Consider the following 72089-nt stretch of genomic DNA (forward strand, 5'->3'; position numbering starts at 1 on the left):
AAAAAATACACTTTTGTATTACATTCAACAATAATTTGGAATTACACTATTGGATGCAACGTTAGTTTTTTCAAATCAAAAATTAGATTCTAACAAGTAATGAGTAAGGAAATACATGTACATCACCATAAATTCCAGTTTCTTTTATTCCTTTTGATGCGAAAAACAAACGGATGTTATTTTTAAGTAGAAAATTTGATTGAGTATAAAAGAAGATTTTGTCATGGATTAAAGAGGAATGATGGTAACTTCATGAGCGAAGAATACATGCAATGTGGTATTTTATTAAATTTTTGCTTGACAAATCTAAAACTGCACTTCCGAATTATTCACTAAGTTGTGAAATACATGTAAAATGATATTTTATTCAATTTCACATTGGACAAATCCAAAATCACACTTCCGAATTATTTACTAAGTTATAAAATAAACACAATAAATATATGGGTTAGTCCCGAGATACACTTCCAAACTAATTTTTAAGAAAATGGAAAGTGTTTCACTTACAACGTATTTTGATGTGCATTAGATGCATTTGAAGATGTCATTTCATAAATTCGAAAGAGCAATTTTTAGATTTATTAAGGTGACTATATGCCATAAGAGTAGAAGGAACAACCTAAACAATTCTCGCACAAAGGCCTTTCGTTACCAAAACTTCCCATTTAAACTTTTTGGCAATTTTTATTTACACCCTTGTATTATGGGGCACATCTTTGAAAACCCTAAAATACTCTTGGGTGAATTTGCAGATACATTTTCAAACGCACCAAATACTATTTTTTACTTAAATTTAGTTCGGAGATGCGCCTCCAAATAAACCCAAAGGTAAATTCGCAGATGCATCTCCGAAGTCACCTTTTTCACTTAGAAGATTTTTTTAACCACTCAGTAATATTTTCGAAGATGTATCTTCGAAAAGGTCCCGCGAGAACTTAAATATATGACCACCTTGCAAGATCATCTTCCTCAATCTTCAAACTCCTCCATAACCAAAAAACCCTTTAAAAAAATTCATTATCAATCAAATTTTTTATTCTAAACCATATTTTTTGCATTTTATCACATAAATGGAGCAAAATAAGCCACAGTTTAAGATAAAGTTCTCTCATTTCATTCCTTATTGCTTGCATTAATCTTGAGTTTGAGCTGAAAAAACATCCGCCTGGTCCATATATACATATCTGAACTCACCTACAATATTTTGGATATGTATATCCAAATTCATCTGTTATTGGCTTTTAAGCATTCTCCTGTATTGGTTCTTAATAAATATGGTTCACTAGGATATGTTTCCCAAAGCTGTTGTATGTAACGATGTAAAACATAATGCAGTGAAGGATAATGTTAAACCAGTTGAAGTGAAGCATGATGTTAAACCAGAAGAAGTAAAGGATGATGTTAAACCGATTGTTGTCGAGATAGATGTTAGTCAACGTTTCATAAATAGACATCTGTTTACTGCTCGCGAACATATGCTTCAATGGATCCGCATGGTGGGCAGGAAATTGGGGTTTGGTATTGTAATTGGAAGGTCCGACAATGGTTCAAATAGAAGACAAACATTTGTAACCATGAGATGTGAGCAAAGTGGCATGTATGTTCCCCAGATTCGGAAGTCAAAACGTGAAGACACCAGAAAGAGAAAATGTGGTTGTCGATTTAAAATGCGTGAATATTGTAACGTGGATGAGATGTGGAAATTTAATGTAATTTCTGGAACACATAACCATGCCTATAAAACAAAGCTAGTCGGTCATCCCATCGTATGTCGTCTTAAACTGGAGGAGAAGAAAAATGTTTCGAACATGTCTCTAATCAGAGTGGCGCCGGAAAAATACTTGCAGATTTGAAACGAAAACACCTAGAAAGTGTTTCAAATATCATGCAGGAATACAATGCGCATTATCGAAACAACATGACAATAAGGGGTCCAAGATTCGAAAAGATTTTTTCTATTACGGAGTGGTCCACCTAAAGACCCTTCCGGATGCATCATGTACACATGGTGGCTTTCAAAATCACTACATTTTGTCCAGGATTATTTGAAACCTGGGTGTCCAATACCAGCTACATCAATGGAGTGGATGACACATTCAATAAATGAAGTACAAACTTGGTCGGATCAATTTCTGGAGAGGATGATGAAGTTCACAAAATTGATGGAGCTTGACAGAGAATCAAATCAGAAAGCGTCGAAGGCGGCACCAACTATTGATTTATGCGATACTGGATCTTTTGAGGCATTTTATATTGTATTCGATACACATTTTTTGTATGTATTATCGTCAACGATGTAATCTTGGTACGATTTAATATATATTAATTTAATGGTTTGCTTTTGGTTTACATTGCATGTGCTTGTTGACAAAATTTATGTTTTTTTCTGGTTCAGATAAGTTTTCGGATATATATTGCATGTACTTGTTTACAAAGTTTATGATTTTGTATGGTTTTTGAGGTCCTAAGTGACCCAACAATAGGGTGTGTCTCAACCCTTATTTGATACCCAACACACTAAAACAAGAGAATGAATTCATATCCCCACTTTGCATTTGTGTATTTCATTAGTGAGACGCCGCCACTTCCGTTTAGGGTTACCGAGGAAACATCCCTCGCAGATCTGATATCTAAACTCAATACTCTGTTGCGCTTTTCAGAAAATCACAGAGTTGTCAAGCTCAAGTATCGGTAACCCTCATTTGACAGCGTTTCACCAACTTTGATTTGAAGACAGATGAAAATTTAAAGGTTATGTGGAGTGTTTTTCTCCGTTATGAATCAATGAGTCTGATTGAAGTGGATGCGAAGATTCAAAAATCCGTCGAGGATATAATTATTATGTTGCAACGTCCCGATAAAAACAATATGTAATCTTGAATTTATTTTAGTGACTATCCATGTAATGAATGTTTTTATTTAATGCAATGTTGGTTTGTTTTGAATTTGGTTCTGTCATGTTTTGGTTTGTTGAGTTTTTTGAAATCAGGCAGTTCGGAGATGTATCTCCGAACACATCCTAAAAAAGACTTTGCATTTGCATCTCTGAATTTAATTTAGTAAAATTTGAGATTTTGTGCATCCGAATATATATCTCTAAAAACATAGACCATCACGAGCTTATAGTTTATTTTACTAGCTTATAGCTTATTTTTCAGACGCTATTTTAAATAGTGTTAGCTTATAGCTTATCATTTTTTCTTACATTAATACCTTTATAAATTTTAATTATTTTAAATGTGTATTAAATTATTAATTAAAAAATTTCTTTTCATGTCATTTTATATTTATCAGCTAGTTAAATCGTTAATTTTATCAAACACTTTAATTAGCTTATCAGCTATCGGTCACCACCATCAGTTATAAGTTATAAGTTATCAGTCATCAGCCATGTCTTATAAGCTATAAGTTAACTTATCACCCAACCGCTAATTTTATCAAACAGAGCCTAATTATTGTTAAAAACATATATAGTTTAAAGATATATTTTGGAATATATTAATATTAAATATTTTGATATTAGTTATATTTTTATAAAAAAAATTAACAACAATTTGCTATAGTATATTTTATTAAAAATAACAATATTTATGTCACAATTAAGAAAAAAAATACAAGAATAAAAGATAGTAAAAATTTTAGAGAGTAAAATAGACAATTTCTCATCTCACCCCATGACTCTCTTACACACCATCGAATTGACCAAATTGTCCTCGTTCTTCCGTAGATGCATCTCCAGAAACATTTGTTTGGTTTTACGTTGCTTTGTTCCGTAGATGCACATACGGAACTCTTCCGTAGATGCATCAACGGAAGTCTTAAAACATAGTAATTCTTGGGAATATCCCAATTAATTGAGAAAATCGCAAATTAATTTCTCAATTAATTGGGAAAATCTCAAATTAATTAAGTTCATGGCGGAAGCGTGGAATTTTCCCAATTAATTGAGAAAATTCTAAATTAAGTTACAAATTAATTGGGAAAATCTCAAATTAATTTCTCAATTAATTGGGAAAATCTCAAATTAATTAAGTTCATGAAATCTTCCGTCTACGGAAGGGTCTGTAAAGAGAGTGTTCCGTATCTTTATCTACGAAACATTCTGATTTTAACGCTTCCGTAGATGCATCTACGGAAAAATCAATTTTTTTTAAAAAAAAAAGTTGCTTCCGAAAATATATCTAGGGACATTTTTAGAATTTTACACTGTGTATGGATTGAGAAGTCTTTGTTGAATATAGTTATAATACTGTCACTAAAACAATACAGAGTAAAAGATAGTAAAAGTTTTAGAGTAAAATATAGTAAAAATAGTGTCATTGTTATGTACTAAAGGAAAAAAAAAAATTTATCTTTTATAAATAAGTTGGTTTATACGTAAACTAGTACTTTACCCCGTGCGATGCACGTGTTTAGGCGGGATTTTAGTCTAAAGTTGGCGCCTAAACATGTATTCTGTTTTAACATATTAAAGATAATAGAATTTTAAAAAATAATTAAATATTATCGGTACAATTTTATATATTCAATTTAAATTTTTTATGTCTATTACAACTTTTTGATCCCTGTTAAAAATGTTTATTGATTTTTTTTTAATGAAACGATTATAAGAAAATGCACTAACCATGTAATTATGAATTGTTCATTGTCCATATGAATTGTTCATTGATTCCTGTTACATTTTCAATATTTTTAAGAATGAAGGACCTACCAACAAGCTGTAATAAATCTGTCACATGTAATAAAATGAGAATTGAACCAAGTTCTGTTTTCCTCTTTGAAAAAAGGGTGGGTGTGAATCATTCCATATGTTGGAGGCATCTTCATTGACATGAAGATAACCAATGAGATTCACCAAACTAAAAGCAGAATTTTAGCAATCAAATACCAAATAAGGACAACATATGTTTCAATAATCATTTCCATATGTTCTCCACTAATAAAGAGAAAAACAATGATAATGTTATTATTGTCACAACAACAAATAAGATAAACTCTTGTTGCATTATGTTTAGTATTGACTAGCCCCTAATTACTCACTAAAAAGAGCCCTAACACATTGTTGGCATAGTTTAGAATGTGTACAAAGATGCCCTATATACAATTCTATATGTAGATGATATTTATGATAATAGAATCTTTTATGATAATGACAAACAAATTCAATCACAAGCTCTTACCACTTTCCACATGAATTGGAAACATCTAGGCCCCCAAGAATAAAGGGAAATCAAACTTTACAAAAAAACTTACATATATTGCACACAAAGGCAATGCAAAATTCCGTTACGAAATCTCAAGCATGAGTGAATAAATATTGTTAAATCATCTATGAAATGCTTATTTCTTTTAAGCTTAAAAATTTGATATTGTAAACTTAGATAAATGAATTTGAAAATTTGAAAAACTGAAAAATAATATTTCTCGTTAATTGATAATAATTTGTGATTCAAGTTGGATCGTAAAGTTGGCTTTAAGGACGATGAGCAAGCAATTGTCAGAGTTTATTGATAAGAGGATGTATCTGCAAATAGTTTAACGTCCTTGTGGAAAGTCGAAAAAATAGGGTTTTGTTATGGCAGCATGGACATATGGAATGAAGGTCATACTATAGAGATCTCCATTAATCTTCATGTGGTGGATGGTTGGAGATTCATTTTTCTGTTCTCACATAGTACTTAATGTTAGTATATTTAAGAGTGTTTACTATTAATGTGTTTTTGCTTTATATGTTTTGATAAAGAATCTTAATATTCGTTAGAAATACCAAACTATGATGGAATCATCCTAATCAGATAAATTTCATAGTATTTTATTGTGAAAAATTACGATAACTATTTAAGGCGATGAATGGAACGTGAAGAACAAAGGAAATGAGGAAATTCATAAAAGCATAAGACTATAACACTATCAAGCCCTAGATGGCAAGAGCAACGTTGACCCAATGACACGATCTAGCACGACCCTAAGGCAAGCTATCTGATCCAAATTAGATATCAAATTCTAAGTTAATAAATTCACTTAGTAGCGGCACAGTAAGAGTTATGCGCGTCGTGATTGCGCAAATTTAGAATTTTATATATAAATAGAGAATCATGTTTAGTGATTGGGAGTTCGATTTTATATTGTCTAAGGTATTTAGAAACGAAGTTTATTAATAGGAGTTTATTCTTTAACATTGTAAGTCTTAATATTTGTGTTCCACTTTTAAAGCTATGAATCAATTGAGGATTGATGGTTATTCCTTTGATTAGGTTCCTTTTAAATGATTATACTCTAAGCATGTGATCCTATATAATTTTATGTGGGTTCCTTCTGGAATAATCTTGTCCCTTAGTATAGTTTTACGTGTCATAAAACCTTTGTCTTAGAGATTTGAGACTCCCTGTACTTGGGAGGTCGCTTTCACGAATCAGATAGTCTTGTGATTAGATACTCCCAATACTTGGGAGGTTGCGAGGTGTAATTATTTGTTTTGTAAATTTAACTTCTAACTTATGTGCCTTAAAACATTTTCTTAGCGGTTTGAGACTCCCAATACCTGGTAGGTTGCTTTGATGGAGTGGGTTTCCTTGTGAATGTAGACTCCTAATACTTAGGAGGTTGCAAAGACATAATTATGTAATTTGTAAATGTTCATAATAAATTAGAGTTGTTATAGGAGTATTCGTTGGAATTCTTACATATAAGGGCATATGACTTAAGGGGAACTAAACCATTTTTAAATATATCTATAAATCGCAGTTGTTGTCTCTAGTTTACTATTATCACACCACAAATCAATTTCCCTCGGCACATCCCTCGATATGTGATTTACTTATTGTGTTATCATCACAAGTGCATTTACTTTGTCCTTATATGAGGATATACACAACCCATATGGTTAAGATCACATTGTAGTTTTATTGACACAATTACCACGACACTGTTTTCCGTCTAACAAAATGTCATTGTTCTCGGAGATTGTTGATAACTTTAACAATAGGCTAATGCACTTGAAATCTTAGCGCAATTTTTTTAATACTTATGTTTTTCCCATTATTTAAAATTTTGTTTAAAAAGATAGTGATAATAAATTAAGTAATAGAAGCAAGGATGGACTAGACGATGGAGAAATAAAGTATGTAAAACATCTTGAAACTTTATTGTCCAAGGAAATTCACACAACCATCACATAACTAATTGAAAACAACTTCGTAGAAGATGTTAAACAAGCAACTCCAAAACTCAAGGGACCTCCGTCACCCTTAAAGTATGTATTTTTATGAGAGGCATTCACTAATCAAATCATTTTAAGCAACTTGTTGGCCACAAGAATGCAAATTAGTTTCTTAACCTAAACTACATCCACATCTAACAATAAAGGAAGTAGTAAAGAAAAAAATCTTGAAGCTACTTGAATTTGGTATAAGGAATATGATCTCTCGTAACACATGAGCAAGCTTAGTTCATGTAGTCCCCTAAAAAGTACAAAATTCCAGTTCTAAAGAATGAGAAGAATAACCAATCATAACCAACACAATTGCTTGATGGAAGATGAGTATTAATTACATAAAGCTGAATTTGACTACTAGAAAGGACCACGCCTATTTACCATTCAAGGAATAGATGCTTGAAATAATTTCCAGTAAAACCTTATACTATATTTATGGCAAATATTCAAAGTATAATCAGATTATCATAGATCCAAGTGGTCAAGTAAAGTCAACCAAAATATGCCAGATGGAATTTTGGAGTGTCGAAGAATATCGTTCACCATATGAAAAATCCCGTCACATTTGAAAAGAAGTGTCCTCGCTAGCTCTAGAGGTGGGATGTCAAGATTAAACGAGCACTGGATGAGAGGCAACTCGTAATTAAAAACCAAGTTCTATCTTTTCAATTGATTTTTTTTCCGTTTAATTTGTTTTCAATATATGCATTTGTTTATTTATTTATTTATTTATATTGATGTTAATTAGTAGTACTCACAACACCAAATTAGTAGTACTTAAAGTTAATATTTTTAGGAGTGTTTACTTACTATTAATGCATTTCCGTTTTGTGGGTTTTAACAAAGAATCTGAAGGTTCATGAAAAATATCAAATTATCATCATAAACACATCCACATTGTTCTTGTACGAGGATATACACACTCATTATGAACACATTAATAAAATTCACAATATTGTAATTTTTGTTGGCATGATTTCTACGACACTATTTTCCCATCCAACAACCACCATTGTTGAAATGTCGTTTTGATTTTGATATGTCAATTCAGATGACTGAGTTTCAGTTGTTCCATCGATGTCATGTGTATTGTTTGCGAGGCATTAAGAATAAGTGATTTTTTTTGAAAAGAAGGATACCAAGTTCTCTTACCTAGTGAGCTACCTATCTGACTTAGATTGAGAAGATTGCCTTGATAATGATAACCAAATGAATGTCTCTGTTTGTTTGTTAATGATAGGAGTAATAGTTAAAAACACTTTAATGTCTAAGTCAGTGAACGAATGAGAAATTGAAGTTATGTAGACCAAAAAATTATGTATCTTTCTTTTTGGTTTTGAAGGACTTTATGTATAACTCTGAGCGACTTTATGATTAATGATCTTTATTGAAGGGAACGGTTCCTTCATTCTCGCCTTTGTCTTTGCCTTTGTGCCTCTTGCCTGGTGTGAACATGTCATGGTGGTCTGTTCCTTTGAATATGGTGTATATCTTAGATTAGTTATTTATTTATTTATCTATGAATTTGGTCTAACCCTAGTCCAAAACAATTTTCTTTTTCAATTTTTTATATAAATACTATCAAGTCCATATGAATAGAATTGTGTAAGTGAGTGCCCATGAAAATTCATGTTTGTTTTTTGTTTTTTAGTTAAAAAATGGAAAATGAGTTGCAATTAGTGACAGGCAAATTTGATTCTTGTGGTTGGTTAAAGATGGAGCAGTGATCAATATAATGATAACATGAAGAAAGTGATGTTAGATTCTTTATAAGTGGAAAAGAGACCACTAAATCTAGCAATAGAGACTTGTTGAGTTTATGGAGTTGAAAAAGCAAACACATGCAACTAATAGTCTCCTCTTTCCAAGGTGTGATTATTTGCCATGTTTCATAGTCAAGCTAGAAACAAATGCCAAACCTTGCGGCAGACCATGCATTCAAATAGACATTATTGCAATTAGTTTTGGATCTAGATCTATACTCCAAATGGGATTTTTACTCAATTAATCAAATGAATAAATTTATAAGTAGAGTAAAAACTAATTTGTAAATAATATTTATAAATGTATTTATATAGCTAAGTTTTTATTAAATAATAGATAAATTTTTCAAAAAATTACAATAATATTTATCTGCCAATTTGTGAGTTTAAATTTTTACTATTTATTTTGTGTTAGTTTTTCTATTAAATTTTGTTAGAAGATCAATAAAAAATTGAAAATTAATAATAAACATAATATTTTATACATGTAACTATAGAAGAGTTGTAGTTCTATATTATTATTTGTTTTAGTCTTTAAGTCGGAGATGTTTCAAATAATTTAAAAGCTTATTCCAATTTTTAAAATTGACTCTTAATTCACGGTCCTTTGTGTTTATAATCCCACAACCATTAAATTGATTGTAAGTATGTGTCAAATACAGATGTTTAAAAAATATTATGTTGAAAATATTCTTAAAATTATTTAAACCCTCAAAATTTTAAAACATACCGCAAGAATCCTAATAAATATCAAACTCTTATAATTTTTTAACATAATATCCACATTATAACAACTCAGATTATATTATAAAAACTAAGATGTATAACACCGACTTAACATTAAATAACATATATTATCTCTGTCTTTAATTATAAAACTCTCTTAAATTTTTTTATTGTCCTTTTTTTATAAGACTCATTTCAACTTTTAAACTGATTAATTATTTTTTTTCAAATATATCTCTAATTATATCACATTTTTTCTGTAATCAATAATAAATTAAATACATGAAAATCAATTATTTTTCTCTTTTAAAAATAAATTTGTAAAATTGTATAAATAATTAATAAACTTAATATTCTAACCAACTTTTTTAATTAACATAATTTTATCTATGAGATCTTATATTTAGAGACGGAGATATTAATAAATCAAAGCAATTAATGTTGGAACTTGTTACTAAATGATTAACTTTATACTAACTCCTCTTCCATATCATGGTTTTCTTTGGTGACTATAAATCATACTCAATATTTTTTTAATATAAAAAAATTGTATCAACTTTATAATTCATTAAATTGTTTTTTTTAGTATATAATAACTCAAAAACAAAGTTTTCAATTATTTAAATAGATTTTGAATTCACAACTTAGTGGGGAAAAATATTTTTCAGATGTAGTTAATATGTACATTAAACAATAGCAAAGTATTACATATATTTCTATTTATTATTATAAATAATAAAACTAACTATTTTTGATAAAGTTGATAAAATTCTATTTTTACAAAATTCTTATATCCTGTTAACTCTTAAAATTTAATTACTAATGGTCAATAACAAATTGTTTTCATCTAAACACTATATTTCAATATTTTCTCTCCAACTATCTCTTACATATTAGTGTTTCTATCTTCCTCTAATATTTTTTCTCTTTTTCTATTTATTTTTTTTCTTCTTATTTTTCTCTATTCTTCTATTACATGTGAGGAAAGAATAAAAGGAGGAAATTCATACACACACACACACACACACACACACACACACACACACACACACATATATATATATATATATATATATATATATATATATATATATATATATCACGATAAAAAAAAATTAATTAATTAAGTTTCATATATTGGTGTTGAACACATATCAAATATTACATACAAATTTATTGAAAGAAGTGGTATTGCGAAGGCAAAGCAAAATACCTAAAAAATACTGGAAAATAGTTACATGTATTTAGATAACAAACTAATGGTAATCAATTTTCAACTTCACATCATAAACAGCACACCGACATTGCTAGCTCATAGTTGAAGTGCAAGTGTGTAACTGTTGACTTGAAAACATCGAGAACAACACCAGATGAATGTTTCAAAATCACACCAAAAAAATGTCACATCTCCATTCAAGTTGAAACCGGCTGCAAATATTAACCTACATGAAGAAGTTAAAGATAATGAAACCATATCTTAAAGAAATATATGCTAAAAATATTAGCAACAGTTATAGTGTAGAATCTAGTAAATGATAGAGCAAAGAAAAAAGAGATAAAAGGAAGAAAAGGGAGCTCCCTTCAGTCCAAGTATAGGAAACTTAAGATTCAATTTGTCTCCCACATCATTCACTCATTTGATGAGTATATATCTATCTATCTATATATTCACTCACCATTTGGATGAATGAGTCAGCAGCTAATTAAATCTTACTATCACCCATGTTTGGACTAAAGAAAGCTCTCTATAACCTTATTCACTTAACAAAGAAAATTCAAATCAAGATTATGTTGTGATACAATAAACATGATGAAGAAGTAGCTATGCTCATAGTTGCATAGAAATAACTGACTAAAGGGCCTTTTATAAGCTCATAATAGGAACCTCTTGGCTCTTGGTGCATGTACTTGATAATTATTAAAGTATTGAATATAGGTTCATTACATGCCAAAAAATGAACAGGTTCATTTAGAAACATAAATAAACAATTGAAGGAAGATAAAACAAAAACGAAGAAATTTATCCATTTTTTAATGAAAATGAAGTTATTCATATTCTTCTTGCCCCTAGAACATTTATACATTCTTGTACTGCCAATTAGTTTTCTGCATCATATCACAAGAGTCTAGAACTTGAATATTTTTAAAGTTAAAGAAGCTTGGTGCTCTAACAAAAAGAAAAGGAATACATGACCAGTGATTTGAATGGTATATTTCTTAATTTAAATAGAAATAAATTTAATTTTTACTCAAAATAATTTAAAAAATTGTTTGCACTTATTTTACTTTATTATTTTTTTAAGCAAATGGCAAGGCCCGTAGAGATATATTTTAAATAAGGGAAAGAAAAATAAATCGAGAAATGGAGTCACATAGATCAAAAACTGTGAGAGGTTAACAAAAATGAAAATATAAAAGATCTAATATGTTATGGAAGAGTGTAGTCATTTTTAATTATATTAGGGAGAATTTATTCAAAGAGAAAGCTCATTGTGGATCCTAGTCTTATTTTATTTTTTTATTTTTTGGTGTTTTTATCGAATCGACTTCTCATTCGTTTGTGACTTGTGACTTAGTTAGCAGTGATTGATATAAGAGTTTCATATAATTCTTCTAAAATTATGTTTGCGGGTTTGGAGGGAAGGACTTCCGAAAATGAAATTTTTAAAAAATATAAAAAAATATTTGACATTTTTTTAAAAAATGATTTTGTTTAGAATAATAAAAGAGTCATTATTATTACTAAATTTTTAATTTTCAGAATAGTGTAACAACCTAAAAGATATTTAAAAAAAAATTTACATGAAAATGAGTTTTGAGTAGAACTACTGTACCTTTGTATAATGGCATTAAAACCTTATCCTTTAGATTGATTAATAGCTGATCAAAATTATGGCCAAATTGAGATTGTGTATTTCTTTTTTTAATGTTGTTGGCTTAGCTAACTTAAGCTCTATCTTAACTCTTCGTTGAGGATGTAGTTCATAGAAGGCTATCTTGTTTGTTTTTTTTTGGGCATTTTACCTTTTTTCTTCTTATTTTTGTTTATGTTTGACTTCTTTGATGTAAATTTTGGTACATTTTGTGTTAATCATTTGCGCATACACGTTACTTCGATTCTCAAATTTCAAGATGAATAAATTCAAAAAAAAATAAATTCAATTTTCAATCTTGCCCAACTTTTTTCTCTTTATCACTAATTTGCTCAAGTGAAAATCATTATGTAACTCAATTTTCACACAACTGTCATTTTATCATAAGTTTGAAAATTTTCTAAAATATTAGTCAAATCAAAGACTAAAAACACACTTTTGAGGTCTTTAACAGATGTAATATGACTTGTATTAAACTGAGGAAACTTCGAGAATAGTAAACTTGATACTTTTGAGTTAGACACACTATCCTTACAATCAATCTTTTATTTAAAATTTACTACTCCCTCCGTCCCACAATGAGGACCCAACCCACATTTTACACATATTAAGAAAAATGTAAAAAAGTAAGAGAGAGAATATCATTTTTACCATATCACCCCTAATCATGTATTGAAAATTGTGAAAGTTTAATTAATTAGAGGGTAGAATAGGAAAAAATTTATTGAAAATTGAAATGGGTCATTCATTTTGAGACACTAAATTATTCCAATTAGGTCACTCATTATGGGACGGATGGAGTATTTTTTACCACCAGATAGTATAGTATTCAAGAGATGATACTAACTTTACAAACTTGACTTTATTCACAAGGATACTCATTTTGTTTATTTATTAATTATTTATTATTATTTTATTTTTTTATGAGTATCTTTTTCTTTTATTCTCTCATTTTTAAGAAATTTATCAAGTGTCTCTATTTGCATTGATTTAAAACTTCAAAATCTAATTAAATTTAGAACTTTTATTTCATTTTAATTATTTTTTAATCAACAAAGTTAAAAAAATTGTAATCAATACCTAACTCCAGAGAGGTAGTAATAATGATAGTTCTTTTAGATTAATATGTTTGTAATATGTCTTTTATAATAAAGAAATATGATTAATTAAAGGGATAATATAATGATATGGTGGATAGAAAAGACTTGAGAGTATGAAGAAAAACATGTCTTTGTATGTGTATAGGAATAGGATAACTATCAATTATAAAAAAGCGCAAGTTCTATAAAATAAAGAGATGCTTGGATACATCATACACTCTAATACAAAAAGAAAATTAAAAAATATATATTTGACTCAAATTTCACCGCCTTAGATATTTGTAAGTTGCGCAAATCATCAAATGGAATTCATTCCTCTCTTTAATCCTATATGCAATATGTTATGTTAAATTTCCATATACTCATGAACAATCACATATGTACGTGATATCTTTCACGTTTTGACTTTTGGTTATCATGAGCAAAGATATAATAAAAGGGAAAAATGCTAACTAGTACCCTCAGGGTATTGGTTAAGACTTTAAAAATAGTAAATTTATCTCGATAATCTGTCTATTTAATGCCTCAAAAATTGAAATATTAAATTTCTTATAAATATTTTTTTTTGGAATGGTTAACCATTGCCCTGAGGATACTAGTTAGCAAGACCCATAATAAAATAGAAATGGAAGAACACATAAAATATGGATAGCAATGGGCAGGGTTAGTACCCGTCCCCATACCCGCAGTTTAAAAGAATCCCCGTAGCCGAGCCCAAACCCGCATGGGTATTAATATTCATATCCGTACTCGTACCTTTTGGGTACCTCAATGCCCATACCCGTATCCGTTTACCCGCATTTATAGTAAAATTAAATAATTTAATTACAAAATATCATATACTTTAAGTCTTTTTAACAATATTAAAAAATTATGCATGTTATTGTTGAGTTAAGAAACAAATAAATACTTTTATTAAAATGTGTATAGATTTAATAGCGATATATTTTTAAAAAAATTTAAAAACATGCATTTTTTATATAATAATATAAATAAAATTATATAAACATGTAGTGCGGGTATAGGGCGGGGTGGGTAGTAAGGTACACGTGCCCGCATCCATACCCGTATATTTTAATGGGTAATTACCCGTATCGTGCCCGTACCCATTTTTGCGGGTTTTTACCCTACCCGATATGAGTCTTTTTGTGGGTACCCACTGGGGATGGGCTAAATTGTCATCCCTAACATAAAACAATAAATTCATCAAGACAAATAGATACTACCGATAAATGGTGTTGTGATTAATACTCCAGCAACTATCAACTAACAACAAAATTTAACAATTATATGAAATAATTAAAAACATAATAAAAAGTACAAAGGGTTTAAGTTGTTGCTCTCATGTTATCCTTGAAGGAATAAGTCTACGCAACTGAAACCACCGTGAAGATGGTGGAAAACTCCATTGATGGAGTGCGTAAAAGCAGAAGAAGAAAAGCTTGAGCTAAGCTAAGAGACGAAGAAAAAGATTGTAAATTATTCAATGTATTACAAGTTAGTTACATTATGGCTTATATAGGTAGTTATAAACCTAACTGAAACCTAACTGAAAGTATCATGTAACTAACAATTGTACATCACTCTGCCACGTCAGCTTTATGCTTTGTCACCCCCCACAAGCTTGAGGTTGATATATATTGATCAAACCAAGCTTGGAAACACATTCATGGAAAGGACGTGGTCCCAAAGCCTTAGTGAATATATCAGCAGCTTGATCCTTTGAGGAAACAGGAAGTAATCGCATAACTCCAGCTTGAAGATTCTCACGAACTAGATGGCAATCTATATCAAGATGCTTAGTGCGTTCATGAAATACGGGATTAGCTGAAATGTGAATAGCGCTTTGACTGTCACAGTAAAGAACCGGTAATCGCGATGGGTGTTGTTTGAGATCATGCAACAAAAAACACATCCACTGAAGTTCCCTAGTAGCAGAAGCTAGGGCACGGTACTCAGCCTCAGCTGAGGAACAACTAACCGTGAGTTGTTTCTTTGCTTTCCAAGACACCAATGACCAATGAAAAAGCAATAACCAGAAACGGAACGTCTAGTATCAAGACAACCACCCCAGTCAGCATCACTAAAACCAGAGAGCTGTAAGTCTGAAGTCTGAGAGAGAAGAATGCCATGAGCAGGTGATTGCTTGAGGTAGCGGAGTACGCGTAAAGCAGCCTTGTAATGGGACTCAGTAGGGGCACTCATGTATTGGCTCAGTTGTTGAGTAGTAAAGGCAATGTCCGGTCTTGTGGTAGTAAGGTACAAGAGTCTACCCACGAGACGCCTATAGGCAGTGCTATCAGAGAATATAGATCCATCGTCTTGATGCAAACGAGTAGAAGCATCTAAAGGGGTAGTGACAGGCTTACAACCAATAAGGCCAGCATCCTTTAGAAGTTCCAAACAATATTTGCGATGGCATAGTGTAATTCCTTTGGAAGATCTAGATACCTCAAGACCTAAGAAGTACTTTAATTCTCCAAGATCGTTGATATGAAATGTGCTATCCAAAGCCCTTTTAAAATCATTAAAGATGGTGAGAGAAGTGCCAGCTAGAATAATATCATCCACGTATACCAAAATGGTAGTGAACGAAAAAGTATCAGACTTAGTGAACAAGGTATGATCTGCATGTGCATGAGTGAAATCTTGTGCCTGAAGAAAAGTTGTTAGCTTCTCAAACCATTGACGACTCGCTTGCTTCAAGCCGTAAAGAGATTTATTTAATTTACAAACTTGCCCAGGCTGAGAGGAATGAACACCTTGTGGCAACTTCACGTAAACCGCTTCATGTAAATCACCATGTAAAAACGCATTGTTCACATCTAATTGATGAAAATACCAACCATGTATAGCTGCAAGAGCCAGAAGAACACGAATGGTAGACATCTTTGCCACTGGAGAGAATGTCTCGAAGTAATCCAACCCTTCAGTCTGATTGAAACCTTGTGCCACGAGTCTTGCTTTGAACCTCTCTATGGAGCCATCAGCATGTCTCTTTATCTTGTACACCCATTTGCTTCCAATAGGAGAAGCATTAGGTGGCAAGGCAACCAAATCCCATGTATGATTTTGCTCTAAAGCATTCAATTCTAACTTCATCGCCTGAACCCATCTAGGATCTTTAGTAGCAGCTTGATAGCTAGTAGGTTCAGTTTCAGAAGAAAGCGACATAATGTATGCATGATGAGGATGAGACAAATTATCATATGCAAGATATTTATCAATGGGATATTGACTATGAGAAGAGATAAAGGTACATATATAGTCCTTCAAATGTGCAGGTGGTCCAGCAATTCTACTAGACTTTCTAGTAGCATCAGCCACTGGTGAGTCAGAAGGATTAGGATCATGAGGATCAGGAACAACATTAGAAATAGAAGGATGATCAACAAGCATATTATCAGAATCAGTATTAGACACTTGATCATCATGCTCAGTTAAAGTAGTATGCTCATCATTTTCAGAATATATATGAACAACAAATGGAGAGTTATGAGTAGAAGAAGAAGGAGGATCTAAAGGAGTATTTAGAATAGGCATAGAGGACTCTGAAAAAGAATGATCAAGATATATAGAAGTAGGAATATGTGCTTTTGACTCACTATGGAAAGGAAATTCCATGTCAAAGAACTTGACATTTCTTGAAATGACAATTTCATGAGAAATAACATCCAAAAGGACAAAGCCCTTCATACCTTGCTTATATCCCAAGAAAGCACACTCTCGTGCTCTTGAATCAAATTTGTGCCTGTTGTTAGGCAAGGTAGATCCATAACTCAGGCATCCAAAGACTCTAAGGGAACTCAAGTCAGGTACAGATCCATATAAGACCTCATAGGATGACCTGTTCTTCAAAATCTTTGTAGGGATCCTGTTCATCAAAAACACAGCATGTAAAACTGCATATGACCAATATTTCTTAGGCAGTTTGGATTGAAACATTAAGGCTCTACTAATGTTCAAAATGTGCTGATGTCTTCTTTCTACTCTTCCATTTTGTTGTGGTGTATAGACACAACTTTTCTGGTGAATGATACCTTTTGAGGCATAGTAAGTAGGCATAAGTAGTTCTGTTCCATTGTCACTCCTAACTACTCTCACCTTCTTATCAAATTGAGTTTCAACCATGGCTATAAACTCTTAAATTCTTTGACATACTTCAGACTTGGATTTTAACATAACTACCCATACATGTCTACTATGATCATCAAGTATGGTTAGAAAGTATCTAAATCCATGAACAGACATGGTACCAAATGGTCCCCATACATCTAGATGGATTAAGTCAAACACATTCTGAGCATTATTATTACTGATTGGAAAAAGGCATACATTTTTGTCTGGATTGTTGACATACATCACAAGCTGTATGAACACTCCTAGGTATAAAACTATACACTTTATTCATACATTCCATTCTATCAAAGGATAGATGCCCTAGCCTTAAATGCCATAAAAGGGCAGGAGCTATAACAGCAAAATTACTCTTAGTAAACACACTTGACATAAATCCAGCATCATTCTTTCTATGAGCTTTGTGAGCAGCTTCCAAGTAGTATAATCCATCTAGAACTTTAGCTGAACCAATCCTCCTCAAATCCTTCTTTGCCTGTATCACACACTGATCAGATTCAAAACTCAAAATGCAATTTTGTTCCTTACATAGTTTTGAAACTGATACTAAGTTGACTTCAAACTGAGGCAAATATAACACATTTTTAATGACCAGTTCATTAGCTAACTGCACACTACCACATATAGATGAAGCTATAGAGTTTCCATTTGGTAGATTTACCATCATAGGGCTCATTCTTTCATATTCAATAAAAGAATCTAAAGAGTGACTTATGTGATGAGTAGCTCCTGTATCTAATATCCAACTGACATTATTCTTTGCATTAAAACTAGCAGTGAAAGACTCAGAATTACCTCCCTTGGTTAGATTCACAGATCCTGTGCTTTTCTCTAGCAAAGTCATCAAATTCTGATACTGCTCCTTTGTAAGTGTCATGCTCCCTCCATTATCACTTGTTGAAGCTGCAGCAGATTTTGAATCTGAGTCTTCAACATCAACTTGATTAGCATATGATGAAGATGCACTTCCTCTTTCAAAACTTGGTGGATAACCATGTTTCTTGTAACAAATATCAATAACATGCCCTGTCTTACCACAATAAGTACACACTTTCACATTCCCTATACCTCTCCCTGCAGAGGGATTTCCGTTGCCTCGACCTCTTCCAAACTGTTTTGAACTTTCAACAGCATTCACCATCCCAGGTGCTTCCTCTATTACACTATTGTTAGAGAAATTCAGACCACATATCTTCCTTTCTTATTGCATTACCATTGAAAACACTTTATTGATTTGTGGCAATGGATCCATCAACAAGACTTGAGATACCACACCAGGGAATTCTTCATTCAGCCCTATCAAGAACTGAATAATCCTATCTTCAGCCCTAAAGCTTCTACTATTTCGCATTGCTTGACATGCACACGCAACACGACATGTACAACTCGGCATAGGTCGATACTGATCCAGTTCCTCCCATAAACTTCTCAATTCAGTGAAATAATCAGAAATCTTCTTGTTACCTTGTTTCAGATTTGTTATTTCTTGATGTAGTTGTGCTACACGAATTCGATCTCCTCTCATGAAGCGATCTTTGAGATCATTCCACATATCTACGGCATTGTCGATGAACACCACACTCTGAGCAATAGATGGTGTTATCGAGTTGATAATCCATGTATGAACTAAATTGTTGCATCTTTGCCAAGCTACATAGTTCAGATCATCTTCTCCAGGAACCTCTATAGAACCATCAACAAATCTGAACTTGTTCTTCATGGCAAGAGCACGTCTCATCTTCATCGACCAAGCATGGTAATTATCACCAGATAGCGTCGGAGTTACACATACAGTTGATGGATTTTCTGAAGGATGCACATAATATGGATCAAGATGATCCTGATTTTGATTGTTGTTGTTGTTCCTCGTCATCGATCAAGAATCACAAGAAATTGATAAACGAAGAAAATAAAAGAAGAGCAAGGTCACAGTAATTGCTTCAAGAAAGCACTGATCACTATGAACAAGAAAAGAAAAGCTATGAATCGCAGCGAATGCAGAGCAGGATCAACCTGCTCTGATACCATCTAAGCAACTGAAACCACCGTGAAGATGGTGGAAAACTCCATTGATGGAGTGCGTAAAAGCAGAAGAAGAAAAGCTTGAGCTAAGCTAAGAGACGAAGAAAAAGATTGTAGATTATTCAATGTATTACAAGTTAGTTACATTATGGCTTATATAGGTAGTTATAAATCTAACTGAATCCTAACTGAAAGTATCATGTAACTAACAATTGTACATCACTCTGCCACGTCAGCTTTATGCTTTGTCAATAAGTCTTTCATATGAGGTTGGTTCTCTCTACAGTGTGGGCTCTTTACCTCTATAAATGAGCTTTGGGTTCTCCAAGGAAAAAGATCTTCTCCTGCTAATGTCTTCTGCCATCCCTCATGCTTATGATCCAATGGACAAGAAATTATGAAAAATAGATAAATAAATTAAGTGAGTTTTAAAGAAAGAGAAAAAAGAGAGATGGAAGGTTGAGATTACAGCATGATGGAAGCAGCAGACATAAAGCTGCAGAGGATCTGTATCCGTTCTCCAATCCATGGTTCCAAAGCACTCAAATGGTTATAGTCGTTGATATTGCAGACGCTGTGTATCTTCTCCTGCCCAATACTAAGGATAGAAGCGAAGAGTATTATCAAATATTGTAGTCGATACGGCATCCACTCAATTCACCATACCTAGTGTAAAGTTATCAAAGTGAGGGTGGACTGGTGGTGGAGACATGGGATGATCATGTTTTATTGGTTGAGACTCTACTTGATGCTGCTTTACAGGGTGCCCTTGTTGGTCTACCGATTCTCGCTCCAACCCATCTAGATACACCTTGTTCATTGTAGATTTTAAAGCAAGTCTAATGTCTCTTTCTTCCTTTGGAACCTGCTTATCCTTGCACAGCACATTGATAATGCAACAATGACCCAACACCTTATAGTTGGAGTGGCCAGATCTTTGCAGGCTATCTGCAATTTTCCACTAAAGGCCTATTAAAGCTTATTTTAAAATATAATCTTTTTAAAAATTATAAAGAAAAAGGAGTAATGTCAACATTTAATAGTTTATAGATTATTTTCAAAATAAAAATGGTCTGGAGATAGTTTTCTCTAACTCCACTATCACTTACAATTTAGTAGACTATTTTAAACTTGACTAACACTAACAAATCAGAAGAGCGCATTAAGAGGATTAATATGAGTGTGACTATAGTCTCAGTGTAGAATTGCTTTTACTGTTGCACGTTAACAAATTAAGTATTTTTTTTGGAACAACAACAAACTATTAGAAAAAGGATCAGAGCAAATGCCCAAATGATAGTAGTATTGTGAGTATCCGAAAATGAATGACCATATGTAAGCTAGACTTGCACGACAAGAGTAAAACTTATTATGTTATGTGAGTGTTGAGTGTTGGTTTCTGCCTTTCACTCATCTCCCACAGCACCTCCAACTAGTGCAGCTCCAAACATACGGACTAAGGCATAGAATTCTACAGATCTGGATAGGAACATGATAAGGAATAGTCAAAGAAGCTAGTAGCAGGAGAAAGTGAACAAAAGTTTATATTGGACTGAATTGTGAATCCAGAAAAAGTTTTTGCTAAGTTTACATGCACTTAATTTATTCGGACGATAAACATCATGATAAATAAGAGAATAGTTGTTATTCTATCACATCAAGACAGCAATGTCCAAAAGATTTGCTACTTCATCATCAGAGAGGCTAACAGCCCAGCAGCAATAAGCTAAAGCAACCTTTATTTAGCAAACAACATTTATCGCTATAACTTCAAGGGACACAAAGAATGAAGTAACTAAAGGACAATAGTACTTTGTTTACAAGAGCAATGGCACAACATATCTTCCGCTCACAACAATCTCTGCATTAAATTATAAATATTATTATAGGTGAAACAAAACAATGCAACCAAATTCTTCAAACAGCAACTTGCCCAAAGAGCTCCTTGCGGATCTGTAGCAAGAAACAACAAACAAAATTTCAATAAACCTGTAGATTGTAGCATCAGTAATGACTAGGTCATGCAATAGTTAATTTCTCAAGAACACAATTCAATCAGAAAAAGAACTAATTATTTGTTGGTTTATGCAAGTATTTTGACAAATGTAATTTTAAACGAATTTGATTTTGTAAAGGGTGGCAGAATCATTTTGACACCCTCTAAGAGAGACCCAAGACTCTCAAAATTTCTTGGAAACCCGTTCTAATTAAAATGCTTTACTTCTTTCTCATTCTCTGGTAAGTTTACTATACTGTTTTTGGTGTAGTCATATTCCATTTCTATCATCAATAAAAGTAAGATTTTTCTATCACAGCGACAGTAATATTTTGACTAATATTGCAAATAAATGAAACTTCCATACAAAGTACAAGACAATCTCTATGCTAAATTTTAATAAGCAAAAAATCTATTTTATAGCAAAAAGTACTTACCGTTGGGAGTTTGTTACGGAACAATACATCCAAACGTGCATCAAGAGTATTTTCAAACACAATCTTTCCATCATGAGAAGCCAATACCACACCTCCGGAGCTGAAGAATAACAAATAATACGATATCAGGAAACATCCTTAATCATCTATAGAGACAGTAAAACCTAGTTATGCTTAAGACTAGAAACTTGAAGTTCTTTTTGTAACCCTAAAGATAATATCACAACTAATAAAGGAATACAAGTTAGACCAGTGAGAACTACATGCAAGCCCTTGACCCACAGAGCTAGACACTTCCATAACAATTCCCCACCCAGAAATCCCACATAATGGATAGTTTTAGTCATGGATGATTCTGGATTTAATTTCAACTGCAACATTACCAGTGGAGATCATGGGGATTGTGATGGTTGGGGGCAGGTGGAAGATAGACATCCTTATCAACAACGATCTCTGGTACATGAAGATTTGCCTTTTCAGCATACTCTTGAGCAGCTGACTCCAACACGTCCTCTACCAAAGGCAGGTCCACTTCCCGGCACCTCAATAGAACAGAAGGTTCTTTCAGCCTCAGCAAACTCTGTAAAATACAATCCTTATATTTAATTCCAGGTTTACATACACAAAGTAAGTAGTAGATAAAATAGAATAAGATTTTTTATGTTTCTTAGAGAGGAGGGGTGAATGTTTGAACTGTGGCCTAAGAAGGTTGGGTGGGGGGGCCTGTTAGATGCAACCCTAAAATGACATTCCAAGTAGAGTTAAGAAGGCCTTGTAGACCAGTAAAAAAGGGAAGGGAAACAGGATGGTAGGGACAGAACCCATGACATTTAACACATCAGATGAGGACTGTGTTAGGTTCTATTTTTTAAGCAATGCCATTGGTTCATCCTGTCAACAGATAATTGCAAAAGCTTATTTGAAAACATATGAGGTATACATACAGTAACACCACAGATACAACAGAATTAGATCCGACAAAAATGCTAATACTAGCATTGGTTACTTACATACTTCAAAAAAGAGAGGTGTATTCTTTATAAAGGGATAAGTGTGTCAGTTGAGGGGGTTATAGTTAGTTAGGAATAGTTAAAGATATAAATAATAAGAAAGGATGAGAATGAGCCTATCTCGTCGTTTGAGAAAGGATTGTGGTATTTGAGTATAGGGAGATGTATTTTGTAATTAGGAGAATTCTTCATTACATATTCTCATAAAATTATAGGTTCCTATAGAAAATATACTTGGAAAAATCAGGGGTACAACTACAAGTGAAATATTAAAATTTTAACCAACCTGAATAATGAGATCTTTTAAGAGGCTTCCATACACTTCAGGATCACCACTCACATTCAAGAGTTCCTTGGCTGCAGCCTCTTTCATTTTATTAACCACATCATCTTGAGCTTGAAGAACTTTTAGCCGTGAAGCATTCAACTGCATAGAGTACTCACTGCAACAAACAAATGTGTATGCAATTAAAACCATCTCAACTATCACCATTTTTCAAGTTAGAAAAACAAATACAAAATATATGAACAAGAAAAAAACTATACCTCAACAAAACTAAACTAAACCTCGACAAAACTAACCCCTCAACAAAATTAAACTCTAAATCTCACACACTTATAATAAAGGAATTTCTCCAATCATTATACTTGACAAAATATCAAATTCAAATAATTAGCAATATGCAACACAAACCAATATTTACTCTAAAATAAATACCAAAACTTTGGAAATTAGAAAAACAATCTGGTGAGTTGTGCAATATACGAATAGTACTGTGTGGTCTATTGAGCTTTGACAAAGATCTACGAGTATAGATCACAGTGATTATAATCTATATGTGTCACTATCATGCATAAGGATCAAGAACTATACGAAAACCTTTTGAATTTAATAAAATTGAGAATTATAGTGAGAATTCATCACCATAAACCATTTCAATATGTAAATTTGCATACGTATATGACAACCGATAAAACAGACATAAGAGTTACATGAATTTAGAGATGAAAAAACAAAATCAAGTACAAGGCATAGAGTAGTTACATTTTCTTCCGAACATCAACTTGCTTCTCTTTGCGTTCGTACTCTTGACGGATCTTCTTCTTATCAGCCTCAACCAACTGCAACTTCTCGATGTTGAATTCCTACAACAAAACAGCATAGCTGAACTGAGTCATCAATTTCAAATCGATTCAATCAATTTCAAAGCGATTCAATCAAAAATGTGCAAAACACGATCAATAGGTAACAAATTAACGATCTATAGTAAAACAGTGACGTAATAGTGAAAATCTTAAATGGATCGGAGTAGTGAAGTGATGTGTACTTCTTCGGCGGAAACAGAGATCTCGTTGGCTTTCTCCTCGGCTTCTTGGCGGATAAACCTCACCATCTGCTGGATTTGCTTGGAGACATCTGCGTCGTTCATGTTGACGGAGATTGAGGGATCGAATCGGAGAAGATCGAGAGGGAAAAGGGAAACTGCTTCGGAGGTTTTACGAGAGCTTCGTCGATCGTGCTTTGATTTGTTTGTGGATGAGAAAAATGATTGGGACAGCCCAGTCTGTTTTACTATACACCTTGGCGTGACTAAAAAAATCGGCTTTTTTTAATCTCTTATTTTTACATTGTTTGGATGATGACATAAAACAGAAGGAAAGAAAGTGAAAGTAGTGGAAGGAAAAAATTAAAAAAATTAAAAAAAAATTAAATAAGTTTTTTGTCCCTATAAATAAACTAACATTTAATTTTAGTCTCTAAAAAATTTTCCTTCAATAAATGGTCCTTCTAAAAAAATTTTCATGCATTTTTAGTCCTTTGCTATTTTTTAAAATTTTAAAAATTGTTTAATTATCCTTTAATTTTTAAATTTTTGAATAATTTTTTTATAGATGTTTAGAATACTATAAAATATTTATTTATCAAATTTTAAAATTTTTTAGAATGACATGAATTAAATATGAATTTTTAAAATTTTTAAATATAATGAGAGAAGTAATGAAAATCTCGACTTAAAAAATCAATTTTTTTTTTCAAGAAACTTTTTAAAACGTTCTTAATATGTCTCCAAAAGAATCATTCAAAAATACATATTGGTTTAAGATTAAAACTACGTGCATAATAATTTTGTAGGGACCAAAACATGTCATTTGTTTTTATAAGGACTAAAAACAAAACTTGTAATTTTATAGGAACCAAAAACATATTTAATTCAAAACAAAATAGCAAAGATTTATATGTTTATTATGAAATTATTAAATGAGAGAAAGAAATTTGAGAAAAGGAGTGATAATGAAATTAATTTCATAATGTGAATCAATGACTTGTATTTCGTCAGATTGAAATTTCTAAATTAATGATATAATATGGTTAAAAAATTATGTACAAAAATACATTTTATATAAATATGAAATTTCTATATATTATATATTTATATCTCTAAATATTACTACCTATAAAAAATTCATGTAAATTTATAAATATATATATATATATAATGATATATATTAATGTATATTAAAACATTTAAAAATATCAAACTATTTTCTTTTGTGTTAATAATTTATTTTAAATTTTATTTATTTAAAGTTTAAAGAATATGCAAATGGATATACACTAACGACAGAAAAGAGTTTTACACTGTCATACAATAAAAATATATATTATGTCTTATCACATAAGTACTTTAAAAAATTTAGTCTCACTTGATGAGATACACGATCGTCATTGGTTAATATTATATTTACATCGTCAATGCATCATCTATTTTATTATTTATTCATTCTCGCATAAAATAAAATGATAATATTTTAAGGTCATTCAAAAATTATTATTTTAAGATGTTAAAATAAATATATTAATGGAAAATACTAAATCGATAAATATAATGATTTTGTTTAAATTAAATACATGTTTTTTAGTGAGTATAAGCGTATTTATGTATTAATATAAATAAATTTTTAATATTTGTAAATTCATAATTTATTATTGTTATTTTAAAAACCAAGTTGGCATATTTGTAAATTCATTCTTTTTAGTTGATATTTCTAGAACCTTTGAGTTTTATAAAATAATAAAAAAATTTACAAAATATAATAATAATAATAATAATAATAATAATAATAATAATAGTAATAATACGCTTATACCATATATTAAAATTCAATAATATTATATATTAATATAATAATATTTTGAATCATATAAATTAAAGTTAATGATAAGTGATTGTGTTTATCCAATAACACGCATTTTTAAGTATATTTTTAAATTCATTTTTATTGAAATAATTTTTTTAAACTAAAATTATTATTATTTTCTTAAAAAATATTGTATCTTAAAATAAAAATTATTTTAAATTATGTTTTTTGTTATTAATGTTTAATTACTAAAGTTAATTTTTAAAAATTAAATACTATTTTAAATGTAAATTAACAATCATTTAAAATGATCATAATAATCTTTTTATTAAAAAATAATTTATTGAAATAATTTTATTAATAATTTGTTAAAAAATAATATATATAAACATCTATATTTTTGACCAAATTGAATAAATGTATTTAAAAAATGTATATCAATTAAATTATATTTAAATTTTAATATATCACTTTTATATGCAAAATATGTATTAATTAAAAGAAAAATATTACTAATATAATAATTTTTGAGTGAAGGTCCATTTTAGTCCCTCACAAAAATTGCAGAGGCCAGATTAGACCCTGAGAAAAAAAAAGTCCCTATTAAATCTCTTACAAAATTCAACAGAGTCATATTAGTCCCTCGACTAATATTTTTTGCAAACTGGTTTTTTTCTTACTTTTGAATCATGACTGGACTGGCACTGAAGACCCACTTTAGTCTCTCACAAAAAAAAGGAGATTCCAAATTAGTCTCTGAGGAAAAAAAATCTCTATTTAATTCCTTACAAAATTTAACTGAGTCATGTTAGTCCCTCTTTTAATATTTTTTTCAAACGATTTTTTCTTATTTTTAAACCGTGACTGGACTCCTATTTTACGACTGTTGATTTGAAATTATTTGTGAAGGGATTGTAGATAAATCATCGCAATACCACGATGTTCTTTTTTTGTTGGGTTTATTATCAGGCTTATAGGTGGGTGACTATGATTTTTATTGTTATGTATTTTTGTGTATTAGGTGTTGTTATTGTTTCTATTGTTAATGATCTTTTATGAAGGTTTACTTCTGCTGCTAAGCTTATTTAGGCTAATTTCTTACTTTTGTAAATAATACTTGTAGCGAAAATAATACACATGATACGTTGAAAAAAATTGGTTTATACTATATTCCTTAGGTTTTGATGATAACAAAGTATTTAATTGAACAATTAGGTATATTAGGTAATCCAACTTCTAGTGAAAACTCAAACTCTGAAGATCATGTGCAAAGGAACATAACCTCTGACTCGTACTCAATTTCTGAAAGCAGATCTATCTTGTCAAGTCCAATCACGATTTAAAAATAGGAAAAAAATCATTTGAAAAAAATGGCTCAGTTAAATTTTGTAAGGGATTAAATAGAGACTTTTTTCTTAGGGACTAATTTCGACTTCTTTTTTTGTGAGGGACTAAAATGGGTCTTCATTGGCAGTCCAGTCACAATTCAAAAATTAGAAAAAAAACCGGTTTGAAAAAAATATTAGTAGAGGAACTAACATGACTCGGTTAAATTTTATAAGGGATTTAATAAGGACTTTTTTTTCTCAAAGACTAATCTGACCTCTGCAATTTTTGTGAGGGACTAAAATAGACCTTCACTCATAATTTTCTTAGTAAGTAGACAATTACATATTGATAATAATTATTAAAAATACATAATTACAAAATTTCAGGTTCAAAATAGTGTAAGGATATTAGCATTTATTATTTATCAATTCAGTTAAATCTTACTAACACTATTACAATATTGAATATAATTGAAATACATTGACATGTAAAATTTGTTTATACCGTCACTGAATCATAGTTGTTAAAATTTTATAAATTTTTGACTTGTTCTTTAATCACATATAAAAAATTACTTGTGAATGGTTGTGATGCACTTACCTCATAAAATATTTTACACTGCATGTGCATAACAATTAATCTTTATAACATTTATATTGATAGAATAAATATTATAGTTTATAATGTATAAAATATAAATATATAAACAAAATCTATTAAATATTATTATATCATAGTTGTACTGATCTGTTGATCAGAATCAGAAATAGGACAGGGACGTCTGCACATTGTTGGTGATGAAGAGAAGGGAGTTTCTATGCCAACAGCTTTAGCGCAATCACTACGCAGGCGCAGGCCGCGTTCGAGAAAATATTTTTTCATATCGTCCGTCGTGGAGACCTGGACGACTTTATTGAATTTTTCGATGAATGTCCGGAGGGACTCATCTTTCCCTTGCATGACGGCTTCTAGTGATGCTTCTGACTTAAGGTGGCGTCTAGAAGCTGTGAAGTGTCGGGAAAAGGTTCTCCCCAACTGTCTCCAGAATGTGATGGACCCGTCGAGGAGAGCATCAATATTCTCTATATGCTCGTCGGGCTCAGTCGTGCCGTCGTATGTTCCCAAAGGGGGAGGCTTCACAGCCCCTTGGGTAGTATGGTGGCCAAGATCTCCACGGACAATGGGCCTCGCGATTCGTCCTCGTTGCTGGAATTGGGAGAGTGAGCAAGGGATCCTCGGCGTTTGCGATCCCCGCGAGGAGATGCACTTCTTGATTGATCTTAGGTGGTGTTCGTCGGGTTTCTGCTAGAGGATTCTCTCTACTCTTCTTGGATGCCAAGGATAGATGATTCTGTCAGGGAGAATTGTGATCGCGTTTCTTGGCATCGGGGACCTCAAGTTCTCCTCGGTTATGTCGGCACTCTCAGGGCCGAAGAGAAGAACTTATGGAACGTCTTAGGTGTCTCTAGGAGGGAGATCTTGACGGGCATGTTTTCTTTAGGGCCCTGATCCTCTCGTTTTGTTGGAGGATCAGAAAGTTAGTCTTTTTCATGGCTTCGAACAAGGCGGCCAGAAGGGGGTCGATGTAATTGGGAACGGACATCCGTTGAGATAGTTTTGCAGCGCTTTCTTGGGCTTTCTTGGACCTTCCCATTTATGTATCTTGGACGACGAGGTCGCGTGTATCATTTGGGGAGGGAGAGGCGGTTTTGCCATCTCTTCTTGAAGAGATTATCTCCTCCAAGAAAGGAATGATGAAGTCGATGTTGGATTTGCGCTTGGGAGAAAGAATGGTGGAATGAACATCGTGGTTGTCGTGTTGACTGGCCATGATGTGATGTTAAATATTGCTTTGGTCTATATTCGCATGGGAATAAAAGACGAGAGAGCAAATGTTTCCCACAGACGGCGCCACTCTACTGACCTATTGATCAAAACCAGAAATGGGTCAGGGATGTCTACACAGTGCTGGTGATGAAGAGGAAAGAGGTTGTACCTGCAAGGTACTTCAACGATCAAGTAAGTAGAAACACGTATACGTTTTAGTGTTTCAAGGGTTTGAAATTGTGTTACCTGACCCTCTTGAATGAGAGGGTTTATATAATGCCCCAGCGCTTGGCCATTGGTATATGTTTTGGGCTGGATCGTGGATCTAGGCCCAAAATGTAACAGCTCGGGCCCCTCGCAAGGCTCTCCCCGTGCTGCCACCTCATGATCTTCTCTACTCCCTCACTATTAGAGTTTTTTCCTTTCGTGGGAATCGAACCATGTATCCTAGGTTCAAGTACATGTTTAATCCATTCCCACTAACAACCCTGAAAAATAACATCTAGCAATAACTAGTTGTTGTAATCCATTTCTAAAGATGTCTATCTGTGTGAGATCATAAAAATTGTGGTTTGTCCATTTCCTCATCATGGATTTGCATCTCACCCATGCTTCATATATAGTTTTTGTGTGCATTGGGAGAATACAATGATTATTGTTTTAGTTTCCGTGAACTTGTTATGAGAAAATAACATATCAAGTAACTTTTCCTTCAATGTATTCGAGTTGGTCATCACTTGTGTTGGTTGATCAACATATCATTCCTTTTCTTAAAGAGCACATCACTCACTACAATCTTAACACACGACTGCCATCGATTGTATGTTTTCTACCAAGCATCACTGGTCATCAACATAGCCTCTCACCTCATATGAGCATGTCTCCTAAATCACCTCAAAACATCACTATATAGGGCTTCTCGCCGCCGTGGGCAAGCCATCACCGTCAGACTGTGTTATAAGTCTACTAAAGCCTCCGAGTCTCCCCGCCCTTGCAAAGAAACATGCACGCATGTACTTCTTTACTAGTACAATCGTCATCATTAAATGACACTAAAAATGGTCTGAACTTCTGCAAGGACATCATGAAAAGTTTATGAGTCTGACGACTTTTCATTTAAATTCAAGAGAACTACTTCAACAAACATTTTCTAAATCGATCAGTTTTAAAACCTCATTATATCAATGAGAGATATTACTAAAGATTTGAATTCTTTGGTTCATTATCTCAAGCCAACCTCAAAAACTTCATTTGCAACAAGTCGAAAGAAGTATTTACAAGATTGGTTAAAAAGTTCTAAAAAAATAAATGACGCAGGTCAAGATTGAACCCTGAACCAACATGCACACCTGTACTCCACCAACTCAAATAAATATTATTTTAATACAAATATTTTAAAATAATTATTATTATTAATTTTTTTAATATGACATTATTTTCCTTTTTTATTTATGCTTTATGATAAAAATTATTATATATACTATTTCTAAAATATTATACTAATTTATATTTATGATGGAAAACACATAAGTAATTAATAAAATTAATTTTATAATTTTTTGATGTAATAAAAAATTATTATATTTGTAAATGCTACCCTAAAACATTCAATTTCGTGGAAACACTTCTTAAAATTTATGTTGTAATTGTTTGTAAATTTAAGATCTAATTCAAGTTGAATAAAGAAGGGAGGTATGTAAATTTATTAAGGCCGAACACATTACTTTCTCTTCTAACATATTCTCTCTATTTTTTATAAGTAGTTTAATAATTGAAATTCACCAATTTTAAAGATGAATAAGTGAGATGTCACGGGTTCGAATGCGCATCCGTTTATTTGATGTTCATGCATAATTATTAATGGAATTGACTTAACGAGACTTCTCTCGATTTTTTATTATAAATAAATTTCATTTTTTTAAGTTTATCCAATAACAAATGTATCTAAATTATATCTAGATCAAATATATTAATTATTCAATTAACATAAAAAATTTTAAAAATTTTACTTTCTAAGTCTTAAATTTATCTTCTTAAAAAATGTTTTAAAATTTATTGAATAGTAACATATAAATCTAGATTATATATAGACAAAATATGTTAATTATTCAAATTAACATAAAAAAAAAAAAACTAAAATTCTTTTATAATAAATAAAGAAGGGAGGTATATAATTTACCATTAGATCACACTGAGTTTTTTAGTACCTTCTTTTCTATGGATGAATCTTGTTTTATAATTTCCCCTTCCCTTCCCTCGTTATTTATGTATGTATGTATGTGGCTCTTCATCTCAGCTTTGAGACCTCGTTGAAACTTGAAATCAAAACCGAAAAAGTAGATTACATGAACCTTGATTAAAAACGGTTATAACGTCGTCTTCATCATACCTCTAACTCCAAACTATAATCCACAGCTCCATACAACTCTGTATCCCATCGGATCTGAAAATCAATTTGAAGCGGTTCTGACACATTATTCATCGGAGAAGAAATGCGTAGCCGGGGATCGCAAAACCGGCTATCTGGTAACTCTTTTGGATCTCGTGTTTCCGCTCTCATCTTTGCCATGATTGCTACCATGGCCACTATATATGTTGCAGGCCGGTTAGTTCTATTCGTTCTTCATCATCGTCGATTTCAGTTTCGGATTTTTGTTGACCTTTATCTTATGTTATGGCATTTGCAGGCTTTGGCAGGATGCGGAGAGTAGGGTGTATTTAATCGAACAGCTTGAAAAGAGAACCGGTCAGGTATAATGTTAGTTTTCTTCATTGGAGCAGTCGTAATCTATGAATGACGGACACCGGAATACGACACTAACACTAACACAAGTAATAATTTGAAAAAAATGAATAAATTAAACGTAATTACACGGACACACTTTTACATAGTTCGTAATCTATTAGCGTCAGAGACTTCATGTTGAAAGCGTATATGGTGTTCGACTATTGTTGATGTTCAGCATGACACTGTTATATATAGTTACATTCAGATACTTCTATTAGTATCAATGTTATGTTGTGTCCATTGTTCTTGTATGTGTTGTCACTTCGTAGGTTGTATTGTATTGATATATTGCATAGAAAATATGTATGTGTTTTGACATTGACACGGGTTTATTTTCTTTTGAGAAATGGATTTTGGCATCAAAATTTTGATATTGAATACGGTGTGCTTTGGTTTTTGTTAACTGTGTATCATGTTTAGAAAATTTATGTATTCTTGAGTTCAGTTGCTTGTGTTTTTTATTTCTTTTTAATTTTAAGTTATCGTCATAGGATGTCAATGAGGCAGTATAGTTCATCCGATTTCAGGGTCATTCTGCCGTATCTGTTGATGATACATTGAAAATCATAGCCTGCAGGTAATTTTTCTCATAGGTTTGGTATTGTCAATTTAATTTTGGTTGCTAAGTTCAATTTTGGCTGCTGCATTGGACATTTACCCAAAGCTGTCGTTAACATAACCTTAATTTTAGGGAACAACAAAAGAAGTTGTCTTCCCTAGAGATGGAGTTAGCTGTAGCTAGAAAGGAAGGTTTTGTTTCAAAGCAATCGTCAGGAAACAATGAGAAGCAGCCTACAAAAAAGATACTTTCAGTTATTGGAGTAATGACAACCTTTGGTCGAAAAAAGAACAGAGATGCAATCCGCAAGGCATGGATGCCGACAGGTACATTTTTCATTTGCTTGGTTTCAATTAGCTGGACCACTGCATTTATCATCTCAGTTTTATTCATTGGAAGCCATGTTATGTGCATAAAGATTTTAGGGCAGGCTTAGTTTTATAGTTTTGTTTCAGATTACTGAAATTATTAGCTAATAGCTACTATTGAATAATCATGACTGTCTGATGGTTGGGTTTTCTTCTGTTTTATCATTTCCAATTTCTTACCTGAATGAAATATGACTTATAAGTTTATACCGGGCTTAGGATGCATTCCTACAAAGTCAGAACTTGGCAACTGACAGTTAGGTGTAGATCACTTCTCAGTTTCAAGCAATGCACTATTCTCCAACAACCTTTGTTACTCATTTCTGCGTCTTATAGTTTATTTTGGTTTATAAGTTTTTGTGCTTTATAATTTATTTTGGTTTATAAATGCCAGTATGATTAGTCATATGTTCAAAAAATTACACAGTTAGTGGTTCTTTGAAATTCTACAATATAAAATCTAGCTTCTGTGTTTTAGTCTTTTTGTATAAACCTTATTTGAACACCTTGCTGCGCTATCTGCAGGCGCATCTATAAAAAACCTCGCAGATCAGAAAGGCATCATTGTGAGATTTGTAATAGGAAGAAGGTATAATTTTGAAGCTTCAAATTAAAATTTATCAAGTGAATGGCTTCTTAGTTTTTTTATTTGATTGGCAATTCTTTCTATACAGTGCAAACCGTGGAGACAGTTTGGACAAAGAGATTGAAAGAGAAAATAGTCAGACCAATGACTTCATCATTCTTGTATGTTGACTTCTATAATAATAGTTTTATGCAATTTTTTTTTATAGGTGGTAAAATATAATAAATTCTCCCATGGATAATACATGCATTAAAGATACTTTTCATTGTAAAAAAGTCTTGGTGTAATAGAAGTACGGATTTCAAACTTATGTTTTTCAGTGAAGGCCCGTAGCATAGAAGCAACGGTAAGGAAATGAGGGTAGACTGGCTATAGAACAGCCCAATAGTTTGAGATGAAGGAAAAACCAGGAAAATGTTCGTTAAACCATTGACTTTTGGATTTATACTGTCTATTATTAGATATGATCCAAGACAAAATGTGGTATTGTAGTTTTGATTCATGTATTTGACCTTATTTAGCCAACAGTTGTTCTTCCCCCTTGTTTCTGGACTGGTTGATATTTGGATGCATGACATGGGATTTTATACACATAATTTAACATATGCAAGGAGCTGGTAGGTCCATCACACAAGTAAATAGGAGGCAAGGGAAGGAAGGAACTGAAGGAATAGGTGGGGCAGGGAGTAGACCCAAACAGAAGGCCCTACTGGCCTATGAGGAAGGAAACATGAAATGAGGGTGAGAAGGAAAAAAAGTGTGGAGTGGGAAATAACTGCGAGAAGGCATCATGTGAGGGGAGAGGAGGAGGCGAGGATCATGCAGAATGAGGAGCGAGAGGGATATATGGGGAGTACTGGTAGTCTAGTAGACAGTAACTGAATGAGGGTGTCTTGCTTTTGAAGGAAGTGGGCAGGCAAGACGGACTGAAGAAATGTTTCTTCCTCAGGAAAGGGGTAGCAATAGGTCTCTATATTTTCTATTTTTCTTCATTGCTGTAACTGTAAGGAGTTTACATCATCCATAATCGGTTAAGTTGCTCCCACTGTTTGTACATTGGAGTTTATTTATCCCTGATTTCCATCAATTCAGTTATAATATAATTAAGTTTTTTTTTTAGTTCTTTTGAGTTCTATTACAATTTAATTCCCTAACATTATTAACTCTATTATTTTCTTCACAGGACGATCAAGTGGAGGCAGTTGAAGAGAGTGCAAAAAAGACAAAGTCCTTCTTCATTTATGCTGTGGACAACTGGGATGCTGAATTTTATGCTAAGGTCAATGATGATGTCTATGTTAATCTTGGTATGTGGTCCTTAATTCATTATAAAGCATCTCAAGTTAGATATGAACATAAGGTTTGTTTCTGCATGCAAAGGAATTTACGAATTAGAAGAAATCATATACTATATTCCACAGTTTGCAACTAACTTCGGAGACTGCAGAACATACCATTAGTTAAAATTATACCGGGGAAATTATTGGTACTGATAATTCACAGACGAGAGAATTTTTTGACAGGCCCCTCCCCCAAACTTGGCTAAATTTATTGAATTCCTAGAAAATTGTAAAAATTCAGAAGGCATTTGATTAAAGCCAGTTGGAATATTTGTCAAGAAGATTATCTGTGGCAGGGTTCATATATACAAGTCTTTGTATGGTTCTAGTTGTTAATTCAGTGGACTGCTATGGTTTGCTGTGTGACATTGTCATTATGCACATGCAACTTCAGATTAACAATTTTCTTTCGTAGGATTTTTAGGTGTGTTTCAGAATCTAGGTAGTGACACCACCTGTTAAATAAAATTATATCCGGCTTTTGAGGCATTTACATGAACAAGAGGTAAAAGAAAAGAATGAGTGGTTTTAATGCTTACATTTATGGTTGTTTGATTGAAGAAGTATTTCAATCAGCAATAGTACTACTTCAAAATGGGGAGATTTCCCATGTCAAGGAGGATGCAGAGATCTCCTGTTCTATAGTTGCAACTGGATTGAATTTGTGAACTTAAGTTTATCATCTAAGCGCCAAAATGTGATTTTGGCCTTTATGCCAGTTGTTAGATCATGCTCTTATCAAGCTTAAAGCTATATATTAAAGCCAGAGAGTGCAAACCTTTCTAAGTACAAAATTTTCTGTCTAAGTTTACCATCCCAAATTCTATACCAATCTCAATTTGATTCATTAACCTTGGTCCTTGCCAAAGCAGGAGGCTTGCCCACCTGGCCAACATGCTGACTATGAAAACTCCACTGTCAATGTTAAGACAATTTATTTGTTTAATTGTTGACTCAGTATCTTCAAATTTCTATCAGGTATTTAGCGAAACCGGAAAATGAAATATGCTTGCCCACTTGGGATCCAACTAGGTTGATATCATTTTTCGGAAGGATAATTTATAAGCCCTTTAGTTTGCAAAGAGAGTTATGACATAGGCTTTACTTGAACTGTTTCTAAACATTGTTACTGTTTGCTGATGTCATATTGGAATCAGATGGATCTTTCCTGTGACACTGATTGTATGAATTTATTCTACAGATGCATTTGGAGGAGTGCTAACTTCTCATTTGGATAAACCCCGTGTATATGTTGGTTGTATGAAATCGGGCGAAGTTTTCTCAGAACCGTGAGTCTTATCAAAACGCTTCAATGTTTCATTGGGCATATGAAAATAGTTTATCTTGTATTAAATTTTCATTTTCTCATTTTGTCCAAATCTTATAGGACACATAAATGGTATGAGCCAGACTGGTGGAAATTTGGCGATGGAAAATCGTGAGTAATACATACTCAATTGTTCATTTTTTTTTCTGGCAAATACCAAGAACATTGGTTAATGAAGTGTATCTTTTGAATACCTGGGTTTTCAAGAAAAACTTTCCAATGTTTTATTACTTAACCAGCCAGTGTCTTGAAGACACTAACTACCAAGAACCCTTTTTCCCTCCTCCTGAAAATTACTAACAGAGGGCACTTGTTAAGTTTTTGAAAATAAGTCTTTATTGGCGACTCTAGTTAGCACTTAGCAGTATTTTATTTATCGTAGAATGTTGGTATTAAAGCCAAGAGTAAGACTGTCATTTTCTAGGATACTACTGACAGTATTTCTTGATTTAAGAAGAATTTCCAAATTAGTTTTTATTTACCACCGGTCTATGTGACCCCATCATTTTAAAATTCATCTCAGAAATATCACTCAATCTACTGATAATTTGAATATAATACCCTATCAAAAGATGTTTCTTGATAAGCTAAAGCAGTAATAGAGTTTTGATGAAAATGATAAGTAATAAATTGGATTATTCTGAACAAATGTGAAGCAATGACAATGTCCACTGAAACTATTGTATCACATGTTCATAGTTTTCAAAATGACACTGTATAGAATGTCATTTTGAAAACTATGAACACATGATGTCATATACATCATCGTTTTGAAAACTATGAACACATGATGGCATATACATCAGTTAAATAGAATTGCCTTTCTAACAGTTTTCCTAAATATTGGTCCATTTTTTGCTTTTCTTTTTCTTACACTCTAAAATTACTATCCAAATCCATAATTTTGCTTCTCTATATCTGGCTTTTCTGTGGTAACATTCATATATAAGCGTTTGTCTGATATCTATAGGTACTTTCAACATGCTTCAGGGGAGGTCTATGTCATTTCAAAAGCATTGGCTCAGTTTATTTCAATAAACAGGTACAGTATTCCCTTAATTTTTTTTCTATTTGTTTTCAGAATTTTGAGTGTTCAAAATTTTGAGTGTTCAAAATGGTCGTAAAATTATATGTTTTCTCGGCAGATTTATTCTCCGTACATATGCACATGATGATGTAAGCACCGGATCATGGTTTATCGGGCTGGATGTGACATACCTTGATGAAAATAAGTTTTGCTGCTCATCCTGGTCCGCAGGTCTCTTTCTTTCTATCCTCTCACAGACACATACACATGATTGGAATTCATATGGCTAGGTGTTAATTCCTTATCCGTTCAATTTAAAGTTTTACAACATTTGATATTTTTATATTTTTATGGTAGCAAAAGAGAAACTAATTAAGTATAGAAGTGTCATCTTGATATCAGAAAGTATTTTCTGTTTTGTTTTGTTTTGTATTTTCATTAATGATATAAGTGTCATCTTGTTTTTATTTATTTATTTTGTTTTAAAAAGTTTATATAAAACTGGAAAATGCTATTTTTAATACAAGTAATAAAAATATAATTGCATTTTTTACTCTTTAATAAAAACTAAAAATGAAAATCTTTGCTCAAAATAGACACGTCCTTGTAGAAAATTGTACCAGAAAAACAAAATTAGGCATGTCCTTGTTTTTATTGGGATATAACTACTACTGCAAATTTGCAATTAGACTTTTTAGACTAGATTGTTTTCAACAACTTCAGATTTATTAAGTGAAGGCTAACAGGATCACTATTAAACAACTGCTGATGAATTTTGGCCGTTTTCACTGTTCCATTGAAATCAATTAAAATTGATATTACTTAAATGTTTTCTTCCCATCTTTCAGGATCAATTTGTGCAGCGGTATGACAACTTGTCACTGACAATTTGAGTGACATACAAAGGATGTATAGGAAACAGAAACCTGTTACTTCAACCATGCTTTTTGCTTCAGATGATTTTCCTCATATGATTGTGCAACAGGACATTGATTCTTTGAGTTGAAGGCCGGGAACGGTTGGTTATGAGCTCTGCCTCTGTGACAATAGATAGTTAGATAGTCATAATTTTTGGGATTGTTCAAAGTTATTAAGAAATTGACATTATTGTTATCTGATTTTGAGAAATTGATCCTTCCCCATTGAATTATGTAATATAAATTGCTCTCACCCGTTAAACACACATTTTTCTCGTGGGGGACTATTTGAGTAATTGTTATAGGAACTTGAAAAAAAAGTTATTATCACAGTCAAGATTTCCGTTGAATTCATTATTGATTGTAGATTGGCCATTCTTAGATTAGATAGCAATCTATGCTGTAGGGTGTGATCAACTCCCTTTTTTTTAGTAAAAAAATATTAGTGATTACTTTGTTAGGGCCAAAGAGAATTGATTAGCAGCGGAATATTGAGCCCGCAACCTCCTTAAACCCTTTTCTATTGAGGTAACTTCAGTCCTCTGTTTGGTTCATGTTTTTCCTTCTTTGGCTAACATGGAACATATCATTAGATGGAGCAATAATATCAGATGAAGTTGCTTTTTTTATTGTTGAAGTTGTTTACACGCGGTATCAATTATAAATGTGCATAGAGTATCAACTAAAAATTTATTCATTAATGATCAATATCACTTATTTCAAGTCTCTAAAGTGAGTTTAGACTTTTTCAAGTGAATGTTCATTTTAGAAGAGTCCCAAAGCTTTATTTACAAGTAAATATCACGGTTTCAAAATGTTATTTTTTCCTTACTAATAGGGTAAGATTAACCACTCAAGTGAACTTGAAAGATGTATTCACCAAAAATTTAAAGCTACTTATTAGATTTATGAGTTATCTCACTTATGTATTGTTCAACCTCTATTTTAAACAATAATTTGAAATTTCTAAGTCACACATTTGTATCACAAAAAGTAAAAATGAGTTGCAATATCACAAAACTGACAAGAGTGCGTTGCAATTTTTGTGAATGTTTTGGTAGGTTCAAAAAACTCGAATCAACGTTATCGCGCTCCCTTTCTCTACATCAAAGTGGATAGTTTTTTAAAGATGATACTTAAAATAGAAAATTTTGTATATGAAGTTGAAACACCAAACAAAACAAAAAAATCAGCAATCTTGTTATCATTTTTTTGTTGGATCATGGTTGCCATCTTCATTCTTAATAGCAAGTAAACGAGAATAAAAAATCCACTAGTAGAATTCAAAATTTGTACGCCCTGATTTTTATATCACAAGTCAAGAAAAATTAATTCCATCGCAAATTATAATACCAAAAGTTGTTGGAAGCAGCTTCCGGGAAATTCCCCTAAAGCTATTTGTAAGAACATGATTTCCTACAACAACAAAACTACTATTTCAGGTTCTAACAAAAACAATTCTTTTTAATTATACGTCTTGTAAGTTGTAATATCTTTATTTTTTCTTTTCTTTTTCTTATGCACAAGTGTTATTAAATTAATTATTCAATTATGCTATATTATATAGTTTGACCACTAAACATTCTAGTTAGAACTAATTTAGCCCATAAATATAATAATAATATCACAGAATCTTTCTCTAAAATGGCCGGCGCTGTCGGGTTATCTGCACTCTGAATACATATTTTGGTTTAAAAATTATGCAATCATATCAATAAAATGGTTTTTATAATTTCACTAATCTCATTCACTATGTTTGTTGACATATTAACTGCACCCACCGACTATTATGAAGGATAAGGTATCAATATCATCATCACCACGCTATGTATATAGCTATCTTTTTCTAATAACTCCAAACCTACATCATGAAGATTACGTATATTTTTACTTTTTTTTTTTTTCATTTCATTTATATAATGAGGAGGGATCAAATTACACCCGAAGAGTTACACCACGAGTTACACTCATTCAATAACAACATTTTGAATTAATATTTTTTAAATTCAACCGTTGGATTGAAACATAATATCATATAGATCATACCTATAAAGTTTGAGCTTAATCTATAATGATTTACTATGTCATTGAATTACATCAAAATTAACGTTATATGAAAGCTCATTTTGACGTTAATCTTTGGATATCTTGATCGTATAGTAAATCATTATAGATTAAGCTCAAACTTTATAGGTATGATCTATATGATATTATGTTTCAATCCAACGGTTGAATTTAAAAAATATTAATTTAAAATGTAGTTATTGAACGAGTGTAACTCGTGGTGTAACTCTTCGGGTGTAATTTGATCCCTCCTCTTATATAATTTTTATTAAAAAAAATGAAGTTTATTCCATCACCGTTTATTTTCCAATTAATTGCATATCATCTTATCTATCTATTCTACCTCCCAGTCCCTACCTTATTGACCTAAAATCAAAGGTCCAAAAATCCACTAACTTTTCAATCATTTAAACCTTAACCGTTATTCTTGAGTCACATGTTCATATTAGATTCCACCATAGACCTTGAAATTTCAAAAACCATTCAATTCTAAAATTTAACACAGATTTGATTTCTCTGAGGCTCAATAATTCTGATTTTTAACATTAAATATAACATGATTTGTTACCTCGACAAGACTCCATTTTATCCTCAATATACGATCTTCACTCTTGACTTGTAACTATCAAGTATCAACCTTATTTCATTCCTTTTCAATTCAATTTTCAATAATAACTGAAAAAAAAAAAAAAACTCGGTTTGTCACAAGAAAGTTCTCATAGGAACCTCGTGATTTTTCATCTGCTGAACCGTTTCCGTCACGTCAAAGTTTGTTTTCTTTAAAGTCTTATAAAGTGTCCACTATTAGTTACAAAGAGAGGGAAAAAAACGGTTTCTTGTTTCTTGTTTCTTTGAATTGTTGCTCTCAAAGAAGGTTTTTGGTGGAGATGAATCATTCTGGAGGTGAAAGTGATCATAACAGAAAATTAGTTGAAGTTACCAAGGACAAGAATGGAATAGGCCATGTTGTTCTTCGAAACCCTCGAGGAGCTTCGGCAACGGTTACATTCTCTTAACTCTTTCAGTTTTTCAAGTTTTGAATTTGATTGATGATGCTAGCGTTGTGTTGTGTGTGATTCTTTCAGGTTAGCTTGCACGGAGGGCAAGTTCTTTCGTGGAAAACCGAACGCGGCGAAGAGTTATTGTTCTCTAGTACTAAGGTAGATCAAGATCAGGTTTTTTCAATTTGATTTCTCAACAATTTTTGTATATAAAATGTAACAATTTTTTATCAGGCAATCTTTAGTCCTCCCAAACCGGTTCGAGGAGGAATCCCAATCTGTTTTCCACAGGTAATTTTTACCGATACTAGTACTGTTTATTAACACCTGAATCACATAAATCACTATATAGATAGATCGATCGATAGATAGATAGATAATTAAGGTTGGTGTGATTTTTGTAGTTTGGAAACCGTGGAACACTAGAGCAACATGGATTTGCAAGAAACAAGTTATGGGTTATTGATCAAAATCCTCCGCCGCTTTCGGTTGATTCCAATGGAAAAGTTTGCATTGACTTGCTGCTCAAACCATCGGAAGATGATATGAAAATATGGCCACATAGGTACATGCGATGCGGCCTTTATCTTCTAAACGTTACTAACATCCGAATCAATATTATTGTCGCATGAAAATTATTTTGAGATTGTTGAATGAAAATTATTTTATAAATTGTTGGTCTATGTTATTTTATTCAGCTTCGAGTTTCGCCTAAAGGTCTGTTTGGCAGCAGACGGCCGTCTGAACCTGATATCTCGCATCAGGAATGTCAATGGCAAGCCTTTCAGTTTCTCCTTTGCATTTCATACATATTTATCCATCTCTGATATCAGGTCTGTGTTCTAACCCATCATTTCCAAAAATTATATCGCGCTGCAAATCATTGAATTAGCTTATAAGTAAACCTTAACCCGTGCTGATTATTGACAGTGAAGTGAGGTTAGAAGGGTTGGAAACTCTTGACTACCTCGATAACTTGTACCAGAAGGAACGCTTCACAGAACAAGGAGATGCTTTGACATTTGAATCTGAGGTAAAGAAATCGATTATGATTTTCGTTCAAGTCAATCTTTATATTTATCGAGTTCAATTACTCTGCAAGTCTTGAAATTTTATCAACATGCTAAGGTCTTACTTTCCCATATGCGTTAGGTGGATCGAGTTTATCTTGATTCCTCCAATATGGTAGCTGTTCTAGATCACGAAAAGAAGCGAACGTTCGTGATACGAAAGGAAGGTCTTCCAGATGTTGGTAAGTGTCCATTGTTAGCAGCAATTAACAAAACTTTTAACTCAAAATCTAAGCACTATGGCATTATACAAACAACATAACTAAACTAGCCATTTATTTCAATTTTGACATTGATAGTTGTTTGGAATCCTTGGGAGAAAAAATCCAAGGCGATAGCAGATTTCGGAGACGAAGAGTACAAGCACATGCTCTGCGTGGATGGCGCAGCAGTTGGAAATCCGATAACCTTAAAACCGGGAGAAGAATGGACCGGCCGCTTGGAGCTCTCGGTTGTCCTTTCTACATGACTTGACTTCAGTGTGTAGTTTGAAAGAAAATACTAACAAAAAGAAACCAGCAAGCATTGGTTATTGTTTTAGCAGAATTTGTGCAGCCTAAAAATCTTGAGCAATATCAGTAAGAAGAGATACATGTGCTGTTGTTCTAGATCAACAACTTTTCTAGTATATACATATAAGTAATGTGCATGAGATTGATGCAGTTAGCTTAAGAAATATTATGAATATGAAGATATTTTTTCTTTTTCTTTATGTATACTTTGCAATTTAATGTAAACATTCAACTCATGAACATATGAAATTGTTGCAGTTAACTTCAGAAAAAAGGATAGAAAAAAAGATACTCTTCTGTTTTGTTATCTCATTCTTCTTTAGTAGATTATATTGATTGAGAAGTACCTTATGAATCAATTGTCATCAAGAGATACAATAGTAGGAATTTGATTTGATCATGGTTAAATAATCAAAATTTAATCAACCATATCAACTATGCTTTTGTCTATGTGAAAGCGTATAAATTGTAATGTGGGGCATAAAACATATGAAAGTTTCTTCTGTTAAGAGTAAATCAGCTGCCAAAAATATTGAGCTTGCTTGTCAAAGAAAATGGAAGATATTGTGTGTTTTTATTGAGTCCTGTCAAAAATGAATTTTAAATAAATTAGTTTTGTAAAGTTAAGTGTAGTTAAAAGTAAATTGAATGTTGCTAGTAGAAAATAATTACTACTAAAAAGAGTAAATACAAAAATACAAACGATGATAAAAATGTTGAGATAACTTGCGATGCAAGATAAAGAAAGGAAATAAAGATAACTCGCAATGCAAGATAAAGAAAGGAAATGAAGAAAGAAGGACAAATTAAAAAAAATATAAATTGAATTGGGTGAGAAGTGATTTCAATCGAATTAATGTCAATTGAATTGCATTAGGGGCCTTTATATACACACTTAAGTTAAACCTAACTCTTTTAGTTTACTTGTGTTGCAAGTAAGGTTTGCAACAAAAGTAACATACCCCCTCTTACGAATTACATTCATATTACTCCTCCTAATTCTTATAAATTAGTTTTCTCATTTCTATCATCTCTTTTACGTAGTTAAATGTTACTCTCTTTAATGGCTTAGTAAATATGTCTACAAGTTGCAATTCAATTTTGTAATACTTGACTTCTAACTTGTTCTTGTTCATTTGGTCTCTCAAGAAGTGATACTTTCTTTTAATGTGTTTACTCTTACCATGGCTCATTGGATGATAATCCAAATCAATTTTTTATTTGTTATCACCCAACAGTTTAATCTGCACAGCTTCAAGCTTCGCGGATCTTTAAATCTTTCAATAACATTTCTATCCAAAGCGCTTGACAGGATGCATATAAGCTGCTTGACAGGATGCATATGACCATTATCCCTTGCTTCTTCAAGCTCTATGAGATAGGAGGTGCTCCAATCATGAACAAGTATCATTTTTTTGTCATCTTGATCTTCTTCCCAATCTTAATCAGAGTAGCCATATGCTATTGCCTTCTTGCTAGTGTTTTTTTGTTGCTTTGACATGAAAACACCATAATTTGGAGTACCTCTGATGCACCTTATAATTCTTTTGGCTGCAAGTAGGTGACCGTTGATTTCCAAGCAAACACTTTGACAACTGTCTGGTCTCGTATTATATATATACCTTTTTTAGCCAATGATTTGCTTGTATAGAGTTCCATCTACAAGTTTATCATAGTTTATCATTTGTTTCCTTAATGAGTTTAGTTCATGTTTTTAGAATTAGAATTGCTCATTTTGAATTTCTTCAAAATGTCTTATGTATATTTATTCTAGTGCAAGAAAACTCCACCTTTTGTATTGTATTCATGTATATTTATTCTAGTGCAAGAAAACTCCACCTTTTGTATTGTATTCAGAAACTCCATTTCTAGGAAGTAAACTAACTTCCCTAGGTGAGACATCTTAAACTCATTTTTCATGCTAGCTTTGAATATTATCATATCAACTTAATTTTATCTTGTGACCAATAGATCATCTACATGTAGCCATAATATAATCTGATCCTGCTCATTTTAAGCTTTTACGTATACTCTATATTCTTACGTACATTTGTTAAATCTTAACTAGATGAAAAAATTGTCAACTTTTTTGTTGTAAGCTCTAGTTGTCTATTTCAATCCATACATAACCTTTCTCAATTTGTATACTTTTTTCTTTCCTTTTGATCTCAAAGCCTGATGGTTGTTTGACATAGACCTTATCCTCTAGTGGTCCATTAAAAAAGCCATACTTTTTATCCAATTGATTCATATTTCACTCTTTATCTGTTGAAATTGCAACCACTATTCTTATGGTTTCAAGCTTGACAATCGATGCATATACCTCATTAAAGTCAACTACATGCCTTTGAAGGAATCCTTTTGCAACTACCATTGCCTTATACTTGGTTGTCTCACCATATGGTCTAAGTTTCAGTTTATAAAGCCACTTCACACCTATGAATTTCTTACTTAAGTGATTGACAAAGTATCAAGTTTGATTCTTCTCAATTTCCTCGAGTTCCTCCTTCATAGCATCTTTTTCACTTCTCATATTTTAGGACTTGATTGAGGTCGATAGGCTTTGATTCAGCCACCGTGGCTTCTTCTATCAGGTCATCATCTTCATCTACGGATTGATCAAAGAATCTTTCATAGTCAGTCAATCTAACTCATTGAGTTCTTACTCTAGTTGACCTCTTCACTTACCGTTCTTGAGAATCTTCCTCTATTAGGTCTTGTTGAAAGGAAGAGTGACCCCTTATGAAAAAACAAGCATTCGCACGTATGAAGGTCGTACACTCCGCAAGGAATGAAGATCCTCATTCCCCGACAAGGACATATATATGTGTTTGAGGACATGTCCACATCTTAGCGTGCCTATTCCAAATTGTCCTTGGTGGTGTAAAAAGAAAGATACCCCAAGATGTCTTCGCACACCCAACAATAATTTTTAACATCATCACGAAGTTCTTAGAACACTTTTTCCCCATCTCCTCATAATTGTTCAAAGAATAAAATTGACGACTGTGAGTCTTGCATCTAGAATCTTCCTCCAACCAACTTGTTACTTCATTAACACTAAGTGGACGCTTGAACTAACGCTCTAAACATGCATCAAACGTTTGCACTTTAGGATCATCCATGACATTCTGAACAACATCAGGATTGTCTAGATTGACACCTCCAAAACTAAATCCTACCCCAATTGGCTTATGTTAATTTTTATGGGATAAAACTCTCTATCACCGGGGTCGATCATGTCTGTCAGCGGTGGAGGTCACATCGTTAAGTTCTAAAAAGGGGATTGGTACAAAGAATGTTTTGGGTTCTCCATACTCAAACTCTTACATAATATTAGAAATGAAAAGGAAGGAAAGAAGGAACTACCTTGGGTTTTAAGGCGCTTGGCAAAAGAAATCAAGTGATGAACCTAAATCTAAAAGGTTCAACCGATAAAGACAAAGCAATCACGATTTTCTTTAAAAATTGACGAATCAAGCATAATTCAAAAGGTGTGAATGAAGTCCAAGTTCCCGCTTTATATGCAACACAAGGACTATCTTCAATGACCACAATCCATTGGAAGACTAAAGGGACACACCAACTACTCAAATCACACCTTAAAACATTAACTGCTCTCGAGTATAGGCCTAAGAACGTCACATACCTCCCATATGCGTGTGAGACATGTGGAGACCATAATGTTCAAAATGTTTCGTTAGCACGACATAAATTTAATGCACATATTCTCCGTGCCAACTACTCTCACTCAATAAGGAGCCTTCATTCCACAAATGAAATCACCAGAGTTCTGACAGTCAGACTGACTTCAAATACTTTTGTGACAACAATCCTCGCTTCCTAACTAACAACAATCCTCCCTTCAGTTTGAGCCATTGGATCATCATCCAATATAAGTCCATGCTCCATGTTGAATAATATGGAGACAATTACAAAAGTCTCCCATGTATATGTGTGGCATCGGGTCAACGACCATATACGAAGTCACACTTGCAAAATTTCACCTCAATCTCATACTAATTTGAATGTCATAGTGTTAATTTTTTTTTTGCATTTGTCCGCTCTGATCATCGGAGAACCGTCACCTATGCGTCAAAAATCTTCAGCCACATTCCTCATCATATTATTCATGATATGCTTCTGTTCATGACAAAAAAAAAAAAAAAGTAATGTAATGTAATCATTTTATTTAACCTAATGAACGTACTAATCATGACATGCTCCACTTCATTACAAAAACAAAAAAAGTAATGTAATCATTTTGTTCTAACCTAACGAAAGGCCATTCTTTCTCCTCTCCCTATCACTTACAAACAGTCAACTGCGACTCTTGTTTCACTCATCTCATACTCACATGCCATTGTACTATCACTCCACATGCTAAATCTCACTCACCACCACCCCTCCATTTCTAAACTAAACCTCATGTTTTCACCTCCATCTCCAACACTATTCCCTACATTGGATCCCATTTTTTCACCTATCACCATCATTTCTCATTAATCATCACCCCTACTTTTTTCATAATCACCAACATTAAAAACTTACCACCTCATCAAAATAACTTACACCTTATATAAACAAACACACATCTCTAACGTTGACATTGCAAATTTCAAAACCCTAAACCTTCAACTTAGTTCAAATGAGTTATTATTATTACTATTATTATTACATTTTTCTGTTTTCACTTTACTTCATTGGTTTGTTAACATGTAATGCAGAACCTGTTGAAGACAAAAAAGCATTGTTAGAGTTTGTTACTAAATTACCACATTCTAAGCCTTTGAATTGGAATTTGAGTTCTTCAGTATGTAGTAATTGGAATGGTGTAACTTGTAGTTTAGATGAGTCTCGAATCGTCGAGATTCGATTACCGGGATTTGGATTTAATGGCACAATTCCTGTTAATACTATTAGTAGAATCAGAGGTTTGCAGAAATTGAGTCTTAGATCTAATTTTATAGGTGGTTATTTTCCAGAAGATTTTGTTAAGTTGAAGAATCTTTCTTTTTTGTATCTTCAGTTTAATGATTTTGTAGGTCCTTTGCCTGATTTTGGTGTTTGGAAGAATTTATCTGTTGTTGATTTGTCTAATAATAGATTCAGTGGTGAAATTCCTGATGTAAAATTGCCTTTGTTGGAACAGTTGAATTTGTCTAACAATGATCTACAGGGTGTTGTTCCTGTTTCACTTGAGAGGTTTCCGAATTCGGCTTTTGTCGGAAACAATGTGTCTCTTGCGAGATGTTCGACGCGTTGTTCTAAATCTGAGAAACATGGGAGGGTTGGTGGAACATTAGTGTTGGGTAGTATTGTTGTTGGTGGTTTTTTATGCCTTGCAGCATTTGTTGTTTTTATGTATGTTTTGTGTTCTAAAAGGAAAGATGGTGATGTTTTTGATGGGAAGTTGGAGAAAGGAGGGAAAATGTCACCTGAAAAAGTGGTCTCTAGAAACCAAGATGCAAACAATAAGCTTTTTTTCTTTGAGGGGTGTAACTATGCTTTTGATTTGGAGGATTTGTTAAGGGCTTCTGCTGAGGTACTTGGTAAGGGAACATTTGGTGCTGCATACAAGGCTGTACTAGAGGACGCAACCACCGTTGTCGTGAAGAGGTTAAAAGAGGTAGCGGTTGGGAAGAAGGATTTTGAGCAACATATGGATGTTGTTGGGAGTCTTAAACATGAGAATGTGGTTGAGCTAAAGGCGTATTACTATTCCAAAGACGAGAAACTTGTTGTATATGACTATTTCAGTCAGGGTAGTATCTCTGCATTGTTGCATGGTATGTGCCATAAACTTGATCTTTTTTCTTGCAAATTACTTTTAAAGTTAATATTGATGCTTAATTGTATATATTTGATTATGTTTGATCATCGGTATTCATAGGATAGATTGCTTATATGCTTGGTATGTTAAACTAGTCAAAATATTGTATCGTGATAGCCCTGATAGGACTCGGAGTTTAGCTTTGAGAGAATTGTGTACAAATATAATATTCTCGTGCATATAAACACGAATGGTTTCTGAAAATTTCAGGCAAGAGAGGAGAGGACAAGGTGGCTTTAGATTGGAATACTCGAATCAAAATAGCTTTAGGTGCTGCACGAGGCCTTGCTTGTATTCATTCTGAAAATGGTGGGAAACTTATACACGGCAATATCAAATCGTCGAACATCTTTCTCAATGCCAAACAGTATGGTTGCGTGTCTGATCTTGGCCTGGCAACCATAATGAGCTCAGTCTGCCAGCCTATCTCGCGAGCAGCTGGTTACCGGGCACCAGAAGTTACGGACACTAGAAAAGCAACACAGGCTTCAGATGTTTACAGCTTTGGCGTGGTGTTACTAGAGCTTCTAACTGGGAAATCTCCTATTCATACGACCAGAGGCGATGAGATTGTCCACCTTGTGAGATGGGTTCATTCGGTTGTGAGAGAGGAGTGGACGGCTGAAGTATTTGACCTCGAGCTTATGAGATGTCCTAATATAGAAGAAGAGATGGTGGAGATGTTACAGATAGCTATGTCATGCGTTGTAAGGATGCATGATCAAAGACCTACAATGTCAGAAATCGTGAAGATGATGGAAAATGTGAGGCAAATCGATGCAGAGAATCGACCATCATCTGAGAGTCAAGTTGAAAGTGCAACACAGCTTAAATTCTCTCAAGGTGATAGTCCACCTCCTATAAAAGTAGATGAATAATAGAAAGCTTCCTCAATTGAGTGTATCTGAAAATGCTGTTCTCCAAATTTTGAACAAAGAGCATTTTTTTATCCGAAAATGCTCTTTATCCTTAACTTGTTCGATATTATAATTTCTGTTTCATATTTTCGGAAGCTCCCCAAATATTTGCAATCACAATGACTGTTAAAATGATTTCAAAATAACTTCTTATGCTTAACAATTAGAGTGTTTGCAAGTACTGTCACCGCACGTTCCACCGTGATTCCTTGCTTCGCTCACCTCTCTCTGTCGTAAGAAAGCTTTACTCCGATAGTTCGGTTTAGTATGCATTAATTGGCATGTTGCTCTAAGAACAGAGGTGTTTCACACCAATATTTAAAGCAGTTGGTGCATTTTGCCTCAAAATGCAAAGGAACACACAACAATCATAGAATGCATTTTTCTTTGTTGTGACATTAAATGAGCTTATTGCAAAACTATATAACATAATAAATGCATCTATGAATTAATAAGTGTTGTAGGATAGGAAACTAATTGAGCTAGGTAGAAAAGTTTGGTATTTTGAGTAGTTTTCAACTTTCAAGTTTCTGATTATTAAGGAAGCTACTAATTTTATATGTTTGCCTGTTTTGGTATGCCTTCCTCCTTTATGAAAGAGTATTAACTTTGTCCCAAAACCATATTGATTGTCCCACCTACAATGCATGTGTTTTTTTGGTAGAGTGGTTTATTGTCTGTAAAGTGAGAAGTGAGTTAAAAAATCACACTTTAAATGAAAAAAAAAATGATGATATAAGGAAATGATTGTAAAAATTCTAATCATGATGAATGAAATGTACACAATTACACTGTCGGCAAGCTATTGCATTCTATTTTATTGTTAAAAAGCCTTTTTGGGTTTGATTGGATTTTTTGTTTCTAAGAGAATTTGTATCACTTCATACACATCTTTTTATTATTTTGAAATAGGTCATCAAACATCCACTTATATTTTAACTCATATTAATTGATATGATAAATAAATAAATATTCAAATAAAAATCTAAATTATCTTACTGCATAATTAAATCATTAAATCAACTAAAACTCCTTATAAATAAAAAAAACTATTAGAATTAATTTAAATATATCATTGAACAATTTATTAAGTTAAAATTTATCACTTCTAACACATCATGGTATAGATGTGGTCATGAAAGTTATGGGGAGTTATATGACACATGGGACATTCTACCCTCCAACAACTATATTTATTTACCTTCACCCAATGAATGAAATAACAATAGCTGTGCAGATAAACTCAACTATGAAAAATCAGTCCAGCAACCAACCAATTTTTATGAGATTTGATTGTCACCCTATTATTTACTAAATAATCTATTTTAACTATTAACTATTAACTTTTAATTTAATATATTTATGGTTACTAAAAAAATTTGATATATCTTTTTCCTGCAAAAAATCTGTTCAACTATTTGTTAACTCACCTACAAAATTATCTTTGAAACAATTTTAATCTCGATGAAACAAAACATGTTTAAATATCTTTTATTTTTGGTTTAATATTTCTATTTTCACATGCTTACTAAAATCACTCATTTTGTTTCTTCATATTTTTAAACTAAAAAAATAGTGACATGACATATTTTAAATAATATGGCATATTTTAAAAAATATAAAAAGGTAGTGCGCTGACAGTGTAAAAGTTTTACACTGTCATTCAATAGAAAACCATTTACACTGTCAGTGCATCACCCTTTTTCTCTAATATTATTAAATAAGAGTTTATATGGATTAATTACTTATATTATTAATTAAAAATCAAATCAAATAATTTAAAAACTAATTTACAATTTATTTGATATAACATTTTACACTTTCATATTATATCACTATATCATGTCATTAAAAATATATCAAATAACTATTTTAAAGTTAAAATACGATAAATACGAGTGAAAGGAGCAATTTTACCAAAAGATAAAAAATGGTGGAATTAAAACTACAAGTTGATTTTTTTTTCAATCAATATTAGAGTGTTATAAAAAATTTACGCTCCAAAAATTAGAAAATTTTAACATAAAAATGAATTCAATGTATATTTTTAAAACAATATAATTAAAGCTATAAATAAAAAATTTAGATCCATCAATTCAATTTTTTTATAAATATTTTAATTATGTTTCTAAAAAATCATTCAAAATCTAAATTGAAAATAGAAGAGTAAAAACTTCTTTCAAAAAAATTTTGTAGGAACTGAAACTTACAGAAACTAAAAAACAAATATTAAAACTTTATAAGAACTAAAAAAGTTATTTTTTATGAGATATATTATGTTACTTTTTTATTTGATTAATGATTTATTTTTACTAATGTTTTTTATAAAAACAATATAATGTTACTTTATAATTTGTTTATTACTAGTACTATGTTAGTTTATTTTATAATCTATTAAAAACCCAACCTCTTCATCAATTTGATTTTTTCAGATTTAATAAAAAATATTTTAAAAAGGAAACAAAATCAAACCGATTATTTTAATTGGTCTGAACTTTTCTCACCCAAAAAGCAAACATCTCACTTTTCTCAACCTGTCTATTAAATCTAGAATCAAGGAAAACGCATGAGGAATCATATGGTTTACCTGGACAACATATAACATAGTAACAATATAACATAGTAACAAGAAGATACTTAGAACCATGGACATGTAAATATCAAAATAACAGTTTGTTTTTGTGGCACACATGGAAGTTGAATATTACAATCAATGTTTAAATGTTTAGTTTTTTAAACTACAAGAAATGTTCATATAAGAAATACATATAAGTTATGTTGACAACATTCATCAGTTGTTGTCACCTGTCACCCCTTTTTTACCTCAATAAGAAATGAAACTCAAAGAATCAACCAACCATGGTCCTCTTTCGTCCTCTTTGTCGCACTACAAGTTGTGAAGATATATGGAGGTTAGTACAATTTCTTGAAGAAAATGTCTAAATTTTAAAAGCAATTAGATGTAAGGTAGTACCATCTGCCAGCTTGTTCATTGTGGATGACCACTGCTTCGATGACTTGCGGTAAGCAGCAAGTATCCGATCAATCTATCCAGACAAATTTCGATAATACATGTCAGTACAGAAACCATATTATATCAGAGCAAATCTTCCAGTCTTGTTAAAAATGAGAAACTGACTTACAATGTTACCGCATGAAGAATGCATTGAAACGAGGGCTCTTTCCAGGACATACAAATCAACTGCTTTATCTTCGGGTAAGGTTGAAGTGAAGCTCAAACCAAAGTCAATAAGAACCTAGACAAAATACACATCACAGCTGTAACAAAAGTTAATGATATTTCTCACATATTGCATAACTTGAGTAAATTAAATGTAATAAATATTAATTACAGGACCTAAAACATGAATGAACTCACCAGCTGATCAGTACCATTCCTTAGTAACATGTTTGATGTCGTTAAATCACCATGAACAAGACCACCATCGTGTAACTTTGCAATAACATCACCAATTTGGGATGCAATCTTGCCAAGCCGCTCTTCATTGACACCGCACGATCCGAATTCAAGAAATACATCCTTGACAGAAGGTCCGTCAACAAATTCAAATGTTAAAGTGTGCGACACAGGATCCACGGCATACAACACAGGTGTACAAACCCCAAGTCGCCTTGCCTTGGTTGTGCACCTTGCCTCCTGCTCCAACAAATGATTGGTGAAACAAAGCATTCAAGACATACAATGAGATGAGACTCAACCATATATATATATATAATAATAATCATTAGGGGATTTATTTGAGGAAACAACTTATAACTTATATTAAAAAGGTTGACTTTATTTTAAATTTTTTTGCAGAACTAGCTTATACATAAGCACTTATATGATAAATGTTTATGCTATAAGTATTCAATTAAGTTGCTTATCCAAACAGGTACTAATTATCCAAAATAAAAATGAAGCTTTTAACTAAATTTAACTGTACCGCATTTAGGCGCTTGAGTGTCAACTTAGAATCCAAAGTTGGATGCCTGTACTTCTTTGAGAATCGCTCCTTGACAACAGACCTTCTTCCAACAAAAGAGGACTCAAAAACTCTCTACAACAAGAACAGTAAAAAATGCATAAGCTATTGCTACTGCAATTCAAATTTCCTTGAAATTATGCAAAATAGGAGCAATTTCATCCAGAAAAGATTATCCAACAAACAAGTTGATTGTTTAGCATAACGGGTATGTGGTAATTGATTCAACAAAAAGGAGTGATTTAATTTGAAACTTACAGCTTCAGCTCCTTGCTTGATGAGAATGAGAGAGGTATCTCTTGACTCAGTTTCAGTCCCCATCTAGAGGGTGCAGAGAAGCCCTAAAAACTGAGCGGAAACAACCATGATTGGTTATGAAAGATGAACCCTAATCCCCAATTGCATAGGTATGGAATTGAAGAACAAGAGTACTACTTACCTTGAATTTTGATGATGGAGATGCTAAACACGAACGGCAGTGAAGTGAAGTTGGGGAACTGAATGTCGACGACGGCGAGACAAGTTAGGGCAGGTTAGGAAGGAAAAAGATAAAAAAAAAAAATGATTTTCTTTATTCATGATTTTGTAGCCAAACCCATTCTTACGTTAGTTTTATGAATTTTGTTTTAAATAAATATATTCATGTATTAATAAAAGAATACATGAAGAATTAATTCAAATTTGTACAGTAACTACTATAAAATTCACTATCTTTTTCTTAAAAATTTCTTCATTTATTGAATTATATTTTGCATTACTACACAAAATTGAATCATATTTTGCATTACTACACAAAAATATATTTTGCATTATTACACAAAAATTTCTAGGAAAAAATAAAATAATTCAAATATGGATTTATGGTCTAGTATTTTTCTCAACCTATACTCTCTGATGATAAAATATATGGTTAAATATATTTTTCGTTCTGATGATAAAATATATTTTTCGTCCTTATTAATAAATTGATTTTTTACTTTTAAAAAATTTCGTCTATATTTTTGTTTCTTCCGGACGTTAATGCAGTTGCTAAGTAGAATTAATTATGTCATTAAATTATTAAAATTATCGTGAAGTTGCAAGTATGGATGAAATTTTTTAAAAAATTCATCCTTTGAAGAATTTCTTTTGAAGAACTTATATGAAATATGAGAAATTTAAAAAGATCACAAATATATTTAACCTTAAAATATATAATATCTGGAAATTTTTTATCCCACTCTATATAAGAAAAAAGACTATAAAATTTCAAAAATATCCTCCTGTTTTTATAATCTCTAAATACACCTTATATATACTATTCATTCATTTTTTAACTATACCTAAATCTTATGACTAAATTTATTTCTAAAATATATTTCTAAAATGTCTTCCAAAATGCATTGCCAAAACATGCTCAAAGTGTATCATCTATTACTATTTCATGTGGCCCAAAACGATATATTGTCTTATCTTGTCGATCTAGATATTAAATAAAAAAAAACTCATTTTATTTTTTTCCTTTCTTGTTAAGGTAGAGAAGAATCTTAGAAAAAAAATCCAAATAACCATGTTTAATAATTTATTTACACCAAAAACTATCTTTTCGGAAAAATTACCATAATGACTAGGTTTCAGAGGTGGCCTTCACATAGGAGCCACCTCAGGTGGCGTCAAAGACCATTCTCTCATAACCTATGCGCCACCCAGGGTGGCATCAATGTATATTTTTGCCTTTTTAGCCACCTAGGGTGGCGCCTATGCACATTTCTTTTTTTTTTTTGTTTTTTTTTTTTGTTTTTTTTAAATGTTTATATACTATTTTTTTTTTAATTTTTTTTATTTATTAATAAAATTGTTTTTAACATAAATAAATAAATTATATTTTGTTTTTTTTATTTATTAATAAAATTGTTTTAACAATTAAATAAATAATGAAACACCACATGTCATTCATTCCAAACATTACAAATACAAGAAATGCAGAAACAACATTACAAATACGGTCATACAGTTCAAACATTACAAATACGGTAAAAAAAAGAAAAATTATAAAACATGGATATTATGCTATTCACGACCCCTCCGACCATGACCCCTCCGACCCGGCGCCGGACCATGACCCCTCTCACCGCCAGTTCCGCAATCTGGAACTGTTCGAATCCGGATGGAAGGATCTCGACGACCCACTTCTCCACGACCCCCCTATTCCTTGGTTGTTCTTGTTGTGTCTGGGTAGGTGGTCCTCGGATTAGCCCCTCCATGCGCTCGTTGGACATGTATTCTTGTATGCTGCTGTCAAAAAGTCGGGTCCCCATGCCCTCAAAGATTGGTCTTGGCGGTGGAGTTGCGTCATATGGTCGGTAAAACCCAGCACTTGATTGGCCTTGGAAAAATGGCATTGTTTGTTGGGGTGTGGTGTACCCATATTGTTGGTGTTGTGGAAATTGGGGTGTGGGGTATCCATGTTGTTGGTACTGTGACGATTGAGTGGTCATTTGCTCGTTCGGGTCATAATCGTCATCTAGACCCATGTCGGGGCTGGGTTGCCTATTGTAGTTGGAGGGGCCGGCGTCGCCGTGTTGTTGGGTGAAGCCCCACGATTGTTGTTGGACGGGTAGCCTAGTGGAGGGGTCGGCGTCACGGAGTTGTTGGGTGAAGCCCCATGATTGTTGTTGGATGGGTTGACTTTGGTAGGGCGTTGTTGGTGTTGTTTGATATTCCTCATGGTCAGGTTGTTCGGATGTTTGGCGTTGTCGGCGTTGTTGGCGTTGTTGGCGTTGTTGGGGTGGTTGTTGGGGTGGTTGTTGTGCGTATTGTTGTTGGCGGGGGTCGTGTAGGTAGTATGGGTCGGACACATGCATATCGGGGGTTGTGACCGTTCTAAACCAAGCAACGTATTCCGCGGTTGGAAACATGGGGAGTTGGGCAACAGGGAATTGTAGCAAACGGCTGCGACGTTGCTTCCACATCTCACAAAATTCAGGTGCAAAAGTACGGTAATCTGCGTGGTCCCATTGTTGATTGACTCTTTTAATATGCCAGCGACCCAAATCAGTGGGGGGATCCGGGATTGGTTGATGCATGCCAAACTGCAGTCTCACACGGTCAGATTGGTGCATCTCCACGATGTTGAACCTTATTATCGGTACTACTGCAGTCCAAACTTCCCGGTCACTCTCGTTTGGCTCATGGTCCAACAACAAGTATGGTCTCCAATTAAACTGCGTAGGAGAAAAAATAACATATTATTAAAAAACATGATGAATTGTAATACATCTATATGATGATATAAAAGTTTAGGGGTAATACATCTTCAGCTCGGAGGTGATCAATTAGGTCCCGATACAAAACAACACTCCCCCTCGGATTCTTACTGTAATCCAATTTAGGACCACAGAACCTAAGAAAAAAGAGCAAAAATGTTATTTCAGATTTTTTATGTAAAAGAGAGTTAGCGTTCAAGGAATAACGTTGAAAAAGAGAAAAAGACGTACCTTGTTGCATAAGGGAACGTGTAGTTGTTCCTGCCTGCAGGGGATAGCGTCGACATTCTCCACCAACCCCATACTTGTAGGAGGAACACACATCCATAGAAGGTGCACTTCTCGGCAACCGCGTTCTTACAAAGAGACTGGTATAACATCGCCAAAACGGCGGACCCCCAACTATATTTCCTAATCTTGCTAATACTATCAAATTTACTTAAATAGAAAAAGTTGACAGTGTTACCTGTCGACTCCGGGAATAAAAGTTTACCAAACATCAGCATTATATAGACCTTAGTCATTAACCAAACATGCTCCTCGGTAGAGTTGTCCATGAAGACGAGTTCATCATAATAAGCTCTAAGGGAGACCAAACTGATACCCTGGCCTCTTGAACCTTGAGTAGGCACAACTAGATCTCTTCCCAACACTCTCTCACACACATTGAATTAGCATGTTGAACAGATCCATTAACAGCCTTGCTATCAATGGGCAGACCAAGTAACATATAAACATCCTCTAGAGTAACAGTACACTCACCTATTGGAAGATGAAACGTGTGGGTTTCAGGCCTCCATCGCTCTTGTAAGGCAAGGATGAATTTTCTGTCTATGGTGTTGTTGCTGATTTTTATGATATGTCCGAAGCCACATGCTTGGAGATTCGGAATAATCCTCTCGTCGGGTTTAACATAAGCGTGAGAACGTGTACAGAATCGGTCAACAGCCTAAGAACCACAAATAAATCGATTAAACTGGATATCATATACGCATAGATGTTTAGAAATAAATAAGTATAAACTTACATATGTCGCCAAGTTCGCTCTAGTTCCTCTGTGTGTTTCACCCATGGTAAGAAGTTGTTGAGCCATTTTCAAGAACTCTTTAAGTTTTCTGCGGATTTGAAAATGCAAAGTGGTTTTTTTGAAGAAGAAGAAGATATGTTGGTGAAATGAAAGCAAGTCTATGAGAGTATTTATAGAGGGTTGGTGGTTGCTGATGTTAAGTGCACGAGGGCCAAGTGGTGAGCATGCATGTGATACAGATATCAAAGTGATAAAGATGGGTTCACATGCATTCTGTGTTGAAATGACCATGCATTCCCGTGTTTTGTGCTGACTTTGTCTAAGCATGCATGCATTAATTGTTTCTGGCAGAATAGACTAGGCCTGCATCCCGTGTTCGGTGCTGAGTTGTATAGGCATGCATGCATACAGTATTTCGATGCAGGTAGATCACATGCTGGCGGATCAGATTAGGGTTTTGGCAGTGGGGACCACTAGACAAAATTAGGGCAAAAAAAAACAAAAAAAAAAAGAAATTGAACTAATGCGCCACCCCAGGTGGCGCCATGCGGGAAAAAAATGAACTAATGCGCCACCCCAGGTGGCGCCAACATGCAACCATATTTTTTTTAAAAAAAAAATTAGGGTTAGGGTTTTCTTGGTTAATTTTAGTATTTTTAGGGTTTAGGGTTTTCTAGCCGTTGTTTCACCGAAAATAATTAGCATACAGTCTTCGCATGTGATTGTACAGTGTGATGGAGTCTGATCAAGTCGATTGTGCTGCAGTTCACCAGTGTCAAGCACACCTCAAATCAACTCTTGTTGCTGTTTCACCGAGTATTCGCATGTGATTGTACAGTATGCACTGCTCAGTATGGTTGTGTCTGGTCAAGTCGACTGTGCAGCAGTTCAGCAGTGTCATGCATACCTCAAATCAATTGTGAAACAGTCTGGTGTGCAGCAGTGTCATGCATTCATCAAATCAACTCAGTACGCATGTGATTGTATAGTATTCGCCTTCATAATTGTCATCACTCAATGTTCGTCTACATAAAGGAAGCCTATAACGTGCAAAATAACACAACACATTACACATCTGATTACACATCTGAAAATAAAACTCTCTACCCACTCAACAATGGCCCATCCACAATACATTATCAACGCTCATGTTTTTGGCGAGACATATGACAACGAAGAAGTTGGTTTTCTGTTTAGAAACACTGAGGTTAAACGATTTTGTTTAAGCAGAAAAGCAAATTTCAGTTACTTCAAAGGGAGATTAGAGACGAAGCTTGCAATGGGTGGTGTATCCCAGATTTTTTACCAATATCGATTTCTTTGTGGAGACAACCCGGTCAAGTTTATCCAAGTTGAGATCAAAGACGATGAAGACATGCAGAATATGTTTGCCAATCATGAGTATTCTGGTTACGAATGCATAGAACTGTATGTTACTCTACCAGAAGTTCAACCCACACAAATGGTTGAGTCACAAGTCATTGATGCACTTGGAGACGAGCAAGCAGAGGTCGACGTTGTAGATGAAGAAGAAGCACCGGAAATAGAAGTTGATAACCTGGTCAACGAGGAAAGTGAAGATGAACCGGAAGTTGTTGTACCACGAGATCAAGTGCATATGCCTCCAGTGCACATGAGGAACCTGAATTTTGATGGGGATGACGAACCATCGACTGATATTTTCTATGATCCATACACCCAAACAGATCAACGGTTAAAAGTAGGAGACAGATTTCGTTCTAAGGAGGCATGTATCATGGCCATAAAAAGATTTCATATGGCAAACAATGTTGATTTTAGAGTTGATCGCGCCAATGTCGAAAGGTACAAAATTTACTGTAGAAACACTGATTGTGGATTCAGGTTGCATGCATCATACAGGAAGAGAAGTGACTCATGGGTTATAGGATATATTTCCCAAGATCACACATGTGTTAACACAAATGTTTCACAAGATCACCGTAAGCTAAGTTATGACATCATTTGTCAAGAAATCTTGCCTCTAGTTGAAAAAGATCCATCGTTAAAGGTGAAAACGATAATCTCTCATATCGTTGCAACGTACAACTACACTCCGTCTTATAGAAAGGCGTGGCTGGCGAAGATCAAGGCGATCGAAGTTGTGTATGGAAATTGGGAGGATTCGTATAAACGACTCCCACATTTCTTATATGCGCTTCAAATTTATGCTCCTGGAACTGTTACTATTTTAGAGACCCTTCCGGCGCAATCTCCAGACGGAACATCACTTCAAGGAAATGTGATATTCCACAGGCTCTTCTGGGCTTTCCGCCCATGTGTACAAGGATTTTCATATTGCAAACCAATTCTTCAAATAGATGGAACTTGGTTGTACGGAAAATATAAAGGCACCATGTTGATGGCTGTGGCTCAAGACGGAAATAGTAACATCTTTCCTGTTGCTTTCGCTCTTGTGGAAGGACAAACTGCTGGAGGTTGGGGTTTCTTTCTCAGAAATCTTCGGACACACGTTGCCCCCCAACCTGGACTTTGCTTGATTTCAGACAGACATGCTGCCATCGAGAGTGCGTACAACAATCCAGCAAACGGGTGGCAAAACCCTACATCAACGCATGTTTACTGTATTCGACACATCGCACAAAATTTCATGCGGGAGATAAAGGACAGGGCTCTTCGGAAGACTCTTGTCAATGCCGGATATGCGTTGACTCAACCGACGTTCCAATATTATCGACATGAAATTGTAGCGGCAAATCCAGATGCAGGCAGATGGGTAGACAATCTTGCTAGAGAGAAATGGACCAGATCATACGACAACGGGAAGCGATGGGGGCACATGACTACAAATCTTGTGGAGTCTATGAACGGGGTATTTAAGGGCATCAGACACCTTCCGATTACTGCCTTGGTGGAGGCAACATACTATAGGATGGCTTCTCTTTTCGCAAGAAGAGGTGAGCGTTGGAATGCAGTTATAGAATCCGGACAATTATGGAGCGAAACATGCGTCAAATTCATGAAAGAGCAATCTGCCAAAGCCAACAGCCACATTGTGACATCTTTCAATCGATTCAACCGGACCTTCAGTGTTAAAGAAACGATTGACCATAACGAGGGCCTTCCGAGACAACAATACAGGGTTCTTATAGATGAAGGGTGGTGCGATTGTGGAAAGTTTCAAGCCTTTCGGATGCCATGCTCTCATGTAATTGCAGCATGTTCGTATGCGCATCAAGATCCATTAGCACTTTTATCTCCCATTTACAAGGCGGATACCTTGCTTAGGGTGTACAACAACTCATTTCAAGTGATGGCAAAGGAGGATTATTGGCCTGCGTATGAAGGGGACGTGGTTTGGCATAATGATAACATGCGGAGAAAGAAAAGAGGTCGTCCGAACAGTACCCGGATCACAACCGAGATGGATCATGAGAAAATGGTACGAAAGTGTAGCATATGTCGTGAAGTCGGGCACAATAAAAATACCTGTCCTAACCGTGGATCAAATTCCACCAACAATTAGTAGTATGTCATTTGTATTTTGTATCTGTATTTTTATTGATAATGTTTTTGTATTTGTATTAGTATTTGTATTTGTATTTGTATTTGTATTTGTATTTGTATTTCTATTTCTATTGGTTATGTATTTGTATTATCCTTTATTAAATCAACTAGTTATGTCTTTGTCTCGTTGTGAATTTGTCTTCATGGCCCATACTGCCACTCTTTATTTTGGACAGTCAAATACGTATGCTTTCGTCCAGCTCCATCAAGTCAGTCATTGATCAGTGTGTCTACATTTATCATACATGTTAGGCGTGCTTGTAAACAGTACGCAACATCATTAATTTTTTCTACCCACTACTATTATAAATTAGGGGCTCCTATGGTTGAGTTTACACACAGATACACAAACTCCAAATACCAAACAATCACACAAACACAACCATGCCTCGCCGGACAACCATTAGGCCAGATGGATGTCACCGGACAACAGAGTTGCCGCCCCGGAGATCAACATGGTGTGCCGAACCTTAACCGGAGTATCGCAGAAGGAACGGACATGTCATATTCTCCGCCGTCAAACCTCCCATGCCGGTTATGTTTTGGAATATCTCTTCCGTCGAGCAACTCAAGAGGACTCTCCTGAGATTTTTAGAGGGGGAGTACGAGGCCGGCGAACAGATAAGAAGCATCAAGAGGCTTAAAACAAGGGCTGATGATGTGACTGGAGCAACGATAACTTTCTGGGATAACGTGGAATACGACATTGATGTCATTCAAATGATGCATGGACCTAATGACATTGTTTTAACCGTGGTGATTTCTTAGATGTTTTACTTTATCTTTTTCTGTTGGTTATTTTCTATGTACCTTTTAATTAATGAATGAACTACTCTTTTCCGTGGACGCTCGAGTTAGCTGATTCACTGATCTTATCTGTTGCAATTTAATATATATTTTTTTAATACTTTAAAATAAAAACAATTTTATTAATAAATAAAAAAAACAAAATATAATTTATTTATTTATGTTAAAAACAATTTTATTAATAAATAAAAAAATTATAAAAAAAATAGTATATAAACATTTAAAAAAAAACAAAAAAAAAATAAAAAAAAAAAGAAATGTGCATAGGCGCCACCCTAGGTGGCTAAAAAGGCAAAAATATACATTGATGCCACCCTGGGTGGCGCATAGGTTATGAGAGAATGGTCTTTGGCGCCACCTGAGGTGGCTCCTATGTGGAGGCCACCTCTGAAACCTGGTCATACAGGTAATTTTTCTGAAAAGATGGTTTTTGGTGTAAATAAATTATTAAACATGGTTATTTGGATTTTTTTTTCAGAATCTTACGACCATGTTTAAATTAATTTATTTAAATTTTATTTATTTACATGAATTTTGAAAGAATTTTATGAAAACATGATAATGTTTATAATTTATTTTCTTAAATTTTTCAAGATAACATTTAATTTTATGTTATCTTTATAACTTTTATAAAATTTAATTTTCTTAACATTTTTATTTAGGTAAGTATATTCTACTACACTACAACAGATGCAATCAACAATAAAATCATTTGAGAAATTGTCTAGCTGAGAAAACAGAAGGTTCCAGAAATATATTTTAGAAACAAATATAGTCATAAATTTGATGTTGATGTGCCTCTCAAAAATAAATAAATTGTGTATTTTTAATGTGTCTGCATCTCTTAAATTTGAAGATATTATTGTATTTTTATAAAGTGTTCTAGTAATGTATAGGATGCATTAAAAATTTCTCTAATATTTTATAAGTTTGAGTTTGAGTTGTTTAATATGATTTGGAATATCTTTTTTATAATTTTCAAAATATATTAATATTATAAGCACATTTAGACAACACACATTTATTTTTATTTTAAAACTTATTATTTTGAAAATGAGGATTTAGGTATATCTAGGAGTGCCAAAACGGGTCTGACCTGTAGAAAAAGTCTGTTTTACCTGTATTTTTTCGGGCCAAGTCTGAATTTTGAACCTATATATTTAAGTATGCTCGCCCATTAAAAAAATGGGGCAGACGTGAGGCGGTCACGGGTATAAATTAAGAACAAACAAAATTAATTTTATGACTCATGCCAAAACAGCTCATTATCAAATTCAATTGAATTAGGGATACATAATTTACATTACAGTACATCACTCTTTCTCCTTTCCAAAACAAAATGCGTTCTGGTTCTCATCCTCGGCGCTCTCGCGACTCGTCCTCTCCGTCGTCTTCGACTCTCCCTATGTTGGCTGGAAATAACGGTAAGTTTCAACCTGAATATTTCTCTCCATCTCTCTTACTCGTCTCTCTTTATGACTCTTGTTTGTCTCTCTTTTGTTGCTTTTGAGCCATTGATATGAGTGAGAAACAGTTAAAGATATGAATCTGAGTTGTTCAATGTAAGAATGTGAGAATAGTTTCTAAATACATTTTTCGTCTCTTTGTTGTTGTTCAGTGTAAGAATTTGGGTTTGTTCTGTGTTGTTGTTTAATGTAAGAATATGAGTTTGTTCAATGTAAGAATGTGAGAAACGGTTTCTAAAAATATTTTTGCCTCTCTGTTGTTGTTCAATGTAAGAATCTGAGTATAAAATTGTTACCTTTTTATTATATAGTGTTAACTTTTCATTGTTGAATCTTGTATGGTGTTAAATATTTATTATGATTAAATACATTTAAAGGGTTTTTAACTTGTCATTGTATGGTGTTAACTTTTCAATTTGATTGAATATATTTAAGGTGGTTTTTATTTGGATTTATAGGTGATAACTTGAAATGGCTTCACAAACCGTTGGTAATGAAACTGTAGATGAAGTGACTGTGAATGTGGTTGATTTGGAGAATGGAACTATTCAAGGTGAAAATGAATTAAGAAAATTCGAAGATGATGTTTTACCTAAGTCTAAGAAGGCCAAAACTTCAAGTGTCGATTGTTGGAAAGTGTTTACTAAAGTTGGGGTGGATAAAGATGGGAATCCATTTGCTAAGAGCAAAGGTTGTTCAAAGATTTTGAAGGATGGCGATAGGAATTATGGTACCACGACTTTGAATCATCATATGCCGATGTAGGTCAAGACTAATGATCAATTTGTAAGGTAGACTCAAGAATCTTACAATAGATAAAAAAAGTTTCTAGGTCAATGTGTGCTACTCCAATCATTGCGCATGATTTATCATAAAAATTTGTAGAGTTTCAAAAAAAATAAGGATTGGATGAAATATTTGAACCCCGAATTTTCTCTTATTTCAAGGAATACCGTTAAGGCTGATATTGATGAAATGTTCGAGACAAAGAAAGAAGCTCTTAAAAAGGAGTTAGATAGTATTCTCTCTAGAATTTTATTAACTTCATATATGTGGACAACTTGTACAAGTGAAAGTTATGTTTACTTGACTGCTCATTATATTGATTCTAACTGGAATTTGAAGAGTAGGATTCTAAACTTTTGTCATATGGCCTCCTCCATATACAGGATTTGAGATGTCAAAAACGATTCTTGAATTTTTATCTGATTAAGGAATTGAGAAAAAGATTTTTTTCACTCACATTAGACAATTCTTTTGTTAATGACATGATGCAAGCTCACTTGAAAAGACAACTTGTCATACAAAATTGGTTATTATCTACGGGAGAGATCTTTTATGTTCGTTGCTCAGCACATGTTTTAAATTCGATTGTACAAGAGGGTTTGAAAGTACTTGGTGATGCATTGGAAAAGATTAAGGAAAGTTTGAAATATGTGAAGGACTCTGAGGGTAGAATGCAAAATTCAAGGAATGCATTGAACTCATTGGTGGCGTTGAAACATCGGCTGGTTTGTCTTACGATGTTTCCACTAGATGAAATTCTACTTATTTGATGCTTCAAAGTACATTAAAGCACCGACATGTATTTGCAAGTCTTAGTTTTCATGATGATAATTATATGGTTTGACCTTTAGAAGAAGATTGGAAAAGAGGAGATAAGATATGACATTCTTGTTGCCATTTTAGGAGACCACAAACTTGATTTTTATAACGTTTTATCCTACTTCCAATTTGTATGTTTTGCAAATTTGGAAAATTCAGTGTGTTTTGTTGGCAAGCATCAAATATGAAGACACTCTTATTAGAGACATGGTTGAAAGAATCATGATCAAATTTGAGAAGTATTGGAGTGAGTATAGTGTGGTTCTTGCTCTAGGAGCGGTTCTTGACCCGAGGATCAACCTTACCTCTTAAGAATATATGTATGAAAAAGTTGACCTACTTACCTCAAAGTTTAAAACAGGTGAAATTAAACGGAAGTTGTACACTCTCTTTGAGATGTATCACCGCCTTCATACTTTGTCTTTCACAACCTCTCAAACTCCATCTTCCTTCACTAGAGGAGAGTCCAGTTCATACGCGTTAACTAAGAGTTTGTTCAATGTAAGTAGCTTGCTTTAATTACTTGTTTTAATATGTTACATCCAGTTAAATGCTTTAATAACTTGTTGTAAATTGTTGTATCTTGCTATGAAATACTTTAATAAATTTTTGTAAAATGATGTAACATGTTGTTAAATGCTTTAATAAGTTGTTGTAAATGATGTAAATTATTGTAAATTGCTGTAAAATCTACAATAACTTGTTGTAAAAAGCTGTAAAATGATGATTACTTACTGTAAGTTGTTGTATCTTACTATAAAATGATTTAATAACTTGCTATGAAGTGTTGTAAATTGTTGTGACTTGCTATGAAATACTTTAACAAATTTATGTAAAATGATGTAACGTGTTGTTAAATGCTTTAATAAGTTGTTGTAAATGATGTAAATTGTTGTAAATTGCTGTAAAATCTATAATAACTTGTTGTAAAAAGCTATAAAATGATGCTTACTTACTGTAAGTTGTTGTATCTTACTATAAAATGATTTAATAACTTGCTATGAAGTGTTGTAAATTGTTGTAAAATGCTTTAACTTGTTGTAACTTGCTATAAACAGCTTTAATAACTTGTTGTAAATTGTTGTAAATTATTGTAACTTGTTACAAATATGTTGTATTAAGTAACATGTTATATTCTTTTCCTTTTTATCATAATAGGATTTGAAAGTACACAAACAATAACTTGCAACATATATCGAAAAGTATCAAATTGATGTTTATTTAGAGGAGGCAAGTGCGAATTTAAGTTATCAAAATTTTGATGACTTCAATGTTCTTCAATAGTGTAAGGAGAATTGGAATAGGTTTAAAAAATTATCTTTATTGACTCATGATTTGTTAGATATCCCAATTACTATTGTTGCATCTGAATCTGCTTTTAGTATTGATTTAATCATTCTAAACAAATATAGAAGTCGCTTGTTATCGAAGAATATAGACGCGTTGATTTGTACTCGCAATTGACTTCACGGTTTTAATAGTTTTGGTACATAATCAAATATTAAAGTTTCTTTTAATACTTTGTGATTTTTTTCAATATTGTTAATTTAGTTACTTATACTTAAACTATTGTATAGATGCAGTGGGTGACGACGAAGATAATGATGATGGAAGCTTGGTGAAAAGTATTACAACTGGAGTATCATTTATTCATAACGTAGATGAAGATTGACTAGTGCATCTTTTATGTTTGTAGAGAATTTGGAGACTTTGGTGTTAGATTAAACTATTTATGTCTTCTTTCGTAACTTTTGTTGAATTTGTGGTGTTGAACTTATGTTGAATTTGCGGTATTGAACTTTTGATGAATTTGTGTTGTTGAATTTGTGATATTTAAGGTTTGTGAATTTAATTATTGGATGTAGGATACTTATAATGTTTTTTTATTCGTTGTATTAGGATTTATGAGTTTTTTTTTTGAAATTATATCATGAGTGAAATTTTTTTTTTAAGAGAATATCGGGTCTGCCTGCATGCCCGCCATTAAATGGGGTGGGCCTAGAAAATGAGCCAGCATCTCCACCTTTGACCGTCCCATTTTTAAGTGGATTTTTACTGGACGGATCTAAACGGGGCGGACATGCCTGTTTGCTATCCCTATGTATATCTCGAACTTTATATATTGTTACTAACTTTAATGAATTATTACTAATTTTGTTTTTTAAAATTACAAAAATCTTAAACATCACTTTTCATTTAATAAGTTATAGTAGCACTTATATACATATTTAAAATATAATTTAAAAAATGTTAATTATTTTATGCATTTGCGCACTTAAAAAATTAGAGAGACATTTATAGAATGATGGAGGGAGTAGAATACTGAAACACTTTAAAAATAGATATTTATCATCTAACTTTGAATTCCATTAATTATATCTAAATAATATTATTTTTAAAAATACGTACACAATTTTTTTTATAAAATACAAACGCACATTAGCACTATAAAAAAGCGGACAAACAAGCTTGGGAGTGTCCGTCTGAATGTTAGTACAACAATAATAATGATATCATTCTGAAACACTTTTGCAACAACTTATGTGTTTCGTTATGCAATGACACCAAAATTGATTTTTAATAAATTGATTTAAAAGAATTCATTATGATTAAAAGTGAGTAGAATGTAAAGTAATTTATGTCTATATACATTTATGTAAAAGTGGGTAAAACAACAATTTTCACAAAAATTATATATACAGATGTGACACCCTGAAGTGTGAAGTCTTGTACAACATTCCAAACACTTAGAGTTGGGGTACTACGTGCCTCATATAATACCATATGAAAAAGATAATCATGAAATATGATATCTATATCTTGACGTTTCATAATCGGAGGAGCAGACTATGAAGGGTTTCTAGGAACAAGCTCCATGTAGCCGAGGTTTACGGAAATGTGCATCACTGTAATTGTTTTTAACGATGGCCTAAGCGTCTGAATCTGAAACAATTGTGTTTTAAGTGCATCCAAAGATGTCGAAATCTAGAGACATTTTTGAATTAGTCATAGGGTGTGGTAGCAACTTATAAGGCACCTTTAACTGTTCCCTTAATATTTTAGACAAATGTCATTTTCTTAGATAGCAATCTTGAATCATCAACTTTTTCTTTTGTATTTTAATTTTCATTCTATGTATTTTTTAAAATATATTTATTTATTTTCTAGGAAGCAATCTTGAATTATCAATACCATCTTCTTCTTTTTTTAAATGGATTTAATATTTTGGTAGGTAGAAATCTTAAATTATCAATACCAACATTTTTCTTAAAAGATGGATTTAATTTTTTTAATAATTTTTAAAAAAATAAACGCACACTAATTTTTATATAAAACACTGTAAATATTTTAAAATATCTTTAAAAAATGTTATTTTATTTAAATATCAACCACACTTTTTTAAAAAGTATTGTCCTTTTACTTTGTTCATTGTTAGTCTGACCCCTTTAATCTGAAGGGACTGTCTCTTTTTACTTCATAGAAACGCTTTTATAGGCTAAATATGACGTAATGATTACTTGGACAGTTATGTAATTTGAAATATGATAATATTCATCAAATCCTAACCGAGAGATTGTAATATTATATTTCTTTCAAACATATTTCACATTCTTGTTATTGAGATTTATCCATTCAATTTTGAATTTATTAATTATAAGTAGGCATGATAATACAACGGGGATGTATTTTACTGACAAGCCACAAGTGCATGGTTGACAAAAATGACTATTTCACATAATTTTGTTTAGATTACCAAATTCTCTTACTACGATGTTTAGCTAAAACGATGATTACTTTTAGTTTTGGAATGATTTTTTATTGTATTTGAATAATTTATAAAAATAAGATTTAGGATTACGAATTCTATCCTAGATTTACTCCCGCATCTTTTTAGCTTTTGTTATTTATGAGAAATTTGCTTTGAAGAAACAAATAGATAAAATTGATAATACCTACTTTAGTTAGTGTATTATCTTGTCCTAAACTAAGAACTACATACTTCTGTAGTGTAGTTCATTTGTTTAGGATCCTTATTTAAATTTGAATATTCAAAAAATGGACTTTTTTTTCTTCAGTTAAACTTGAAACACTTTCATAGTTTGGGTTTAACTATTTAGTATTTCTTGTTCAAATAATAATCATACCTTTTCAGTATATGATTGATATCTATGAATATCTCCACATTCGTAGAGATATACCCATTAAAGTAGAAAACCAAAACAAGTAATATAACTTCTCATTTTTAGCATTTTAACAAGAAACCTACATACGGTTTGTCATTTGGCCAGTTCTCCCAATCCCCATAAATCCTAAGGCGACTACTCATACATGGTAATGCTAAAAACATGCATATTATTAAACAAAAGCATAAACATGTTAGACAAAAAAATAATTATAAAGTGAACAAACGATAAAGTATGGATTGAAGTGTCAATTGATTACACAAAACTATGTGCTCTAGAGAGACTTTTACACATTTCAAGTGCAACAACAATATAAACTGATGCGCATAATTATAAAATAATCCAAAGAAATGTCAAATGTAAGGTCTGCTAATTTGAATTTTATAAGGTAGTATATAGACTTAGTACCATTATAAGAGGAATCGTTTCGTATTTAAAGCCATTGATCATGAAAAGAAATTGTTGAGGAAGTTAAGAGTCGAAAGAAAATAGGCGAGAAAGTTAAAAAATCATTGAAGTCATTGGAGGCACTACAACCATAGCACCCATACAGGCAAGCTGTAATGCTCTCAGCTCTTTGTATAAGGAGCCAAAAAATGAGAAATGGGTTTATGATTGGGGCCACTATAGCCCATAGTAGCTGCTATGACCTGGTCGTAGAAGGCTCTATTTTTTCTATGACACTACTCCTTTTGTGCAGTCTTTATGTGATCTTTCTCGATTTTGCTTCATGTGCACGTCATATCTTCATTTCATTTTAAACACAAAAAAAAAAGTAGAAAAAGGAAGTAAAACAAACAAAAATACTAGAAATAAACAATGAAATTATACAGAAAAACGATGAAACCACTATTGTTTATTTACCTTTCCCACACTCAAACCTGAATTCTAGTTAAATACATATTCCTCGCCATAAACTTAATGGGATAAATAATTATACCAAAAACCCGTCCCAAGTAGCTTCGAGCATCCCCGCCGCACTTCCATCTCCACATCATAATTAATTTTTGAAGTTGAAATAATCCATTTCTTATAATATTTTAAACATAGATTTTAAATAATAAAGTACAAAATAAAATATCAATGTATTAAGAAATCATTAACATTATAAATTATTAAAATATTTCAAATAAACAATGGAGCATGTTCAAAAATGAATTCGAGGTAAATACTAATGTCTTATTTATCCGACCATCCTCATCCTCATGTTATAAATAAGGAAAACTCAAACCCAAAAACACGAATCCAATCAACATGAAATGAGTTTGAATGGATATCCGCATATGCGGATTTTGTTGTACATCTAATTACAAGTCATGCAATGTTAGGCTCATTTTGAATGGTTTTCTAAACTTTCATATCACAAGTCATGTTAAAACTTCATGTAATACTTTTAATTGACATAACTTTCCCTATTAAAATCGATGGCCTGTTATAGGTCTATTTTGATTTCGAATTAGCCATACTTAACCTTTGAGACTCTTAAGCCCTTTGCCAAAAGTCAAGCTAATAATCTCGTATATTATTGCCAAAATTTAAAATAAAAAAAAACAAAAAAATAGATTTTTTTTAATCTATGTTGATTAAAATTTCAATTATGTTAATAACAAAAAATCATAATAAATAAACTTAGTTTATAAATTATTGTTATTAATTATTCTTTCCAATTTGATAGATTCACAAAAAGAAATAGTGGTATCTTCTAAATTATATTTTTTATGTGGATTATAAAAAAAAATTAAATAAATAAATTTTATATATTTTAAAAAATTACACTTAAATTTTTAAGTCTATCAAAATAAATTTTGAATCTTTACTCTTGTTATTTTTTTACATTTACTGTTGAAGTAATTTTTGAAAATAAGACAAGATAATCTTTGGACATGAAAACGGTCCAGTGAGCGTTGTCCTTAGTCCAGTAGTTCAACCTAGGCTTGTCTCTCTTAGCCCACAAAATGAATAGAGACAAACCAAACCTTAAAACCTACAACAATAGTATTGTCTTATTCACAAACAAATAGCTTACATTACCGTAATAAACATATATTTAAATATTAAACCCTCTAAAAAAACTAGTAATACAAGTATTTAGTTTTGACATTTTTATAATACTAAAACATCTCTTGTTGGTGGTACCATAGCAGAAGGTGCAGTTGGTGCACATGGTCCTGCAAAATATTTATTAACCTTGCTAATGGACAACCTATGTCACTCCATTCACTTCCTGCTCCACATGTTTCTACTCTTACCCCAACACCAAAAGTTTTATGGTCTTTGATAAATCTCCAAACTTAATTAAATTTAATAAACCTGACACTAATCACTTGTGCTTGAATATTT

The 72089-nt window shown here is 32.7% G+C and overlaps 6 protein-coding genes across 7 annotated transcripts; 4 read left to right on the forward strand and 2 right to left on the reverse strand.

Annotated features, from left to right (window-relative positions):
* Positions 1 to 1289: 1289 nt before the first annotated feature.
* LOC131650342 (uncharacterized) lies at positions 1290 to 1853 on the forward strand. The gene has a single exon (XM_058920056.1). The coding sequence runs from the start codon at positions 1290 to 1292 to the stop codon at positions 1851 to 1853; it is 564 nt and encodes a 187-aa protein (XP_058776039.1).
* A 19582-nt stretch (positions 1854 to 21435) lies between these two features.
* LOC131652482 (V-type proton ATPase subunit E-like) lies at positions 21436 to 24849 on the reverse strand. The gene is made up of 6 exons (XM_058922340.1): positions 24606 to 24849; positions 24323 to 24423; positions 23564 to 23720; positions 22651 to 22847; positions 22268 to 22367; positions 21436 to 21787 (listed from the first exon to the last, which is right to left on the reverse strand). Exons 1-6 carry the CDS (start codon positions 24705 to 24707, stop codon positions 21752 to 21754), a joined length of 693 nt encoding a protein of 230 aa, XP_058778323.1. The 5' UTR covers positions 24708 to 24849; the 3' UTR covers positions 21436 to 21751.
* Positions 24850 to 31769: 6920 nt separating this feature from the next.
* On the forward strand, positions 31770 to 39173 carry LOC131652483 (hydroxyproline O-galactosyltransferase HPGT1-like). The gene is made up of 12 exons (XM_058922341.1): positions 31770 to 32179; positions 32262 to 32325; positions 32890 to 32939; positions 33054 to 33247; positions 33815 to 33878; positions 33964 to 34036; positions 35059 to 35182; positions 36417 to 36504; positions 36603 to 36653; positions 37513 to 37584; positions 37688 to 37800; positions 38418 to 39173. Exons 1-12 carry the CDS (start codon positions 32067 to 32069, stop codon positions 38438 to 38440), a joined length of 1029 nt encoding a protein of 342 aa, XP_058778324.1. The 5' UTR covers positions 31770 to 32066; the 3' UTR covers positions 38441 to 39173.
* A 1666-nt stretch (positions 39174 to 40839) lies between these two features.
* On the forward strand, positions 40840 to 43440 carry LOC131647078 (putative glucose-6-phosphate 1-epimerase). Its single transcript, XM_058916991.1, has 8 exons — positions 40840 to 41551; positions 41636 to 41710; positions 41786 to 41842; positions 41956 to 42116; positions 42250 to 42384; positions 42482 to 42584; positions 42704 to 42803; positions 42921 to 43440. The coding sequence occupies exons 1-8, from the start codon at positions 41438 to 41440 to the stop codon at positions 43088 to 43090; spliced, it is 915 nt and encodes a 304-aa protein (XP_058772974.1). The 5' UTR covers positions 40840 to 41437; the 3' UTR covers positions 43091 to 43440.
* A 3944-nt stretch (positions 43441 to 47384) lies between these two features.
* LOC131652484 (probable inactive receptor kinase At4g23740) lies at positions 47385 to 49969 on the forward strand. Its single transcript, XM_058922342.1, has 2 exons — positions 47385 to 48922; positions 49177 to 49969. Exons 1-2 carry the CDS (start codon positions 47782 to 47784, stop codon positions 49842 to 49844), a joined length of 1809 nt encoding a protein of 602 aa, XP_058778325.1. The 5' UTR covers positions 47385 to 47781; the 3' UTR covers positions 49845 to 49969.
* A 2548-nt stretch (positions 49970 to 52517) lies between these two features.
* Positions 52518 to 54465, reverse strand: LOC131647080 (uncharacterized). 2 transcript variants are annotated; one of them, XM_058916992.1, is made up of 7 exons: positions 54309 to 54465; positions 54128 to 54217; positions 53831 to 53944; positions 53263 to 53541; positions 53027 to 53140; positions 52858 to 52930; positions 52518 to 52770 (listed from the first exon to the last, which is right to left on the reverse strand). In XM_058916992.1, exons 2-7 carry the CDS (start codon positions 54188 to 54190, stop codon positions 52733 to 52735), a joined length of 681 nt encoding a protein of 226 aa, XP_058772975.1. In that variant the 5' UTR covers positions 54191 to 54217; positions 54309 to 54465; the 3' UTR covers positions 52518 to 52732. The 2 variants fall into 2 exon arrangements, with proteins under 2 accessions (XP_058772975.1, XP_058772976.1); XM_058916993.1 differs by having other exon boundaries at positions 54128 to 54210; positions 54309 to 54456.
* Positions 54466 to 72089: the final 17624 nt, after the last annotated feature.

The sequence above is a fragment of the Vicia villosa genome, linkage group LG2, assembly GCF_029867415.1.
Source record: "Vicia villosa cultivar HV-30 ecotype Madison, WI linkage group LG2, Vvil1.0, whole genome shotgun sequence".
NCBI lineage: Eukaryota > Viridiplantae > Streptophyta > Magnoliopsida > Fabales > Fabaceae > Vicia > Vicia villosa.

Excerpts from the sequence above, each read along its gene's own strand:
- LOC131650342 (XM_058920056.1), top strand. The coding sequence starts at position 1,290 with ATGTTTCCCAAAGCTGTTGTATGTAACGATGTAAAACATAATGCAGTG.
- LOC131652482 (XM_058922340.1), bottom strand. The coding sequence starts at position 24,707 with ATGAACGACGCAGATGTCTCCAAGCAAATCCAGCAGATGGTGAGGTTT. Across the intron at positions 23,721-24,322 it reads GTTGATGTTCGGAAGAAAAT|TGAGTACTCTATGCAGTTGA; the intron begins GTAACTACTCTA and ends TGTTTGTTGCAG. Across the intron at positions 21,788-22,267 it reads TCCGTAACAAACTCCCAACG|ATCCGCAAGGAGCTCTTTGG; the intron begins GTAAGTACTTTT and ends TTCTTGCTACAG.
- LOC131652483 (XM_058922341.1), top strand. The coding sequence starts at position 32,067 with ATGCGTAGCCGGGGATCGCAAAACCGGCTATCTGGTAACTCTTTTGGA. Across the intron at positions 33,879-33,963 it reads AGATTTGTAATAGGAAGAAG|TGCAAACCGTGGAGACAGTT; the intron begins GTATAATTTTGA and ends CTTTCTATACAG. Across the intron at positions 36,654-37,512 it reads AAATTTGGCGATGGAAAATC|GTACTTTCAACATGCTTCAG; the intron begins GTGAGTAATACA and ends TGATATCTATAG.
- LOC131647078 (XM_058916991.1), top strand. The coding sequence starts at position 41,438 with ATGAATCATTCTGGAGGTGAAAGTGATCATAACAGAAAATTAGTTGAA. Across the intron at positions 41,552-41,635 it reads CTCGAGGAGCTTCGGCAACG|GTTAGCTTGCACGGAGGGCA; the intron begins GTTACATTCTCT and ends TGATTCTTTCAG. Across the intron at positions 42,385-42,481 it reads TTATCCATCTCTGATATCAG|TGAAGTGAGGTTAGAAGGGT; the intron begins GTCTGTGTTCTA and ends GATTATTGACAG.
- LOC131652484 (XM_058922342.1), top strand. The coding sequence starts at position 47,782 with ATGAGTTATTATTATTACTATTATTATTACATTTTTCTGTTTTCACTT. Across the intron at positions 48,923-49,176 it reads TATCTCTGCATTGTTGCATG|GCAAGAGAGGAGAGGACAAG; the intron begins GTATGTGCCATA and ends TGAAAATTTCAG.
- LOC131647080 (XM_058916992.1), bottom strand. The coding sequence starts at position 54,190 with ATGGGGACTGAAACTGAGTCAAGAGATACCTCTCTCATTCTCATCAAG. Across the intron at positions 53,542-53,830 it reads CACTCAAGCGCCTAAATGCG|GAGGCAAGGTGCACAACCAA; the intron begins GTACAGTTAAAT and ends TTGTTGGAGCAG. Across the intron at positions 53,141-53,262 it reads GGAATGGTACTGATCAGCTG|GTTCTTATTGACTTTGGTTT; the intron begins GTGAGTTCATTC and ends TATTTTGTCTAG.